We start from the raw sequence: 72089 nt of genomic DNA on the forward strand, positions 1-72089 counted from the left end.
CATAAAATGCATTGAGTTCATATGGTAGGGACGCATCGTGGGGCAGCTAAAGGCTATGTCTTCTTTTGTAATCCATAATGGATGGTAGTCCCTGCCACATATGGCGGGCGTCGGAGCCTGTGTAATATGATTCCACCTTATTCCTATTTTGTCCTTTTGCTCATTTGATGACTCTGCTGAGGTCATAGAGGGACTTCTTGCACTTGTTCCTGTCCTCAGCTGTAGCCTCACGGTTGTCTGCTATAGTTCTGTGTGCAGTAGCCATGTCCTTAAATTTAGCACCAACCTCTGTGTTAATCCAGGGCTTTTGATTTGGGAAGCAGCGAACCTTCACTATGGGGACAAAGTTGCTGATGCATTTCCTAATGAAGCCGATGAAGGAGGTGGTTAGCTCGTCGATGTTATCGGTAGAGTCTTAAAACATATTCCTATCAGCGATAGCAAAGCAGTCCTGTAGCATAATCTCTGATTCTGGTGACCATTTCTCGATGGAGCGAGTCATAAGTACTTCCTGTTTGAGCTTCTGCTTGTAAACAGGAAGCAGGAGTACAGAGTCATGATCTGTTTTGCCAAATGGCAGACGACAGAGGGCCTTGCATGCTTGTTTGTTGTTAGAGTAACAGTTGTCTAGGACTTTATCGTCCATAGTGGCGAGGGAGATGTGTTGAATTAAAATCGCTGGCAACCAGAAAAGCAGCCTCTGTATGTAAGGGTTTCCTGCTTGTTTATAGCCTCCTACAGTTCGTTAAGTGCTAGTTTGTTATTTTTATTGTCCTGAGGTGGAATGTATACAACTGTCAATAACAGCTGAAAACTCCCTCTGGAGGTAGAAGGGTCGGCATTTGACCATCAGGTATTCCAAGGTGGGTGAACAATGGGTTGAAACTTGCACCACTTTCGAGTCAGCTCACCAGTTGTTATTGATGAAGAGGCAAACCCCTCCCCATCTAGGTATCCCTGACTCCACTGTCCTGTCCGTGTGTGTATAGAGTCGACTGTCCCTGTCAGCACGTCTTAATTAGCAGTAGAGGTCTAACAACTGGATCTGTGTGTTTGTTTACAGGATGATCTTCTGACACTGTGTCTGTGATTACACCCTCTACACGCACACACACACATTGTATTCGTTTGAGGAAGAACCCCTCATCCTCCAGAATCTCGCCATCTCACTCCCCTCTTCTCTTACTCCCTCATTTCTCATCTGCCTTCCTTTCTCCTCAGGCCTGGTGGGTCACTCCAGGTCTGAAGAGAGAGAAGAGAAAAAAGGGAGTGAAGAAGAGAAAAAGAGGGAGCAAGGAAGAGAGTGAAAGAAACAGAAAGGGATGAAGGGTAAGGGTCAGCTTGAGGTCCAGATAATTTATAGCAGATGAAACATGACCTTTGTGTGCACACACACACACACACACACACACACACACACACACACACACACACACACACACACACACACACACACACACACACACACACACACACACACACACACTGCCCTGGTGCCTGCAAATCTGGAGGAAATCAAATGGACCCCTCTGCCCTAGCACCCTGCACCCCTTCTCCGCAAATGATGCCCAGTTCCAAACCAAACTTTTAAGAATCAAATAAACTTTTATTTGTCACATGCTTCGTAAACAACAGGTGTAGAGTAACAGTGAAATTCTTACATGCAGGTCCAACAACGCATAGTAAAGATGACGATACAAAGTAAATGACATAGAATGTGCCTGCACCTTTATTAACTCCTAAATGTGGCAGGATGAATTGGATGGTTACAGAGTGTATGTGGAGGAGCTGTTAAGTGGACATTCTTAGCCATATCTTACAGAAACAAAACAAACCAAGGTGCTGAACACTACATCGTGCAGTCTTAAATGGTTCCAGTGGTATGTAACAGAGCGCTACCAGAGCTCTAATCTCAGTCTAATATCTGAAAGCACACACACACACATGCTTCTATCAGATCGTTAGATTGAACTAATGGAGTTTTACTCAACCCAAAGCATGTGAGTGATCTGTACACATCTGCTTCTAGTTACGAGGGTATGAGGGTGTGTGTGTGTGTGTGTGTGTGTGTGTGTGTGTGTGTGTGTGTGTGTGTGTGTGTGTGTGTGTGTGTGTGTGTGTGTGTGTGTGTGTGTGTGTGTGTGTGTGCACGTATGTGTGTGGTTATGAGAGTGAAAGTCCCTGATTCATTGGCAGGGATTGTTCATTATCATGGAGAGTGACTTTGCGGTTTCTTTCTGAGTAACAAAAAACCTCCTATTAGTCATCTACAAAAAGAGAGAGATAAAAATGAAGATGCATAGTGTGTGTGTGTGTGTGTGTGTGTGTGTGTGTGTGTGTGTGTGTGTGTGTGTGTGTGTGTGTGTGTGTGTGTGTGTGTGTGTGTGTGTGAGATCGATTATAAAGGAGGCGAGGTGATTCCACAAGTCCCAGGAGATATGGAGGAGAGGAGGTAGTTCATCCTGGTTGAGGATGATGTGTGTCACCCATCAAGACAGAACTGTTTATAGAAGCTGAGATAAACTCTGATACTTTTGCTCATGTGTATCATGCTGTCATCACTGGGACTTTTCCACTGATATTCCCCTGATATACCTACCCAACATATTGTTCAACAGTGAGTGAGTGGGGTAGAGGAATAAAGTGGGAGGAGAACTGACAGTGTGTAATATGGCTGGCGCTGAGAGAGAGAGAGAGAGAGAGAGAGAGAGAGGTCCACACGGTGTGTTTCTACTCAGAGGCATCTCTGCTGTAGCTGAGTGAAAATCCCCAGTCTCTTCGTACCGTCGTCTGGACTTTATCAACGGACGGCAATACCTTTACTATTATTGGGATATCATATAGGTAATAGTTTGGATATCGTGAACAGCCTTTGAAACAACCATGTGGATTTACAACATTATTTTTATGCTCTTAATTGTCCACTATTCTGGTAAGTTGAGGAGACAGTAATAGGAATTCAGCCTTGCAGCTTGTTATTGAGATTCAGCATAGTTGTTTAAGTTTTCTCCAGCCTGGTCCCACCAAACTTATCTCAGCCTACATTGCATTTGTGATTTAATAAAATCTTATTTTACGAAGGTAGGCTCTGAGCCTAATGTCGAATGGTGTTAGTTTATTTATTTTTATTTATTTTGCAGCACAGCACAATAACCTGTGTAAAATCTCTTACCTTGCAGTCAGCTGAGCAAGTTTTCCATTCTAACTGACTACCATCTCTTCGATCTTGCTAATGTAACAAGATCTTGCTAATGTAACATGCTTTGATTAGATAAAAAAAAACTGTCATCCTACAAAATTAAACTGTAAAAATAAACAACAAAACATTTTGCGACACTCTCTGTGGGGAATGGAGAAACTGTGAACCCCATCTCTATAGACTTTCAGTGATGATTCTACAGCAAACTTGCATAACATTATTTTATTTTTGAAAAGCCCAGCAAACCCTGTGTGCTTGGCGGCCCGCCTATTTTTATATATATTAAACTGCGTCTAACGATCTGTAGCACGAGATGCAGCCTCTCAGGTAGAAGCACGTGCACCATCTCCAGCTCTCATATCTCCATTCAGCTATAGATGTGCTGGTGGAACTATAAACAATGTAAATTTGCGGTTTTCTCTCATGATAATCACTCATTCTAAAGCTTCTAGAAGAGTCTGACATGGACTCTGATCCTCGTGCTTTCACTATTTAGAAGGAAAGTATATCATGTTTGTTACAGGATATTGATAATACTTGTGTAGACAAGGTATTTGTCCATAATATGGTTCATTGTAACTTAGACTTTTTTCTCGATTACTTTCATTGAGGAAGAAAATACCGGAGTTTTAAGAAACATACACATAGCCTGACTGTCTGCTACTGGGCTGTTTATGTATTCACGTATGAGTCAACACAGCATGGTGTGGAGATGAGAAACAACATAATTAGTCTATCAATCCCTGCTGGAGAGAGGAAGGGGGATTGAGAGAAACTGTGTGTGTGTGTGTGTGTGTGTGTGTGTGTGTGTGTGTGTGTGTGTGTGTGTGTGTGTGTGTGTGTGTGTGTGTGTGTGTGTGAGTGTGTGTGTGTGTGTGTGTGTGTGTGTGTGTGTGTGTGTATGTGAGAGAGAGAGAGAGAGAGAGAGAGAGAGAGAGAGAGAGAGAGAGAGAATGCATCCCATTAAGTAATGTGGCAGTGGAACCAGGCTAATTGACACATCATGATGCTGCTGGTTTTGTCTCAGTCCTGATGGGAACATCAACACAGCCTCACTGGCCAGGGGATGGACACTGCATTCAACACCTTTATTTCATGCTGTGTGTGTGTGTGTGTGTGTGTGTGTGTGTGTGTGTGTGTGTACACTAGAGTGCAGGAGGAATGCATTGCAGGACTACCAGAGAAGCGATAGTGTGCGATTGGTCCAGCTACCAGACTCTGCCCTCCAGACTATAAGCAGGAAGTTGAGCGTAGTGAAGTGTGCCCGGGGCTGCAGCCGCAGCAAGCGACTACTTTTCACCTGCAGGTACGTGTGGTGCATCTGTGAAAAAACTCCTGGGGTTCTGTGCCTGTAGCTTCACCTGCTGTGTTTCTATAACTTTCCCATCTCCGTATGATGTTTTGGCTACTCTGGGGATTGTTTTTCACCTGTAGGTAAATATATGTATTGTCCATGCCAGTATGACATCATCCCCTGGCTTTCCTTGGCAGCAGTCCAAACTCTCCATTGTAAATATGGCAGCTCTAACTCTTACTATAGTCTAATACCCTCCCATTCTCTAATGAGAAGTCTGGTTTCTCTTAGTGTCGTTCAGCAGCAGCAAGCTTGAGTCTGGTGTGCAGGACTAGGTTTCCCCTGGCAGACTGAGTCCTCTCTGATATCTCCTCTCAGCAGTAGCAGGCTAAGGGTCAATCCTATTTAAATTCAGGACACATACTGTATAGTCTCAGCCAGATTGCTCAAGATCCACTTCGAAGTCCGACGTCCGTCCAGGTAAGCAGGACGTTGAGAGATGACTTCAAAACTGGCCACTAGGGCCAATGCTGAGCACTATTATCATCAAGTAGCTTGGGGTTTGCTAGGGTGTTCTGGACGGGGATGGTGGATAGACGCAAGCCATGAGTTCCAGCTCTGAGGTTCGCATGTTCAATCTCATTGCTAGGCACTCATTTTTTTATTTGTTTGTTTAAAACCTATCCCAAAACTTAACCCTTACCATTCCAAATGAATGCCTAAACTTAACCATTATGTCTTTTTTTTTTCCTTATCCCAAACCTTAACCCTTAATTTAACCATTCAGAATGAATGCTTAAACCTAGCCTTCGAAATGTGACGTTTCTTCAGTGAGACTGAGACCATGTTAATAGTCTACTATCTGCATGTTAATTGTAAGTTGATTTGGATAAACATGCCTGTTAAATTATTATATTACGTAAATCGATCAATATCTCTCTCTTTCTCTCTCTGTTTCTCTCTCTGTTTCTCTCTCTAGAGCATTTCTGTACGATCAGAAAAACAGGAAATGCCAGTGGCTTTCATTCGACAGGAACTCACCAGGAGTCCATAGCCAACACGACTTCAACTACCAACTCTACCAGAAGAAATGTATTGTAATATAATCTCTCTCTCTCTCTCTCTCTCTCTCTCTCTCTCTCTCTCTCTCTCTCTCTCTCTCTCTCTCTCTCTCTCTCTCTCTCTCTCTCTCTCTCTCTCTCTCTCTCTCTCTCTCTCTCTCTCTCTCTCTCTCTCTCTCTCTCTCTCTCTCTCTCTCTCTCTCTCTCTCTCTCTCTCTCTCTCTCTCTCTCTCTCTCTCTCTCTCTGCGTCAGTAGAAAGGCACTGCAGTGCTTACACTATGTGTCTAAAGCAGGGCTGCATCTCTTTCTCCTTGTATCATCAGAGTTTGGTTGCCGGGTTAGTATTCTCACATATTGGAACAGTGAAATGGAGCATTATGGTAGATGTGAGACCTGTCTTAACATGCTCTGTCAGATGAGTAAAACAGAAAAACATATTTTTCAGATTCTGTTCTTTCAAACACTCACAGTTTGTTTTTCCATTCCTTTGTTGACTCTTTCTCTATCTCTGTAGCCTATGTGCAGGAGTGCATAGTAGGGACAGGAGTGAACTACAGAGGGAGGAGGTCAGTAACAGCCAGTGGAATAAAGTGCCAAGCATGGGCCTCTCCTATCCCTCACGAACACAAGTAAGCTAGAGCCTGTGTTTGTGTGTGCATGTGTGTGTGTGTGTGTGTGTATGTATATATAAGTTGGTGATTAGTCCTAAGGGACCGGTTATTCATCAGTACTAGTCCTCTCTGACCTCACTCTAACACTACACAGTCAGGGATCATTTCCTGTTGTAGTCACACTGTTTATATATGTGTGTGAGAGAGAGAGAGTTTACACTGTAGTAAAACCTAATTAATTTAGTGATAAAGTATACAACCTGTGACAAACAGCAGCCCTGATACAGAGATAGTAGCAGAGGATGATGACATGCAGCCTTGTTACGGGAACAGAGAGAGAAAGTGAGTGAGATAGAGAGGGACAGGGAGGAGAGGACAGCGAGAGAGAGATAACAGAGACATCTCGTGCCAGAAGTTCATTAGAGCAGCACAACCAGAGGACAACCAACCATAACAACCCCCGCCTTCCTCATCCTTACTCTTCCTCCCATGTCTTCTCGTGTTCCCCTCTTACCTCCCCATTCTCATCTTTTCTCCTCTTCTCCTTCCTCCTCTCTCCTCTCTCCTCTCCAGTGAGCTCACACTGGGACAAGCACACACACCTCCATCACTCCGTTACCATATGTTGCATTATGTTGCCTAACTCTGTGCCTTCCAAACTGTTTCAGCTGTGACCCATATAAACCAAATGATCATGTGACTCAGCAAACAAAACCACAATCTAGTGAGGACCTCAGTCAGTACGTAGATGTGTATGACTCAGTGTTGTTTAACTACCACATGTTTCACAACACATGGAGCAGGCCTGGTCTACACTACGCAATGGAGATTTCCCTTCTGCTTCTCAACTTTCTGCACCAGATAGAAAGGGAATATTGTCCTGATGTTGGGAGGTTTTGATTAACACTAACTGAAGTCCTTCTCTCGCTCCAGTTTCCTACCAAGGAGGAACAGGAAGAAGGACCTGAGAGAGAACTACTGTCGTAACCCTGACAATGCTACCTCAGGACCATGGTGTTTCACTACAGACCCCAATGTCAGACACCAGGACTGTGGAGTACCTCAATGCTCACAAGGTAGGACACATACACACATGTCCATTTCCTTTTTCAGAATACCATTTAAGTGTACTGTCAGTTATGAGCTCTCCCTTCTCCCTGTGGCACTGGACCATAGCCTGCTGTGGTATCTACAACTGAAGGACGCAAACTGTCACAGGATAAATTATCCTCTGTGGATATTTTTTTATGTATGTATAGTTAATAAACAGCTGACAGTGATGTGATTAGGTGTGTATGAGAATATACAAGACTATCAGGGATGTGTGTGTGTGAGTGAGGAATCTACTGGGTTGTTTTCAGTCTGAGGAAATGTAGTGGGTCTGTCCAGAGAGAGTGTGTGTTCTGGTCAAAGGAAAAACTGGTTAAGTTGATTTCAAAATAGGTTTCCAGTAATGACGAACACTGGAACCAAACCCACAAACAGACGGGCGGACGGAGAGACGGACAGACGGACACACACACACACACACACACACACACACACACACACACACACACACACACACACACACACACACACACACACACACACACACACACACACACACACACACACACACACACACACAGATTGTTGACTCATTTTACATTACATTCTAAATAGATAGACAGGACAATTATCCGGAAACATTTGTGGTACAGCACCTCATGTTGATTATGTATATTACAGTATATGCAAAAATAATGTCAATGGCATGTGAGAAGATTAAAATATCACCCTTGTGTGTGTCCAGTGGAGTGTGTGAGCTGTAACGGGGAGAGCTACAGAGGTCCCATGGATCACACAGAGACAGGATGGGAGTGTCAGCGCTGGGACCTGGAGGAACCACACAAACACCTCTTCCACCCCAAGAGGTAACACACACATATGCACGCACACACACACAGAAACACACACACTCACTTTCTCTCAGTATGAGGCTCTGGGGCCTCTTCATTACAGAAACAAAGGGATGATTAAAGACGTGTTAACAAGTCTAACACTAATCCACACCACCTGCTGCTGGGGCAGGACACACACACACACAATCACACACACACACACACCCTTCACCTCTGTGATGAAGATGCCCTCAGCACCTCTGAATCTCTGTTAGTATTACATTAAAAATATATATATATTATTATATATAGATATGTTTTTATCAGGGGAGCCCAATTGAGACCATGGTCTCATTTCCAATGGTGCCCTGAGACCATAAAGTAAAAGAACAAGCACACTACACCAGAACATCACCAACATCACAGCCATCATAAACAAGTTATTACATCAATGTTTCAAAACAAATGCACACCTCAGTGAACTCATTTATCATCAGGGTTTTAAAATGCCCTAGTGGCACCAGGAAATCCAAATGTAATTAATTGTATAAGTGATTCCAAAAATGTGGCGCATGAAAACTAAAAGCTGATTTTCCAAATTCCATGGAAACTCAAGGAATCTGAATATTTACCAAACCCGTTCACAGGGTTGGTTATCTCATTATTTTATACATTAGCAATGAAGTTAGGGAAGTTGGAAGCTTGTGTAGTAGGGCTTTGTAAACACAAATGGAGTAATGCATTTATCTAAGGGACTTTAATGAGAGCCAGCCAACCTTTTGATACGGGATGCAGTGGTGAATATTAAATCTATCACCAGGAGGAATGAGATGGAGAACACCTGCACTATAAAAAGTAATCACTTCTGCTAACAACATTTTTGGCTGGAAACCAGTTGCCTAGAACCATTCAAGTAACCCAACTCAATGTATTTCAATGTTCAATACGCACAAAAAGCTTATTTCTCACAAACGTTGTGCACAAATTTGTTTACATCCATTTTAGTGAGCATTGATCCTTTGCCATCTACCTGATATGTGTGGCATATCAAGAGCATAATCATTACACAGGTATACCTTGTGCTGGGGAGGATAAAAGGCCATGCTAAAATGTACAGTTTTGTCACACAACACAATGCCACAGATGTCTCAAGTTTTGAGGGAGCATGCAATTGGCATGATTACTGCATTTTAGAGAATTTGGTAGTACGTCCAACCGGCCTCACAACCGCAGACCACGTGTATGGAGTCGTGTGGGCTAACAGTTTGCTGATGTCCACATTGTGACCACAGTGCCCCATGGTGGCGGTGTGGTTATGGTATGGGCAGGCAGGCATAAGCTACGGACAATGAACACAATTGCATTTTCATCTATAGCAATTTAAATGCACAGAGATACCATGATTAAATCCTGAGGCCCATTATTGTGTCATTCATCCACATAAAACCATCATGCACATTTAGCTAGCTAGCTTGCTGATTCTAGCTAATTTGCCCTGGGATATAAACATTGGGTTGTTATTTGTGACCGACGGCCTTGATTCGGTCATATGTAGCAAAAATATGAATAGTTTTTTTTAAATATTTGATAAAAGCAGAGACACAGAGCTACAAACTGGTATATCATACACTGCATTTGAGGACCAATGTGAAAGTAATTCTGCTTTGAAAGTTGATAACCTCTACGGGATTTGTGTCCCTATACCAGGACTGTTGAGCTAAAGTGCGCTAATGTGATTAGCATGATTTTGTAAGTAACAGCAAACTTTCCAGGACATAGACATGTCTTATATGGGCAGAACGCTTAAATTCTTGTTAATCTAACTGCAGTGTCCAATTTACAGTAGCTATTACAGTGAAAAAAGACCATGCTATTTTTTGAGGAGAGCGCACAACAACAAAGAACTTTTATCACGGCAACTGGTTTGATACATTCACCTCTGAAGGTATATAATGTACTTACATTCAGTAATCTTGCTCTGATTTGTCATCCTAGCGATAAAATGTAGCATAGTTTTGTTTGATAAAATACATTTTTATATTCAAATGTAGGAACTGGGTTCTTATCTAGATTTGTGAAAGTTAGTGTAAGCTAAATGATCCATAATGTAAGACATTCCTGGGAGAGTGTAAACTTACATGTTGTATTACCATATAATTTTTGTATGTTCTCTGTAGTTATTAACTTGAAAATGTATAAATTGACCAATTCGGCACATTTGGGTAGACTTGATACAAAATACTGTGCAGTATTGCAATGCTCCACTGGATCAATCTGAAACTTTGCACACACACTGCTGCCATCTAGTGACCAACATCTACATTGGGCCTAAACTGCAATATTATATTATGTCCTTCAGGTCCTGAGCTACAGGCCGTTAGATTTGGGTATGTAATTTTAGGCTTTTTTTTTTAAATGGTCAAATCCTTGTAACCTCAGTTTTGAGAAAATGGTCTATGAATGTTTTGGTATGCACTGGAGACCTCATAGTTGTCTACACCCATTCAGCATTTTTACACCCTCTTAAGCTTTAGCCCCACCCATCTCTTTAAGGGTTGATCCAAGTGTTCTGTCCTAAAAACAGCAGTCAAGCACCCAAGCTAGCTAGCTAACGTTGGCTTTTCCCAGACACAAATGAGAGCTCATTGACGATTATACTCACCATAGCAGAGCTGGTTAGGCTATTTTGTTATGTTATCCATAGCGTTGGTGACTGCAGCTGCGCTCCTTGCAACAATTAACACTTTTCCCCCAACGTTTACTGACACCGGCCATATTCAAAGGGTGTTAAGCGTTCATAAATTTGTCAGTTATTCTGCACTCTGGCACAATCAGATGAGAGTGCACTGAAATCGGAGAAGATAGCCAGAGCGACGTTACCAGCTATGTCTATCAACAGTTACGAATAATAAGATCATGCACGTAATGTTAGCTGGTGAGCCAGCCAGCTAACGTTAGCTAGCTAGCTAACAGTATACTTTAACTTGAAATAAAAACTATTTTCTGCCAAAATTAGAAATGTGTAATATCTAAAAATGTAGCTTGCTAGACTATCGTATACATCATCCCTGTCACAGATGCCAATGTTGCCCTTTGTTTGAAGATGTAATCCATAGACAGGTGTTTTCTTCATCTCCTTAGCTATCATACTCTAATTACACTGATTTCAAAACTCGGTCCTCCAGAAAGTGGAGAGCAACACTTACGCAGTTCTAAAAAAAACGTTAGACAGGATTATCTACGCATACTGACCAGCTCAAATAGACAGAAGCGTGCTACAGTATATGGTAGAACAATCCAAACTCATCTCTCGTCATGTCCAGCCCACTCATTATCTCAGCCAATCATTGCTGTCTTTTTCTGTGGCTAAACCAACTAGGCTTTTAATTTAACAATTGTACTCATATTTACAGATATTAAGGCACAGGAAAGTTTGCCTGTTCCAGAAGTAATTTCTGCCAAAAAACAAATGATTTAAAAAAAAGTTTACGTTCTAATGGCTCTGCTGTGAAGTAGTGACCAGAGACATATGCTTAGTTTCCTGAAATGAGTCACATTTTACCTGACATGCACAAGGTCCTTTTTTTCTGGGTCTTTGTAGAATTTGGACCCATTTTGAGTCATACAAAATTGTGTGTTCTCTACTCAGACAATTAATCCACAAATGAAAGGGAAACCTAGTTAGTTTCTAGTAATCTTTCCTCCTTCAGTCTTTTTCTTCTTCTTCTGTGGACTTTTTATGGTGATTGGCAACCAACTTTAAGGTGCATTACCGCCACCAACTGGACTAGAGTGTGGACCTCAGTTCATCTTTCAATCACCCACGGGGCAGCAGCGGGGCGGCAGGTAGCCTAGTAGTTAGAGCATTGGGCCAGTAACTGAAAGGTTGCTGGATCGAATCCCGGAGCTGACAAGGTAAAAATCTGTCTTTCTGCCCGTGAACAAGTCAGTTAACCAGTTAACCTCATTGCTCATGTGTATCTCTATCTGTCCCAATGACTTGTTTAAATCCTACTCTTCCCTCTGTATGTTGTGTTGCAGGTATCCTGATAAAGGCCTGGTTGATAACTACTGTAGGAACCCAGATGGACGTCAACGACCGTGGTGTTTCACCACGAACCCACACACACTCTGGGAGTACTGCAACATCACAGCCTGCTGTGAGTGTCTGTGTGTGCATGCGTGTGTCTGTGTGTGGTGTGAGTAACTAATCCAAATGTACAGCTTCCTTTACCTGTCATTCTGCCCCCTCCTCTCTCTCTGATTGGCTAAGGATGAGGAATGCTGTTTGAAGGAACACACACCCTCTCATTTTACTCTGGTGTCCTGCTTCATTCACTTTTTATTGTTCTAAACAGGCCCTTGCAACTGTCCTGTAATTCTAGTACTTTTCACACACACAAACACACACACATGCACAAGCACACACACATGCATGCACACACTCACACACGCACACAAAGACACACACATACAGTACATGCGTACACAAACACAAACGTATGTGCACACACACTTTAGAAAGCTCAGGTACTCTGCTATGTAAACCTCATATCAGACACACAGAAGTCACACATATTATGCTCCAGTTACATAAAAGATGAGGGGGGGTGTGTTTATACAAGAGAGGAAGAGAGAGAAATACATCTCTATAGTCATCATATTTCTGCTTGTTGAGGGCTGAAGTGAAGAGAGTCTATCTATAGAAGGTTGACAGAGAACAGCACTTAAACGCTGCAAGTGTGTTTTGTTTTTCTCTGTCTGGCTCTTCACTGCTCTGTTTGAGTAATCAGGAGCTCTGGAACTCGGTCTTTACAAGATGGCGTCTTTTCAGTTGGACTCTTTCTTTGTCTCATTGTAGTATCTGATACAGGCCTTGGAAGTCAACCCAGTCTAGTTTTATGGTCTAACCCTTAAACTAGGTAGAAGGCCAGGCAGAAAGAAAGACATAGAAACAAAGAGCTATATTGTTTTGGCCTGTTCTACTCCCTGTACCTGTCTTTATTATCCTTACTAGTAGCAGTCTATTTTCAGACAGATCCACAGAAAACTGTCAGTTTAGATTCTAGACAGCTAAAATGCTACCGTATATTTCTGGGAAAATTTAGTCAGAATTATGTCCTTCTTATTGCAACTTAATTCATCAGCTAATTGAGTACAATGTATTGTATAGAGCAGTTAAGTCCAAGTCAGCCTTGTCCTTGTTACAGTGTCCGAGTGGCACGTTGGCCTCAAGGAGAAACTATTTCAGTATAACAGAGGGTATAGGTGATATGGCTATGTTTAATCTGTCTCCGTCTCTTTCTCTCTCTCCCTTTCTCAGCCACAGACAGTGTGGTAGAGTTGGAAGTGACTACTATGTGTTTCTGGGGTCAAGGTGAGGGCTACAGAGGGTCAGTAGCAGTAACACCCAGTGGGGTGATCTGTCAACGCTGGGACTCACAGTACCCCCACAACCACTCATACGTTCCCCAGAACTACCGCTGCAAGTGAGTGAACCGCACTTGTATCGACAGCCCTACACACAATATGTTTGTCTTTGTGTGAATCTATCTTTGTGTGTGTGTGTGTTTCAGAGACCTGAGGGAGAACAACTGCAGGAACCCAGATGGACGTGACCTCCCATGGTGCTTCACTTCAGACCCTAACGTTCGCACAGCGTTCTGCACTAACATCCCCCGCTGTGGCAAACAGAACGCTGAATCTCAAGGTGAGAGCCTATTGTAACATTGCTCCAGGAGATGATACAAGTCTTCAGGTCTCAGACAATCATAGTTCAATGAGTGCTGTAGAGTGTGCAAAGCTGTCAAGGCAAAGGGTGGCTAATTTGAATAATCTATTTTGATTTGTTTAACACTTGTTTGGTTACTACATGATTCCATATGTGTTATTTCGTAGTTTTGATGTCTTCACTATTATTCTATAATGTAGAAAATAGTACAAATAAAGAAAAACCCTGGAATGAGTAGATGTTTCCAAAATTTTGACTGGTACTGTATATTTAAGACTTACTGAAGTAGTATTTTACTGGGTAACTTTTACTTGAGTAATTTTCTATTAAGTTATCTTGATACTTTTACTCAAGTATGACAATTGGCTACTTTTTCCACCACTGTGAATTATTTTGCTGTAACAATATTGGTAAAATGAAGATCCCACATCTGTAGGACTCTGGTAATGATAGCCCACTACACATAAACAAACTAGCTCTGACACATTGGACAGTGATGTGAGGCTCTGTCCCATTGGATAGAAGCTATAAACCATTGGATAGAGAGGAGAAAGAAGCTACTGTATGTCCCATTGGATAGTATCAAAAGGGAGGAGCTGTGAGGGACTCTGTGGGATTCATATTATGTATGGTTGTGCTTTTCTCACACTCAGATGGGAACCTCGGGCCTGGGACAGTTTTGTGACAGTTGTTTTATGGTCATTATACTCGACTTGTTAAAAGTACAGTAGCCCTTATTCAGCTATCCAGTTAGCTAAACACTCATTCAAATAACTCTGTGAGAAGCAGGGTGCCGTTTTGGAAGTTTCTTGAATCACAGTGTGAAACTGCAACAAACACAAAAGTACATGTTTTCAGTTACAGTAATATAGAGCACGAAATGTCTTCCACAATAACTGTACTAAATGTATGAAATAAGGAATAAGAGTACTCACTCAAGAGCCAAGTATAAAATAAAGTTACTAGAATGTAACTCTATGCTTGATATTGTTCAGCTAGGTGTCCCTAGGGAGAAATAGCATTGAAGCTGATTCAAAGTACTTAAACTGCCACAAGGGGGTGCTAAACAACTAACAGGTCCAGAACACTCCACGCCTGGGGTCTTTAACGATCCCCATTAACCTAACTCTGACCACTGTGGTCTTCTGAAGAAAGAAGGATAACCACTTCAGAGGTAGGCCGAGAGAAGACCTTCAGAGTTCCCTCCTTGACAATTCTCACATTGACTTTCCTCACCATCCCATCCCAGCTGTTAAGGGTGTTCACAACGATGGCCATAGGCCATTTATTTATTTTAGGCTGACTGTCCTTCACCTCTTAAGTCTACCCCTTCCTTTTTCGAACATTCTGTTAAAAATCGCGCAACTTTTCAGCGTTCAGCGTATGTGTGGATAGAAAACACTCTGAAGTTTCTAAAACTGGTTAAATCACGGCTGTGACTATAACAGATCGTGTGTTTCATTGAAAAACGCAAGAAAAACTGCTCTCTGAAAGCTAAAAATAATTTCCATAAGTCACTTTCATGGGTTGTTAAAAGGGGACAAAATGTAATATCGACCTGCATGCAATTCATACAAATTCCACACGATGTCGCCATTGTCGTCATTTTCAATTGAATTTTTTGTTGGAAAATCCAACTATCTGGATTCCGTTTCTTCCGGTCTCCACCAGGATGTTTTCAATGTGGACATTGGCAGCCATTGATTTGCAGACGAGGAGCTATTGAATATACATCGCCCTGTAATCATTTTGATAGATTATAAACGTTTACTAATACCTAAAGTTGGATTACAAAAGGATTTCGAAGTGTTTTGTGAAAGTTTATCGTCGACTTTTTTAATTTAAAAAAATGACGCAGCGTTTAAAAACAATGTTTTTTTCTGAATGACACAGCTTCCATAGAAAGCTATTTTGGGTATATATGGACCGATTTAAACGAAAAAAAGACCCAATAGTGATGTTTATGGGGCATATAGGAGTGCCAAGAAAGAAGCTTGTCAAAGGTAATGAATGTTTTATATTTTATTTATGCGTTTTGTGCAGCGCCGGATAAGCAAAGTCTTTGTTTACGTCGCATTCAGGCATTTTGAGGTGTTGCATGCTATCAGATAATAGCTTCTCATGCTTTCGCCGAAAAGCATTTTAAAAATCTGACTTGTTGGCTAGGTTCACAACGAGTGTAGCTTTAATTCAATACCCTGCTTGTGAATTTTGATCAAGGTTTGAGTTTTAACGAGTACATTTAGCATTTAGCGTAGCGCATTTGCATTTCCAGGTGCCTAGTTGAGACATCTGCGTCTCAAGTAGGATCAAGAAGTTAAGACAACTTCCCCTTCTTTAAGATCTGTGCTCTTGTCCTGCCACCACCGGTTCCAAAAGGTGTCAACAAGACTTTGTACCTGCTTCCACTCTTGCTTGTAGTGTGACGACCCTCCCACTCTGTCTGCCGTATTCTCTCTTTGTTGTTTCCTTATTAGGATGCTGGTGGGTGGAGTTGGGAGGGTCGTCAGCTACATGGGAAACACCTGGGCCCGGTGTCTCCCAGGATAAATACACCACTTCCCCATTCATGGAGGAGACTCTTTCCATGCAGAAACTTTGATAGTTTTTGTTGTGTGTCTTGGTGGTTTTTGGTTGTTTGCCTTAGCACCTTTCAAAACCCTGCATTATCACATTCATGCATGCAAAACACTCACTTACACTACTGATTACTGATTACACACACCATTGTATATTTTCCTTAGTTGCTTTAGTTAATAAATATATATTTTGTTACTCCTTATCTGCACGTTGTCTCCCTTTTGTTACGGGCTTTGAGCTGGTTCGTGACAAGTGGGGGCTCATCCAGGATATTTGAACTATTGGTTTGGGAGACCGTGGAGGTAAGTGTTTGGTTTGCATATTGAGTTTGATAGGCCCAGTATTGGTTGCCTTTGTTGTTTGGTTTGTGTGCTGCGTTGGAGAGAGTATAATGGTTAGTTTCCAGGCCCTGCCTAGCCTGGAAACTCTTGTTCTACTTTATGTTGGGACGTCAGTCTGAAGTGAGTAATCGGCTGTGTACCTCGGTGGGAGATTTGGGTAGGGTAGTGGAACTTGCTACCCAGAGCTATAGCCTTTTTCCCCTGATAGGCTTAGCGACATGTTTCATTTTTTTGGAATATGTTGGGCATGGTTAATGTTAGTTATTTTTGTGTGGTGTCTGTGGACTGAGCAGTTGTCTCGGGGGCACATCCGTGGCTTGGTGGAATTTGCCAGCATGCTGGGGAGTTTTTCCTTGCCAGCGGGCTACAGTGCGTAAATTCCCACCGCAAATCCGCACGAAGACTAGGGTTGAGCCTGACTCCCATGGTAAAGCTGACTTTGGGCAGGAGTGTCACTACTGTCAAGGTTCAGGTCATTGGAAAAATGAATGTCCACTTCCCAAAAACGAATGTTCTGCTTCCCAGAACATGCCTGGTGGAGGAGAGGGGACACCAGTCTTCTGTGTCAAGAGCATAGCTGGGATGAGGATGAGGGGTGATTCCGGGTCTGAAGATGCTTGGATGAAAGCCTGGCATTCGTCACAGCAGTGACCTCAGCCATCAATGTTGTCAGGACTTTGTGTGTAAGGCGTGAAGTTCCACCTTAGAGGATCATGCAGTCAAGGATGCGACGTGCAATACCAATCATCTGCTCCCATGCACCACCCATATGGGATGAGTGAGGAGGGTTGAACACCCAGGTACATTTCTGTTCTTGGAGATACCTCTCCATGTTCTCTGAACTGGAGCTTGATCCATCATCCTCAGTACGCACCAACAAAGTTTGTACCGCAATCTGAACATATCTGCTTTGCTATACCTCTGATTGAGAATAATCTTCTCAGAAAATGTATGAAGCTGGAAGCACTTAGTGATTCAATTACTTCTTTGCGTACAGCTCTTTTGCATAAGCACAAGAACATCGCCACCCACCATTTGCTATTGGCATGACCTTCTCTGGTGCGGCGTGAGACCACCTCCCATGGTCCAAAAACGTCCACACCGACGTAGGTGAAAGGTGGTGCAACCTGTAGCCGCTCAGCTGGCAGTTCTGTCATCTGCTGGTGTTCCGTCTTCCCATGGAGCTTCTTGAACACGACACACTTGAAGAGTGCACTCCTGATATACATCTCTTAGCTCCAACCAACCAGAGTCCATCTGCTCGGATGGCATCCTCTGTGAAATGTCTCCCTTGATGTTTCATGGCGGTGACACACAAGTAAGGTTGCCAGGTGGCGACGACCTGGATTGATGATGGTGTTGACATTGTTTGTTCCTAATTTAGATTGCTTGATTTGGCCTCCAACTCTGAGCAGCCTGTCACTGTCAACAATAAGATGCAGACTTCGTAGACTGCTGTCAGTGGGAAAACTGTGTTCTGCTGTTATGCACCTAAATTCCTCTGCATAACATTCGTCTTGGACACTTTGGCTCTTTCCAGCTCTTCTTCAGTGGGATTCTTCAGACAGATGTTTCATCCATGGCAGCTGCTCTCTTGTGCAGACTGAGAGAAGATCCGAGCTATGTGGATTAAGCGTGCTACTGTCCTTATGAGACTGTTCCATTTGGAGAAACGCTCAAAACGTTTGGAGCTCAGCAGGTTCTTGGAGACTTGAGTGACATTAGAAGTCACCTGTGGCCATATCTCAGAGTCGGAAGCAGAGTTGATAGGGCCAAACAACTCTAGAGATTTGGAGGAGTGCAGGGCAGGATTCTGAAGAAAAGCTGGTCCAGACAGCCATGTTGTGTTGCTGAGGGCTACTGTTACGGATCTAAACTCATGGTCAGCTGGGTTGAGATCTGCGGGCACGTACCTCCATTGGTCTGGGAATGTGGATTGCCAAATACGCTGAACTCTGTTGCTCACGTAGCCGTAGCACCGCCTTGTTTGGTTGTGGATGTACACAAGCACCACTTTGCTGTCCGAATAGTATGTGATGCTGTCAAACTTCAGATCCATCTCCTCAACTATCAACTCTGCGATCTGGACTGCCACCATGGCTGCACATAGTTCCAGTCAAGGGATAGTGAGTTCTGACTGGGGAGCCAGCTTGGCCTTTCCAAAGACAAAGCCAACTTCACTTTTTTTCGCTTTGGCAATAACTAAACTATCCCTTGAACTGGCTGACGACCTCGAACTGACTGATGATTTGTAAGAGCGCAAACTTAGACTGTGAATTGAATGTTCCATGTTTCTCTTTAATGTTTTCATCTTTCTGCGTAGAATTGTCCTTACTACTTTCCTCCATGATGTGAGGTAAGCGTGGCATGTAGGGGAAGACTAAAGCTGGCGATGTCGTGATGGCTTCTTCTGCGCCGAGATGACAGCCCATTAAATCTTTAATCCTTACTGCTAAACATGGAGGTTCCTCTCTTACGTGTAGCCGTGCCTGTCTTTTCACTATACTGGACTGGCTAAATGTACAGTAGCCCTTTCACAGTGTGAAACTGCAAACACAAAAGTACATGTTTTCAGTTACAGTAATATAGAGCACAGAATGTCATCCACAATAACTGTACTAAATGTATGAAATAAGGAATAAGAGTACTCAATCTAGAGCCACATATAAAATAAAGTTACTAGAATACAACTGTATGCTTGATATTGCTCAGCTAGGTGTCCCTAGGGATAAATAGCAGTGAAGCTAATGCAAAGTAGCTAACAGCTAACTCAATTATTCATATTTTACAGAAACATGAACATTATATGTGATAAACATTTATCTTGTGTTAATAAACACATGTACTTACAGACATTGCGTCATATGAAGCTTATAAAGAATGATGTTGAAGGATTGTAACTACTCTGTCACACTTGCACATTGCTTCACATCTGAAACTGCTTCCTGTCACATGACACAAACAGGTACATTTTACACTGCTGCACATAAACTGCCACTAGGTGGTGCTAAACAACTAACAGGTCCAGAACAGTCATGTTGTGGACTACCAGTCAAGACAACAGAGATCAGTATAGTTTTCCTAATATATTCCCCTGGGGCTGGTTTGTAATATTCTATTACATTAACATAAATATGTTTTCATATTTCATTAGCTTGGTCTCATGTATGTGTTTCAGACTGCTACACGGGTAGTGGAGAGAACTACAGAGGCGAGGTTTCCAGGACTAGGTCAGGTCTTCCCTGTTCCCTCTGGAGTGACCACAGCAACAGGTAGCAAAACCACACACTACACATCTTTGTGTGTGTGGGTGGATGCCAGAGGGAGTGCCCTACCTATATGGAAAAACCCCATGCATTTCACATGTAAATGGATGAAGTGTCCCAAAAACACTTTTTGTTTTTGCATGACCTGACATATCAAACAAAATGGATGACGTAATACACAATTTGATGACGTAGTAAACAAAAAATGTGAGCCCTACTGTCTGAAATCATACATAGGTGTTAGGTTTAGATTTAGGGTTACTGTTAGAATTAGGGATAGGGGTTAGGGAAAACATATGCTGTGTGTGTGTGTGTGTGTGTGTGTGTGTGTTTGTGAAAGCATCTGGGGGACATGCTTCAAGCCTCACCTCTGAACCTGAGCCTCCTCATTTTTCGGGAACACTTCAAATCCAAACAGCTCCTCTGCTTGGCTCCCACCCAGGGGTTAGACGTCAGAGGTCAGGGATAGAGTTTAATATTTTCCCGGTAATTTACAAATGTTTCATCCCGAGAATTAGTCACTTTTCCCCCGGGTGACCTGGTATTTCCAGTCAAAACCGGAAGTGTCATTCTAAAACATATAAAGCATATAAATATGTCTCAATTTGATTAGAGCACGAATCGGCATGAAAATTCAAGCATGATGCTACCTGAGCTTGATGAGCCATACATTAAAGACATTTTAACAGTCCATTCCCAAAAGAGTGTAAAAGATTGTGCAGTTATCCAAGACAGCATTTACGGTGCATTCGGAAAGTATTCAGGCACGTTGACCTTTTCCACAATTTGTTACGTTACAGCGTTATTCTAAAATGGATGAAATTGTTTTTTCTCCTCATCAATCTACACACAATAGCCCATAATGACAAAGCAAAAACAGGTTTTAAGACATTTTTGCAAATGTATTAAAAATAAAAAAGTTTACTCAGTACTTTGTTGAAGCACCTATGGCAGCAATTACAGTCTCGAGATCCTCTCAAGCTCTGTTAGGTTGGACGGGGAGCGTTGCTACACAGCTATTTTCAGGTCTTTCCAGAGATGTTCGTTCAGGTTAAAGTCCAGGCTCTGGCTGGGCCACTCAAGTACATTTAGAGACTTGTCCCGAATCCACTCCTGCGTTGTCTTGGCTATGTGCTTAGGGTCGATGTCCTTGTTGGAAGGTGAACTTTCTCCCCAGTCTGCGGTCCTGAGCGCTCTGAAGCAGGTTTTCATCAAGGATCTCTCTGTACTTTGCTCCGTTCATCTTTCCCTCGATCCGGACTAGTTTCCTATTCTCTGCAGCTGAAAAACATCCCCACAGCGTGATGCTGCTACCACCAAGCTTCACCGCAGGGATGGTGACAGGTTTCCTCCAGACATTATGCTTGGCATTCAGGCCAAATAGTTAAATCTTGGTTTCATCATATCAGATAATCTTTTTTTTCATGGTCTGAAAGTCCTTAAGGTACCAACTTGGCAAACTCCAAGCGGGCTGTCATGTGCATTTTACTGAGGAGTGTATTCCGTCTGGCCATTCTACCATAAACGCCTTATTAGTGGAGTGCTGCAGAGATTGTTGTCCTTCTGGAAGGTTCTCCCATCTCCAAAGAGGAACTCTAGAGCTCTGTCAGTGACAATTTCTTCGACCTCATGGCTTGGTTTTTGCTCTGACATGCACTGTCTACCGTGGGATCTTATATAGACACGTGTGTGTGCCTTTCCAAAACAAACAACAATTAATTGAATTTACCATAGGTGAATACCAATCAGTTGTAAAAACATCTCAAGGATGATCAATGGAAACAGGATGCACCTGAGCTCAATTTTGAGTCTCATAGCAAAGGGTCTGAATACTTATGTAAATAAGGTATTCTGTTTTGTTTTTTTTTACATTTGCAAACATTTCTAAAAACCTGTTTTTGTTTTGTCATTATGGGGTATTGTCTGTAGATTGATGAGGATTGGATTTGATTTAATGCATTTTAGAATAAGGCTGTAACATAACAAAATGTGGAAAAGGTCAAGGGGTCTGAATACTTTCCGAATGCACTGTATAATATACTGTTTGTGCTACCGCACATTAAGCATGACAGAAAAACATAAAAGGCCATAAATGTAGCTATGCTCTCTTTGGTTTATAAATGTGTTAAGCTCCAGTAGGCCAGTATTTTTGAGTGTGGTATTACTGTACTGTATTGTATTATACTGTATTATAGGACTGGAATTACTAACCTATTTCAATGAAGCTCGGAGAGAACATGCGATGCTGGTGCAGGATATGTGTTCAACAAGTCGGTTTGTGATATTTCTGCCCTGCTAGAGCTGCCCTGGTCAACTGTAAGTGCTGTTATTGTGAAGAGGAAACATCTAGGAGCAACAACGGCTCTTCCGCAAAATGGTAGGCCACACAAGCTCACAGAACGGAACCTCTGAGTACGGAAGCGTGTTGCGCGTAAAAATAGTCTCACTCACTACCGAGTTTCAAACTGCTTCTGGAAGTAATGTGAGCACAATAACTGTTCGTCTGGAGCTTCATCGAATGGGGTTCTGCTGAGGAGCCACACACAAACTTATGATCACCATGCGCAATGCCAAGAGTCGGCTAGAGTGGTGTAAATCTCGTTGCCTTTGGACTCTGGAGCAGTGAAAATGCCTTCTCTGGAGTGATGAATCACGCTTCACCATCTAGCAGCCCTACGGACTAATTTTGGTTTGGCTGATGCCAGGAGAACGCTACCCGCCCCAATGCATAGTGCTAACTGTAACGTTTGGTCTGTGGCTGTTTTTCATGGTTCGGCCAAAGCCCCTTAGTTCCAGTGAAGGGAAATCTTAGCGTTATAGCATACAATGGCATTCTAGACGATTCAGTGCTTCCAACTTTGTGGAAACAGTTTGGGGAAGGCCCTTTCCTATTCCAGCATGACAATGCCCGTGCAAAAAGAGGTCCATACAGAAATGGTTTGTCGAGATCGGTGTGGAAGAACTTGACTGGCCTGCAAAAAGCCCTGACCTCAAACCCATCGAACACATTTGGGATGAATTGGAACACCAACTGCAAGCCAGCTTAATCACCAAACATCAGTGCCCGACCTCCCTAACGCTCTTCTGGCTGAATTGAAGCAAGTCCCCGCAACAATGGTCCAACATCTATTGGAAATCCTTCTCTGAAGAGTGGATGCTGTTATAGCAGCAAAGGGGGGACCAACTCAATATTAATGCCCATGCTTTTGGAATGAGATGTTTGAAAAGCAGGTGTCTACATACTTTTGGTCGTGTAGTGTGTGCGGATCTATATTCAGTTGAAGTTGGAAGATGACATACAGTGCCTTGCGAAAGTATTCGGCCCCCTTGAACTTTGCGACCTTTTGCCACATTTCAGGCTTCAAACAGAAAGATATAAAAATGTATTTTTTTGTGAAGAATCAACAACAAGTGGGACACAATCATGAAGTGGAACGACATTTATTGGATATTTCAAACTTTTTTAACAAATCAAAAACTGAAAAATTGGGCGTGCAAAATTATTCAGCCCCTCTACTTTCAGTGCAGCAAACTCTCTCCAGAAGTTCAGTGAGGATCTCTGAATGATCCAATGTTGACCTAAATGACTAATGATGATAAATACAATCCACCTGTGTGTAATCAAGTCTCCATATAAATGCACCTGCACTGTGATAGTCTCAGAGGTCCGTTAAAAGCGCAGAGCATCATGAAGAACAAGGAACACACCAGGCAGGTCCGAGATACTGTTGTGAAGAAGTTTAAAGCCGGATTTGGATACAAAAAGATTTCCCAAGCTTTAAACCCCCAAGGAGCACTGTGCAAGCGATAATATTGAAATGGAAGGAGTATCAGACCACTGCAAATCTACCAAGACCTGGCCGTCCCTCTAAACTTTCAGCTCATACAAGGAGAAGACTGATCAGAGATGCAGCCAAGAGGCCCATGATCACTCTGGATGAACTGCAGAGATCTACAGCTGAGGTGGGAGACTCTGTCCATAGGACAACAATCAGTCGTATATTGCACAAATCTGGCCTTTATGGAAGAGTGGCAAGAAGAAAGCCATTTCTTAAAGATATCCATAAAAAGTGTTGTTTAAAGTTTGCCACAAGCCACCTGGGAGACACACCGAACATGTGGAAGAAGGTGCTCTGGTCAGATGAAACCAAAATTGAACTTTTTGGCAACAATGCAAAACGTTATGTTTGGCGTAAAAGCAACACAGCTGAACACACCATCCCCACTGTCAAACATGGTGGTGGCAGCATCATGGTTTGGGCCTGCTTTTATTCAGCAGGGACAGGGAAGATGGTTAAAATTGATGGGAAGATGGATGGAGCCAAATACAGGACCATTCTGGAAGAAAACCTGATGGAGTCTGCAAAAGACCTGAGACTGGGACGGAGATTTGTCTTTCAACAAGACAATGATCCAAAACATAAAGCAAAATCTACAATGGAATGGTTCAAAAATAAACATCCAGGTGTTAGAATGGCCAAGTCAAAGTCCAGACCTGAATCCAATTGAGAATCTGTGGAAAGAACTGAAAACTGCTGTTCACAAATGCTCTCCATCCAACCTCACTGAGCTCGAGCTGTTTTGCAAGGAGGAATGGGAAAGAATTTCAGTCTCTCGATGTGCAAAACAGATAGAGACATACCCCAAGCGACTTACAGCTGTAATCGCAGCAAAAGGTGGCGCTACAAAGTATTAACATAAGGGGGCTGAATAATTTTGCACGCCCAATTTTTCAGTTTTTGATTTGTTAAAAAAGTTTGAAATATCCAATAAATGTCATTCCACTTCATGATTGTGTCCCACTTGTTGTTGATTCTTCACAAAAAAATACAGTTTTATATCTTTATGTTTGAAGCCTGAAATGTGGCAAAAGGTCGCAAAGTTCAAGGGGGCCGAATACTTTCGCAAGGCACTTTTTGCGAATAGCAAAAATAAAGAAAAACCCTGGAATGAGTAGGTGTGTCCAAACTTTTGACTGTTACATAAAAATATATATATATATATATGAATCTTGAACAGTATTATCTGTTTTGGAGGCAATTTTAAAGGAATAGATTGCGAGAAAGATTGCAATAGTGTGCAGGCTTATTCATTGATCCAAAGCAATGATTTTCAAGTGATAGGCTGTTTTAACAACAACAAAAAAAAATCTCTACAATTAAAAAGTTAAGGTGACCCCCGAAAGCCAGATGGAGATGTGTAAATTAGATAAGCATAATAAGCATAATTAGCATAATCTATGCTGCCAACTAGTGTAACAGGGTTATATTGGTGATTCCCCTTACCACTTTATTGTTAAGCCAATGGGTTTTTGGTTTTAGTTTTGTCTTGCCTTCACCTACTCAACATGGTATCTTATTGGCTGGTTTGCGTGGCTTGCTTATGAGGGAGGATGTTTCATTAGAATCGTCCCAGTGAACAAGCACCAAACCAGCAGTAAGTTGTTGGTTGCAAAGCACTATGTCAAAAGTGATTTTTATACTCCCAAGTGATGATTTAAATGTACAATTTATATCAAATTGTTTGCAAATGTTATTAGAATATGATTTAGTGTTTTTTGGTGCATGTTTGTTGTGCATTTTGTTGTAGAGAATTCCAGCTAATACTAGCTAGCAACTTCCTGTGTCTGGTGGGGGGGTTCGTATATATTTTGTACAGTGCGTGAGTGCAGAGGTGGATGGTGAGCCGTGCCTTGCATGATGTGCAATTTTGTGCTGTTTCTATCAGAATAAATCTCCATGACTGGTGCTACAAGTTGGAGTTTGTGTCGATGATTGATTGTACACAACGCAAGAAGAGTACTGTTACACTAGCTCTCAAAGTCACACTTCAGAATTAGACGTTCATCCATGTTTCTCAAATGTCAAATTTCGAGGTTGTTACAAACGTCAAATTTCAAGTGTTTAAGGTTAAGTTTAGGCTTTAATTCAACATTTTTAAGGTTTGGTTTAAATGTATTAATTAACTATGAAATCTTAAGGTTAGGCATTAACTCTGAATGGTTAATGCAAGGGTTAAGGTTTGGGATAGGCTTTCTATCGCTGGATTCGAAATTCCAACTTTTGGAATCCGAGGTAGATCCACCATCCCTGTGCCTTAGACTGCTGTGCCTCTCAGGGATTGTGCATGCAGATAGAAGGCCATAGAGAAGACAGATTTAGACATTGCATACAATTGAACAGTTCCATTTCACATCATGCTGTTCATAGAAATAATTTATTATAATATACCGGTTTTCTCGCAGGTATTTATCCCGTGAAAAGGAAGTGGGTTTGGGCAGGAAATCTCGGTAACCCGTTTCCCGGTATTCAACCCTAGTCAGGGATCAGCGGTTTATTGTTTATGTTAAAGAGACTCAGAGGGATCATCCCTCTCTCACACTCAAACTCACACTCACACACACACACTCGCTGTGCGTCAGTGATGGGTCCTCCTCTGAATTCCCCTCTTCTTATCATCCAGGAATGTCTGGGAAAGAATTCTGTTGGTCACGTTCCAAACATAATTTCTCTGTCAGTGGAGGTGTGAGGGTGTATGTGAGGGAGAGAGAGAGAGAGAAAAAGAGAGCGAGAAACCATACACACCTGTGGTAGGCTCAATATGCTAGGCTGACTGTATCTCTTACACTGTTATATAAACTCTACGCTTCTTCTTTGCGTGTGTTTAGTGGTGACAGAGATGCAGCGGTGCTGACTGTCAGACAGGAGGGGAGTTTCTGTAGGAACCCAGACAGAGATACATACGGCCCCTGGTGTTACACTAACAGCACTGCTATACCCTGGGACTACTGCAGCATCAAACTATGTGAGTCTCACACACACACACACACACACACACCTGCTGTAGTGGCATCATCACTATGTTGTCACTGAGACCTGAGACCTCCATCTTGTGTTTCATCCTCTGTCATACAGGTGAATCATCAGAGAACACCATTCCACAGAGAGGTCAGTCCTTCAACTCACGCCTTCTGGTTTTCATCTTGTGCCTCTTCGGGTAAACCAAGTTTTTTCAACATAGTTTCCTCTTTCTAAACTTGTCAGTGGAGGTGTCCAAGGTGTTGTGTTTCATCCATAAGAGGACCAGGATAGTAGGAGGAGCTCCAATTGCCATTACAGATGGAAGCTGGATGGTCAGCATACAGAAAGGGTAACCACACATAGACACACAATTGGCTTTGTATCTCTGTATTATATAGGTGTAAACTGCTCTTGTGGCAGATGTATAGACCATCTGTCCCAGTGTTGGAGTTGGCAAAGATCCATCCCCAGTGTGTGATATCATGTGTGTTGTGTTTCTTCACCAGGTCCAGTCACTGGTGTGGAGGTTCTCTTATACGGGAGGAGTGGGTTCTCACTGACAGACAGTGTTTCTCCTCATGGTAACTGGACCTCTAGCTCTCTCTCTCTCTCTCAATATTCATTTTTAGCTCTATTCCTTTCTTCCTCTGTACCTATTTCTTTCTTATACTTACATTTACCTGTCTCCAACCAGTGTTCCAGACCTGAGTGAGTACCGTGTTTGGTTGGGTGTGTCAGACCTCCGTGGCTCGGCTCCTAACAGCTCCTTCAGACAGGAAGTCTCCATATCCCATGTGGTCTGTGGTCCTGAGGGCTCCAACCTGGCCCTCATACGGCTGGCCAAGTGAGTGCATAAACAGAAATATACAAACACAGCTGGTCGATTTACATAGTTCTACTCCTGAAATAACTTTTTGTTGATGTGATTATGTCTTTGTCTCTGTAAGGCCTGCCCTCCCTGCCGACAGTGTTCACACCATTCAGCTGCCGGTGGCTGGGTGCTCTATTGCTGAGGGTACGATGTGTAGCATGTATGGATGGGGCGAAACCAAAGGTACACACACATACCATCATACCCATCAGGATTTTATCATCTAGATAAGGAACTGGTTATTCATTAGCTCTACTGATCAAAATCTCCCCACTTCTCTCACTCAGGGACGGGTCATGAGGGTGTTCTGAAGGTGGTCCATCTGCCCATGGTCAGTAATGAGAGGTGTAGAGAACAACACAGAGGGAACCTCCACATCACAGACACCAAGATCTGCGCTGGGGGGAGGAGGGATGAGGGGGTCTGTGAGGTAAGGAGGCTGGTGAACTGCTAATGAAATGTTCTGCACTGAAACACTTGAACAGAGTTTGCCCTCACCAGGAGAGTACTGTATGTCCTTACTAATGTATGTTTTATGTCTCTCTCCGTCAGAGGGACTATGGCGGCCCCTTGGTGTGCCAGGAAGGAGAGAGCAGGGTCATAGTGGGAGTCAGTGTCCATGGCAGAGGCTGTGCCCGTGCCAACCGCCCTGGCATCTTCATCAACATCCCCTTCTACACACAGTGGATCCACAAGGTGTTCAGACACTACCCTGAACCTCAGATCAACTAGAGACAAACTTTTATCCCATCATCAACTAGAGGCCCAACCTTGAGACATCCTACAACCAGTGGATCCATAAGATCTTCAGACACTATCCTGACCCTTACCCTGATCTGACCAACCAGAACCACCTTGATATAGATAAGTCCAGTAAGGAACAGCTGAGTCCTTGTGCATTTGAAAGGGGGGAAAATCCAGCCGTATTGTAAATAGCAGACGCAACTCCAGACTTGATGTTGGACTGCTAAAAGACTCATCATGGGCTGTGGAGTGGAACATAATTGTGTTGATAAGACTGCTGGATTGACCTTTAGATAATATAAATATGTAGTGTTACAAACATGCTACTAAGGACAACAGAGGTGTGGATATGTTGTCGGCCAACGACCATGTCCTGAAGCTGGTAAGGTTTGGAGTCAGAAAGACGCTGTAGATAAGATGGTAAAAGTGGGAATACACTTGATTCCGGACGTTACTTGAATGTACTGAAAACCAAAAGGCAGCAGCTCTCCACTTCTGTAGTGTGCTTCTGTAGGGCACTGTCAAGGGAACTAAAATACAGTTGGGTTGTTCCACCAATTTGGTGCCTTTTGAGAAGTGTAAAACATTTAATTTGACCAAATTGTAACATTCTGCCACAAAGAGCACATGTTCAACTTAAAAAATAAAACATTTCCCCATCTCAAGAGGTTAAATAAAAAATGATGATTTCATCTTAAGTCAGCCATAAAACCCTTGTGAAAGCGGGATGGAAGCGTCAATTGAATGCCAGCTTCACAAAATGTTTTAAATTGTTAAAACATTTCTAGCCTGTCTATCTATGGGTAACAGGGTTGACGTGTTATGCTTGACCGGCTCAGTTTTCCACCACAAAACACCAGAAAATTGCCAAAAATAGTATAACCAGCTCACCTGCTTTTACACTATGATTTGACTATTAGATGTTCAATGTTTCTTTTGATTAAAATATTTATGTAGGAATAGTTTCACCATATTAAAATTAGAGTTCAGGTTTGACCTTAAAATGAGGGACAGAGGTAAATGAATCACAAATTACATGAAATAAATAATAATCTTCAGAAATGACTTTACAAAGCAACAAAAATAACTAGGGCTTTACAATGATGGTGAAAACATGGAGAAATGTGGTTAAGGGGGTTAAAATCATCCTAGAAGTCACAGAGGGTTCATGAAAAAACATGTAAAAAGGCAGACTTTATCAAGTCTTTATTCCTATAAAAATCTGATATAGTGAATATATTGACATATTTAATTCTCCATGTGGTCTATATTAAAGGGCACTTCATTTAATGTAACAGACTTTCAAAATGCACCATTTCTACTTTAATATCAAAGGGAAGCGAAAGGCTCTCTTTTCGTGGAACAACCCAGATCTGTACATCTGAGGGCATTTTACTGTACTATGCCTATACGTGTCTCAGTGTAAATAGTTTTCTGAGTGTAAATCTGACAGGCTGAATGTGATATGGGTCTTATAGACCTGTGAGAGGATGGGGACGTTGGCCTTTTTAGGAACACGGAAAGATCAACATGAAGTCGTTGAAGGTAAATACATGTATGTGTAAATATGTTTTATTTCTGTGTATGTATTGTAAAGGTCAAAGGGTATGCAGCTACAAGGCTTTCCAGTTTCCACTGACCCTCTCCCTCTCCTTTCTATCAATTTAACTCTCAATAACTCTCCTTGTCATCTATTCTCCCCTTCTCTCTTCCTGCAGTGATGTATTCTGTTTGATACACACACAATCAGTATGACTGATTGTGTGTGTGTGTTTGTATGTTCTTGTGTGTGCGAGTGGGTTCTGTGAATTCTATCAGAGTGAGTTATATTCCCTCACCTCCCTCAGCCTCTGGCAGACATCCAGTAACTATCTACTCTGGAAATGAATTTTCACAGAATCTGTCACTGCAAACTGTTATCAAAATGGAGCTGTTGGCTACTGTATGTTCAGTGTTACTGTGAGAGTATTAGCCTCTATCTCTATCACACATTGATCTGACTATTTCACCTGTGAATGTGAGTGGTCCCTCAAACAAGTATAGCTTTAATTGTTTTTTGTGTGTATTTGTAAATGTAGTGAAGTTGCATTCTGTGTCTGTGTGTATATGTGTGATGTGAATTTTTTATGCTGCTATACAAGGTTGTAAAATATTACATTATATGTACATGTATACTATAGGCTACTGTTCATATGTTGTTTTTAATTTGAATACTCCATGTCAATATTACAGTACTATGATATACCTGTAGTACACAGTGTTCCTATCTTAATGTATCTGTAAGTTAATCATTGAATACTATTTTAATGTGTTTATATTTTAGTGTTACAGTATATTACGTCATGGTACCATACCCACATACAATGAGTTTGTTCATTTATTTTGCATTAGGTGGTTGTGAGTGCAATCATTAGGCCTAATTTCAATGTTTTAGCGAGAATTTGATGCGTTCATCACCAGGCGTTATAACAGTAGACCTAGGCTTCAATTCGATTCAGAAAGCATCCATCAAAGGATGGAAGGAAGATGTATTTGACACGTATCTCACATAGGTCTGTAATGCATATTGAAAACTCCAACACTGACATACATGGGACAAGAAAATAAAAAGGTAGGCGCTAATGTCTATAAAAAAAGTATGGAAATGTATGCACTCACTACTGTAAGTAAAATAAAATAACAATAATAATGGCGCTGGAGGGGAGGGCTGCCATTTTACGGACTCCTAACCAACTGTGTTATTTTGTTTTAATCGCATTGTTTGTAACTCATTTTGTACATACTGTTGCTTCTACCGTCTCTTATGACCGAAAAGAGCTTCTGGACATCAAAATAGCAATAACTCACCTCAAACTGGACAAAGATTTTTCTTTAATATGTCCGATGCAAAGGATATACTGCTTTGTCAAGAAAAAGCCCAAATCCTTGTCAGTGTGAAGAAAAGAGTAGAAAAAGGGTGAGGAGGGAGAGCGGTGTGCCTTGTATAAATTCACAGATGAGTAGGTAAACCACCACTACCCTCGGAATTATTGGCCAATGTGCTATCATTGGAAAACAAACTAAACAATCTGCGATTAAGACTATCCTACCAACGATATATTAAAAACTGTAATATCTTATATTTCACAGAGACTTTACTGAACACCGACAATAGATAAATGAATACATTTAAAAAATATATATATGTAATTAAGGATTTTTTGTGGATGTTTGCTTTTGCGTTCAATTTGTAGCCTACTGTAGAAGAAGCCTGGTGGGAGGCCGGGAGCAAATTGTTGGCCAGCCTCAAGGTCTGTCAGAGGGCGCTATTATTCCTTACAACATTCACCCTCTGATGTCCCAATGCAACTAAAATAAAAACGTAGAAAATATGTCTTAATATAACACAATGCTAGTGGCTATTTCTAATTCCTGAGGTTGCGTATGGAGCTCAGTCAGGTTGCAGCAGTCTGTTGTTAACCCATAGCTTTAGATGGAGAATTCTAATGCCCAAAAGCATATTTTAGCATGGGCTGCACCATTGAGGACTTTCACCATTTTGAAGTACTGGGTGGGACTTCCTATCGAAGGGTTGGTTGATAACGTCACAAAAATTATACAATCTGCCATGTGAGGAATCTATGGTGGCTCGTTTCAACTCATTGTCATTGCTACCATGTCTGGTTTGTGGTGTTTTGACTCATGTGAAGTCTATGCTAATATGGCAAAAATATTGTTAGCTAGCTAACAAAGAACTGTAGCAATGTATTTGAGAGACAACAAGTGCTCATTGTGAAAATGTGTTTCGGTTTTCAATAAATATGTGGAGACAAAATATAGTTTACATGTTGTCAACAATCTAGGCCAACCTCATCTGTTTTGCCACATAGTTGTGCACGCATTGGTTTTATTGCACGGGTCGGTTTTGTTGCTAAACAAACCACCCGTCTAGTTGTTAAGGAAGGATCATATAATTCCATCCAGGTCACCAGGAGGGATCAGCCAAGTAATTATACTGGTGAGAAAACATTCCATAACTGCAGCTGGCTGTAAACAGCCAACCTTGGCTTTATACCCATTCAAACAACACACTCCAGGTGGCACTATGCATCTGTTCAGTTTGTTTTCCAACACATAGAAGTAGTAAAATAAGAAACTTCAGGTGGCAGTATGCATCTGTAACAGTTGTTGAAGTACTATGTGAATTTCACCAGGTTCATATATCAATATGTTGTGTTGATTTGTTATGCATGCCTGCATCCTGGGAGAAGGGGAGTGTGTACTTACGTTTTGCCCGGCGTGCTCGTGCTCAAATCATTTTGATGCACTGAGAGAGGTAGGCACGCTTTTTCTGTCTTCAGAAAAGTTTGATTCTTTTAAGTACAAAGTCATACACACAATGTTTTGTTCATGAATAATGATGTATATTTAGAGGTTACTCATAAATGGATGGTATTGTTAAGATGCACTTGTAATTGTACTTTTTAGGACGATATCAATATTCTGAATTCAACATGTGGTTAATAGCTAGCTAAGGTATTAGCAGGCTATTGTATGTGTGAACGATGGCTAGCTCCTCGAATGATCCCAGTCCCTCCTATTGTGCATCTGTTGTAGAAAGAGGCGACGATTCTCAGAACAGATGTGCTCTACAAATGTTTTATTTCCTTTTGGATGCAGGTATGTGGTTTTATCAATGTAAAATATGTTATGTATAATAAGGAGAGAGTGTATTAATTTTTGTATTTAAAATCATTTTGATGCACTGAGAGAGAAAGAGGCGACGATTCTCAGAACAGATGTGCTCTACAAATGTTTTATTTCCTTTTGGATGCAGATGCAAGATGCAGAGAGTCAATTCTGCTTGATTAAAACTACCTGATCTCCAAAGTCCACGTTTATGGTCTCTATCAACCACACACAACGCAGAGTTACAGCGGTGTAGTATAGCACCGGCTACATTGGTGCCGTGACCCGGATTCATCGTTGATCGACGTCAGCTCAATCACCGCGGCGCTGCTGCTCTAGAGACTAAAAATATCATTGAGGTACTCTTGCCGCCTTGTGGCAGAAATCGGAACTACAGTTTTTTTTTCTTTTCTTTTTTCTGACAACGATGTATTGAGAGCGCTGTTTATCGTTAACCAACATAGAAGTGTGTTCATCAACAGACATTTTAACGTAACTTTAGTGGCATGGCATCTTATAATGGTGATGAACCCAAATTCACTGCTGGGAGGGGGAGGTTTTTCTCATACTCTGATCAAACCCCGGTAAAGTGTGTAGGTGCAGGAGGTTCCCCCATGTTTTGCTCCACAAAAAAATTGGATGAAAGCCCTTCATCTAGTGTTAATCCAAATGCCCCTGTAGATGGTCTAGCTGAGCTGGTCACTCAGCTAGCCCGGGAAATAGGGAGCTCCATTAGGGAAGAACTACAGAGTGGCAGGTCCAGTACTTATGAGCCACCAGTAAGTACAGAAAAGATAAGTGATCATCATTCAGACTCAGTAGGATATGTAGATCTCAGTCAAATTAAGTTCATCATGCAATCAGACATAAAGGAACCTCCTACATATAGAGGAGATGGTACAGACAAATGCTCCATTCATGAATGGGAGGAGTTGATGAGAATATACTTGAGGAGAAAGGGTTGTCTTGTTGGGGAACAATCAGATGAGTTGATTAGTCGATTATCTGGCAAAGCAAGAGACATGGTAAAGATAAATTTACGCAATGAGACAACAGTTGATCCTACAGAGAAGCCAGAGATTGTATTTGACATTCTGAAACAGAATTTCAGTGAATTGGCCTATTCGTGCATGCCCTTGGCTGATTTTTACAATACTAAACCTGTACCCGGAGAGGCTGTTATGGAGTACTGGGTTCGATTGAACAAGGCTGTAGATGTCGCTGACGAGGGCCTTAAGAGACAAGGTAAGAAGATTGACAGCTCCAACTCTGATGTCGTTAGGATGTTTGTAACATACTGCCCTGACCCCAAACTGGCAGCAGTATTCCAATACAAGTCTGCTGAGAAATGGACTGCGAGTGAAGTACAGGAGAGAATCTATGAACATGAACGCCGCAGGAAGGCCACCATGTGTCAATCTACCGCTGTATCCTCAAAGCAAGTAACAGTACATCCCCAGATAACTCCATGTGAAGGCGGGGTCAATGCTGGTACGTGCAGTGACACTTCTCTCACATCAAGCGCCAAACAAGATGGGCAGAGTGCAAGTATCGAGAGACTCATTCACCTGCTTGAACGTACCTTAGAGAAGAGCATACCACCCGTTATGGTTTCACAGACACAGGCCAAGGCACCATCTTTCCCCACCCAGCCCTTCAGGCGTAGGGAATGCAGGGTTTGTGGCTCAACAGATCACTCCACTGTGATGCACTGTAGACATGAGAACCTGTGCCTCCTGTGCTTTTCCCCAGATCATTGGAAGTCAAATTGTCCTAAACCGGGGGAACGCTATGCCAATCCCGGTGGTGAAAGACGCCCACCACAACAGCAGAGAAACTCACCACCACAGCAGCAACCGTTAAACTGACACGCCCACAGGTGAAGGGGGGAAATGTGGGTGTTCAACTGTCTACCCCCAAGAAAGAATTTGATGATCTTGAGAAAACGTATGAGATTTTGTGCTCTGATGCGAAAGAAGGAGAGAAAATTGTTATGTTAGGTTCACAAGAAGTTGAGGCTTTTTCAGATTTGTTTTACACCTCTGTGTCTGTACATGGGAAAGTGCAGCTTAAGGGCATGCTTGACACTGGGTCTATGGCCTGTACATTAAGTGAACATGCGGAGCAGAGACTTTTGGAAGCAGGTGCCCTTCCTCAGCATTATCAGCCTCCCACAGAGTTAGTATTAGTGGGGTGTGGGGGGAAGAAGACCTCAACAAAGTGTTTCTATGATTTGGAGATGCAAATCTATGGGATTGATGTTAAAGTGCCCACTCTAGTTGTTCCTGGACAGCGTGATGATCTCATCCTGGGATCGAATGTCATTAAGCATCTATTGCATGAGATGAAAGGCACGGATGAATACTGGAAGCTCGTCAACAACATGGATGGCCAGACCCACTCACCAGAGGGTGAGCAGTTTCTGCAGATGATGACAAGTGTCACAAGATGGAAGGGACAGCAAGTCGATGGCAAGATTGGGACAGTGAAGCTCACTCAAGCTGTGACTCTTTCGCCCAAGACTGAACACTTAGTTTGGGGTAAACTTCCTAAAAATGTGGCATTGTCTCCAGGCAGCACTGTAATAGTCGAACCTACCAGGTCAAAGGTCATGCCCAGAAACATACTCGTGGGTAGAGTTATTACACCCATGTGGGGAGATGGCTGGGTGCCTTTAAAGGTAGTAAACTGTTCTGACAAACATCTCACCCTAAGACGTAACATGAAGTTGGCAGATGTGTCTACATGCTTGGCTGTTGAGGATGCAACAATATTTCAGGGCCTTCATGAGGTGAGGAAAACCCCAATGGAACAGAAGCAGGATGACAATGGCTGCCACAATCTGAAACAAAGACTGTCTGATCTAGGATTAGTAGACATTGACATTGATGGATGCCAGGTAGCTGACCAGTGGAAGGAAAAGCTTGTGAATACCATCACAAAATATGAAGACATCTTCTCAAGACATAATCTGGACTGCGGAGAAGCCAGGGGTTATGTTCACCGTATCCACCTGGTTGATGACAGACCCTTCCGGCTACCATACAGAAGAGTTCCGCCTGCTCATTACCTGAAGCTGAGGAAGGTATTGACAGATATGGAAGAAGTAGGTCTTATACGCAAGTCAGTTAGTGAGTATGCCTCCCCTTTAGTCATGGTATGGAAGAAAGACGGGAGTCTGAGGTTATGCACTGACTTCAGGTGGATGAATGCACGAACGGTGAAGGACGCTCATCCCCTTCCTCATCAAGCAGATTGCCTCGCAGCCCTTGGTGGCAGTGCATTTTTCAGCACCATGGACTTGACCTCAGGATTTTATAACATTCCAGTTCACGAAGAGGACAAGAAGTACACAGCCTTTACCACACCAATGGGACTTTATGAGTACAATCGCATGCCACAAGGTCTGTGTAACAGCCCGGCCTCTTTCATGAGAATGATGTTGAGTATATTTGGGGACCTAAACTTCTCAAATCTCCTTTGTTACTTAGATGACTTGTTGGTCTTTGCACCCACCGAGGAACAGGCTCTACAGCGACTTGAAGTTGTGTTTAGCCGTCTAAGAGCCAACAATCTCAAGCTAGCACCCAAAAAATGCCACTTTCTACAAAGAACAGTGAAATTCCTCGGACATATCATTAAAGAGGACGGTGTGTCAGTGGATCCTGAGAAGGTGGAGGCCATTGCCAAGATGAGCCAAGCTCAGCTGATGGAGGCAGATGGATGCACTCCCTCTGCTCGGAGGCTGAAATCCTTCTTGGGTATGGTATTATATTACCAGCACTTCATTCCTGACTGTTCTGCTATAGCCAGACCTTTGTTTGCACTCACTGGGGGTCAAAAGAGAAGAGGAAGAGATGGGAAGAAGGGCAACAGTGGGATTTTCCGGAAGCTGACGCTATCGGATTGGACTGAGGAGTGTGTCGTTGCATTCCAGAAGCTGAAGGATGCTCTTTTGAATTGTGTCATGCTAGCTCACCCTGATTTCGAGAGGCCGTTCATTCTCTTCACTGACGCTTCCTTGGATGGTCTTGGGGCTGTGCTTTGCCAAGTACCTGAAGGTGAAGATAAGGCAAGGCCCATAGCATTTGCGAGCAAGACACTGAGTAAGTCGCAGAGAAGGTACCCGGCACACAGACTTGAATTTCTAGCACTGAAATGGAGTGTGTGTGAGAAATTCAGTCACTGGCTTAAGGGGCACGAGTTCACTGTCTGGACAGATAGTAACCCGTTAACGTACATCATGACAAAACCCAAGCTGGACGCTTGCGAGCAAAGATGGGTTGCCAAGCTGGCACCGTACAACTTTGATTTGAAGCGTATCCCAGGCAGCAAGAACACAGTAGCAGATGCACTGAGCCGCGATCCCTTTGCAGTGACTGTCGCGCAGAGACTGATGAGGGAGTCCTACCTAGCACTTCTGTCTGAGGCTGTTGGGACACTGAATGATGATGTCCAAGATGCCTTCCGTTGGGCTTCTTATCCCCAGGAGATAACCTCTTTGACCACTGCTGAAGTGAAGGCCATATGTCAGCTCCATATTGACTGGGAATGTTCAATGGAGATGCAAGCAATCCAGCTTGGTTCCAACACCCAACGGCTGCTTTCTCCTGGTATTGACACTTTGCCTGAACTCTCGCACGAGGAACTTCGAGATTTCCAGCTGCAAGACTCTGTGACTTCCAAGGTCATCCCTTTCGTCTTCAATAAGAAACGGCCCACCAGACGAGATCGATACAGTGTTTCTTCTAAAGTGTTGTTGCTGATGAAACAGTGGGATCGCTTGATCCTAAGAGAGGGAGTTCTGTATCGTGTCATTAAGGAGAGTCACACAAACAGGAGAAGGTTCCAGTATGTCTTGCCAGAGGTGTTGAGACTCAAAGCGATGACTGGCATTCACGACCTTGCAGGACATCAAGGCCAAGCTAGAACTCTAGCTCTGGCCAGGCAGAGATTTTTCTGGCCGGCAATGGAGAGAGACATCAAGGAGTATGTGCGCTGCTGCCAGAGATGCGTTCTAGCAAAGACACCAGAGCCAGCGGCTAGAGCCCCGTTAGAGAGCATCAAAACTTGCTCTCCCATGGAGTTGGTGTGTTTGGATTTTTGGACAGCGGAAGACAGTAAGAAGAACTCAGTTGATGTTCTGGTGGTGACTGACCACTTCACTAAACTTGCCCATGCATGGCCATGCAGAAACCAGACAGCCAAGCAAGTAGCTCGTAAACTGTGGGATCATGTCTTCTGTGTCTACGGCTTTGCATCAAGGATCCATACTGATCAAGGCGCAAATTTTGAGAGTGAGCTAATAGCAGAACTGCTTAAGCTCTCCGGTGTCCAAAAGTCCAGAACCACAGCATATCACCCAATGGGGAATGGAGAAACTGAACGCTTCAACAGGACTTTAGGTAGCATGCTCAGGAGTCTGCCCTTGAAAACCAAAGAACATTGGCCTGAACAAATCCAGTCATTAACATTTGCCTACAATGCCACTGTTCACGAGACTACGGGCTATGCTCCATTCTTTCTCATGTTTGGTAGAGTCCCTCGGCTACCAGTGGATGTTATGTTCCGCAATGTTTTGGATGACTCCAGTGTTGTGGATTGCAACAAGTATGTCGAGACTCTGATCACTGGGCTGAAGGAAGCTATGAGTGTTGCCCAAAGGCACACTGACAAGCAACAGAGACGACAAGGTCGGGAGTATGACAAGCGGGTTAAAGGCATCGGTTTGTCCATGGGGGATCGTGTCCTCATCGCCAACAAGGGTGAAAGGGGCCGCCGCAAGTTGGCTGACAAGTGGAACCCCGAGATTTTCACAGTGACTTCAGTCAATCCACAAACTCACACGTACATAATCCAAGATCGTTATGGCAGAGAGAAAGTGGTTCACAGGAATCTACTGCTGCAGGTGAATTTCCTGCCATTTGAAATTGATGATTCAGTACACTTCAATGACAGTGATGCTGCAGGGCCTTCAATCAATGTAGATGCAGGAGAGGCCACCCACTCCGGCGATGGACTGGACAGGGAAGACATGGAGGACTCTGGGGAGGAAAGTGCATCCTGGCTGGCGGAGGATTCAAGCGATTACTCCGAACTCTGGACATCGGATGGAAAGTCAGACCCAGAAGAACCTTGTTTTCTTGAGGAAAATGACCGGGGAAGCACCTCTGAGATTCTGGAGCTGATTCCTTCAAACTCACCTCTGATCAATGATCTAAGGCCAGAGCCACCGTTAGTTACTATGGCCCCTAGCCCAGTGGCAGGTCGCACAAGGGCGGGGAGGGTAGTTAAACCAGTAAAGAGACTAATAGAGTCAACCCACCAGAAGGTGTAAGTTTAACATAGTACAGAGATGATTTAGTACAGGATTTTTTTTTAAGGCTAAGAATGTAGATATAGTGTAAGAGGCACTATGCATCTAGGGGCAGTTGAAGGCCTGACCAACTTTCGCTTGCCCTGAACCCTATGGGTAGCTTTGAGCTGAATTCAGAATTAAGCCTTGAGCTTGGTAGGTTATTTTGTTGTTTTACAAGGTTGGTGAAATTCAGGAGGGGTGAATGTAACAGTTGTTGAAGTACTATGTGAATTTCACCAGGTTCATATATCAATATGTTGTGTTGATTTGTTATGCATGCCTGCATCCTGGGAGAAGGGGAGTGTGTACTTACGTTTTGCCCGGCGTGCTCGTGCTCAAATCATTTTGATGCACTGAGAGAGGTAGGCACGCTTTTTCTGTCTTCAGAAAAGTTTGATTCTTTTAAGTACAAAGTCATACACACAATGTTTTGTTCATGAATAATGATGTATATTTAGAGGTTACTCATAAATGGATGGTATTGTTAAGATGCACTTGTAATTGTACTTTTTAGGACGATATCAATATTCTGAATTCAACATGTGGTTAATAGCTAGCTAAGGTATTAGCAGGCTATTGTATGTGTGAACGATGGCTAGCTCCTCGAATGATCCCAGTCCCTCCTATTGTGCATCTGTTGTAGAAAGAGGCGACGATTCTCAGAACAGATGTGCTCTACAAATGTTTTATTTCCTTTTGGATGCAGGTATGTGGTTTTATCAATGTAAAATATGTTATGTATAATAAGGAGAGAGTGTATTAATTTTTGTATTTAAAATCATTTTGATGCACTGAGAGAGAAAGAGGCGACGATTCTCAGAACAGATGTGCTCTACAAATGTTTTATTTCCTTTTGGATGCAGATGCAAGATGCAGAGAGTCAATTCTGCTTGATTAAAACTACCTGATCTCCAAAGTCCACGTTTATGGTCTCTATCAACCACACACAACGCAGAGTTACAGCGGTGTAGTATAGCACCGGCTACACATCCATTCAGTTTGTTTTCCAAATCAGAGTAAAATAATAAACTTCAGGTGGCAGTATGCACCCGTTCAGTTTGTTTTCCAACTAATAGTAAAATAATAAACTCCAGGTGGCAGTATGCATCCGTTCAGTTTGTTTTCCAACTCAGAGTAAAATAATAAACTTCAGGTGGCAGTATGCATCCGTTCAGTTTGTTTTCCCACTCATAGTCAAATAATAAACTCCAGGTGGCAGTATGCACCCGTTCAGTTTGTTTTCCAACTAATAGTAAAACGAGAAACTTCAGGTGGCAGTATGCATCCGTTCAGTTTGTTTTCCAACTAATAGTAAAATAATAAACTCCAGGTGGCAGTATGCACCTGTTCAGTTTGTTTTCCAACTAATAGTAAAACGAGAAACTTCAGGTGGCAGTATGCATCCGTTCAGTTTGTTTTCCAACTAATAGTAAAATAATAAACTCCAGGTGGCAGTATGCACCTGTTCAGTTTGTTTTCCAACTCATAGTAAAATAAGAAACTTCAGGTGGCAGTATGCATCCGTTCAGTTTGTTATACAACTCATAGAAGTGGTAAAATAAGAAACTCCAGGTGGCAGTATGTACCCATTCAGTTTGTTGGCGAACTCATAGAAGTAGTAAAAGAAGAAAATGAACTACTTCAAAATGGAGATAGCCTCAATGGTGCTGCCCGAGCTCTCACATTTGTTATAATGGAACAGATACAACGATGAAGTGTATGTGTTTAGACCACCACTTGCCTCATGCAGAGTGACACATCTCCTTTGCATAGAATTGGTCAGGCTGTTGATTGTGCCCTGTGGAATGTTGTCTCACTCCTCTTCAATGGCTGTGTGAAGCTGGTGGATATTGTTGGGAACTGGAACACGCTTTCGTACACATCGATCCAGAGCATCCCACACATGCTCAATTGATGATATGTCTGGTGAGTATGCAGCCCATGGACAAACTGGGACATTTCAGCTTCCTGGAATTGTGTACAGATCCTAGCGACATGGGTCCATTGTCATTCTGAAACATGAGGTGACGGCGGCGGATGAATGGCACGACAATGGGCCTCAGTATCTATTCACGGTATCTCTGTGAATTCAAATTGCCATCGATAAATGCAATCGTGTTCATTATCCGTAGCTTATGCTTGTCCATACCATAACCCCACCACAATGATGGGGCACTCTGTTCACAACGTTGACATCAGCAAACCGCTCGCCCACACGACATCATCTGCCCGGTACAGTTGAAACCGGGATTCATCCGTGAAGAGCACACTTCTCCAGCATGCCAGTCGCCATCGAAGGTGAGCATTTACCCACTGAAGTCGGTTACGACACGGAACTGCAGTCAGGTCAAGACCCTGGTGAGGACAACGAGTGTGCAGTCGAGCTTCCCATACACGGTTTCTGACAGTTTCTGCAGATATTATTTGGTTGTGAAAACCAACAGTTTCAGCAGCTGTCTGGGTGCCTGGTCTCAGACGATCCCGCAGGTGAAAAAGACAGATGTGGAGGTCCCAGGGTTTCTTGGTTACACGTAGTCTGCGATTGTAATGCCGGTTGGACGTACTGCCAAATTCTCTGAAACAATGTTTGAGGTGACTTATGGTAGAGAAATTAACATTAATTTCCCTGGCAACAGCTCTGGTGTACATTCCTGCAGGCACCGTGCCAATTAAACACTCCCTCAAAACTTGAGACATCGAGTGTCAAAGTGGTCTAAAGTACTGCATCGCAGTGCTTGAGGTGTCACTACAGACCTGGGTTCGATCCCAGGCTGTGTCACAACCAGCTGTGACCGGGAGTCCCATGGGCCATGCACAATTGGGTTGGGTTAAGGGAGGGTTTGGCCAGGGGGCTTTACTTGGCTCATCACGCTCTAGTGACTCCTTGTGGTGGCCCGGACTCCTGCAGGCTGACTTCAGTCATCAGTTGAACGGTGTTTCCTCCAGCACAATGGTGAAACTGTCTTCCGGGTTAAGTTGGCGGATGTAAAGAAGCATGGTTTGGGGGATCATGTTTCGGAGGATGCATGACTCAACCTCCGCCTCTCCCGAGCTCGTAGGGATAGTTGCAGCAATGACACAAGATTGTAATTGGGGAGAAAAAGGAGGTTAAAAAAATTAAAACTTGTGGCATTGTGTTGTGTGACAAAACTGCACATTGGTCTTTTATTGTCCCCAGCACAAGGTGAAACTGTGTAATGATCATGCTGTTTAATCAGATTCTTGATATGACACACCTGTCTAGTGGATGGATTATCTTGGAAAAGGTGTAAAAGGGGTTTAAACTAATTTGTGCACGGAATGTTAGACAAATAAGCTTTTTGTGCATGTGGATTATTTTTGGAATACTTTATTTCAGCTCATGAAACATGGAATCGACACTTTACATATTGCGTTTATATTTTTGTTCAGTATAGTAAAGGAGAAAACCGACATCTTTGCACCGTGAATGGAGGATGTTTTATGTACGAGCTGGTCGCGGTCAGTATCTGGTGTGAGTGTATAACCCACTGGGCAGGCTGAGTTGGGACATCAGAGGTCAAACAACGTCAGGAATAATAGCGCCCTTTGGTCGTATCTTGGGGCTGGTTGTTGGCTGAGTAAGCTAGTCTACAGTTGGTCGTGAATCAGCTGCCTGAAGTGTGCCTCATCATTAGCCTACTCCCAGTATGGAAATTACATATTTCATGTTTCACCTCAATGGCGGACGAGCTGCAGAAGCTGGTCAAACCCTCCTCAGATGCATCCTAAATTATGGTATTATTTCTAAGCTAGTTAGACTGAAATGCTGTGAGAAGGATCACCCGTCTAGCCTATTTATCGGCCAACAACTACTCTATGTGTGGAGTCATTATGGAACTCTGCTGTAGAGACACTGGTTGGCCACTGGGCTGTGCTAGCGTACAGGCAATATGTGGAGGATGAAGAAGACCTAAATATCTATGAGACACACACACACACAGGAACACACATTCAGGGTTCTCTTTGGCTCAGGACTGTGTGTTTGTCACAGCAGTGATGTTGAGCTAGAGCAGGGTCCTCTCCCTAACGGTGTCTTTAATGTTGGCTGCTCTTATAGCCCTGCACCCACATCATGGCCCACATAACCCACTCTGTATCCAAAAAAACGCTTAACAGGGACATGACTGAGAGACACTGAAACCCAGGGGAGAAAGAGGGGAGGAGGGGTGGAAAGGGAAGGGAGAGATAGGGAGAGGGAGAGGGGATTAAATACTGAATCCATTGATGTAGCATTAAAGGTCCAACGCAGCCATTTTTATCTCAATATCAAATCATTTCTGGGTAACAATTAAGTACCTCACTGTGATTGATTTAAAATTAAATTGTCAAAATAGCTTCTTAGCAAAGGGCAATTTCTCAAGCAAGAATTTTGCTAGCACTGTCTGGGAGTGGTTTGAGTGGGTAGGGGAAAACAAAAAAATAGTTGTTATTGGCAGAGAAGTTTGGAACTCTCTTTATATTGGTCGATTAAACCTCCATTCCAACCAGGTCATACACTAAAAGGGCATTATTGTCATTTTCACAATTTCACAGTATTATTCCAACCTCATATTGTGACCTGGCCAGTTTACTAGGAACACTCCCCTAGTATGGATTGGACCCCCCTTTGCATCCAGAACAGACTGAATTATTCAGGGAACGGATTCTACAGGGTGTCGGAAACTTTCGTTGCTCAATTGGTATCAAGGGACATAACGTGTGCCAGGAAAACATTCTCCACGCCACGGCCCCCCCTTGGGTTGTGCTGTAGGGGAGATCTTTGTGGGCTATACTCGGCCTTGTCTCAGGATGGTAAGTTGGTGGTTGAAGATATCCCTCTAGTCGTGTGGCGGCTGTACGTTGGCAAAGTGGGTGGGGTTATATCCTGCCTGTTTTGCCCTGTCCGGGAGTATCGTCGGACGGGGCCACAGTGTCTCCTTACCCCTCCTGTCTCAGCCTCCAGTATTTATGCTGCAGTAGTTTATGTGTCGGGGGGCTAGGGTCAGTCTGTTATATCTGGAATATTTCTCCAGTGTCCTGTGTGAATTTAAGTATGCTCTCATTCTTTCTCTCTTTCTATTTCTTTCTCTCTCTCGGAGGACCTGAGCCCTAGGACCATGCCTCAGGACTACCTGGCATGATGACTCCTTGCTGTCCCCAGTCCACCTGGCTGTGCTGCTGCTCCAGTTTCGACTGTTCTGCCTGCGGCTATGGAACCCTGACCTGTTCACCGGACGTGCTACCTTGTCCCAGACCTACTGTTTTCAACTCTCTAGAAACAGCAGGAGCGGTAGATATACTCTGAATGATCGGCTATGAAAAGCCAACTGACATTTACTCCTGAGGTGCTGACCTGTTGCACCCTCGGCAACCACTGTGATTATTATTATTTGACACCACCGCCACCAGCTTGTACCAGGCAGGATGGGCCCATTTGACAAATACTGCTTACTCCAAATCCTGACACTGCCATCAGCACGGCAGAACAGAAACCGGGGTTCGTCGGACCAGGCAATGTTTTTTCACTCCTCAATTGTCCAGAATTATTGATTACGTGCCCACTGGAGCCTCTACTTGTTTTTTTCCTGATGTGTGGTCATCTGCTGCAATAGCCGTTCCATAACATGGATCGACGAGTTGTGCGTTCCAAAATGCCGTTCTGCACACCACTGTTGTACTGCTCCACCTCTTGTCTGTTTGTGGCCTGCCTGTTCGCTTGCACAATACTTGCCATTCTTCTTTGACCTCACTCATCAACATGCTGTTTTCGCCCTCACAGGACTACATCTGACTGGACATTTGTTGTTTGTCGCACCATTATTGGTAAACCCTAGACACTGAAAAGTCCAGAAGGGCAGCCATATCTAAGATACTGGATCCGGCTCGCCAGGCACCGACGATCATACCACACTCAGTGGCTTGGGTAACTTGTTTTGCCCATTACTATTATATACAGTTGAAGTTGGAAGTTTACATACACTTAGGTTGGAGTCATTCAAACTAGTTTTCAACCACTCCACAAATTTCTTGTTAACAAAGTATAGTTTTGGCAAGTCGGTTAGGACATCTACTTTGTGAATGACACAAGTAATCTTTCCAACAATTGTTTACAGACAGATGATTTCACTTATAATTCACTATTTCACATTTCCAGTGGGTCAGAGGTTTACATACCCTATTTTGACTGTGCCTTTAAACAGCTTGGAAAATTCCAGAAAATGATGTCATGGCTTTAGAAGATTCTGACAGGCTAATTGGCATAATTTGAGTCCCTTGGAGGTGTACCTGTGGATGTATTTCAAGGCCTACCTTCAAACTCAGTGCCTCTTTGCTTGACGACATGGGAAAATCAAAAGAAATCAGCCAAGATCTCAGAAAAAAAATTGTAGACCTCCACAAGTCTGAATAATTCTTAGGAACAATTTCCAAATGCCTGAAGGTACCACGTTCATCTGTACAAACAATAGTACGCAAGTATAAACACCATGGGACCACGCAACCGTCATACCGCTCAGGAAGGAGACGCGTTCCTAGAGATGAACGTACTTTGGTGCGTTCACAGAACAACAGCAAAGGACCTTGTGAAGATTCTGGAGGAAACAGGTACAAACGTATCTATATCCACACTAAAACGAGTCCTATATCGACATAACCTGAAAATCCACTCAGCAATAAAGAAGCCAGACTACGGTTTGCAACTGCACATGGGGACAAAGATCGTACTTTTTGGAGAAATGTCCTCTGGTCTGATGAAACAAAAATAGAACTCTTTGGCCATAATGACCATCGTTATGTTTGGAGGAAAAAGGGGGAGGCTTGCAAGCTGAAGAACACCATCCCAACCGTGAAGCACGGAGGTGGCAGCATCATGTTGTGGACAATGGACAATGACCGCAAGCATACTTCCAAAGTTCTGGCATAATGGCTTAAGGACAACAAAGTTAAGGTATTGGAGTGTCCATCACAAAGCCCTGCCCTAAATCCTATAGAAAATTTTGTTGGGCAGAAATGAAAAAGCATGTGAAAGCAAGGAGGACTACAAAATGACAAAATGAGTTACACCAGCTATGTAAGGAGGAATGGGCCAAAATTCACCCAATTTATTGTGGGAAGCTTGTGGAATGCTACCTGAAATGTTTGACCCAAGTTTAACAACTTAAAGGCAATGCTACCAAATACTAATTGAATAAACTTCTGACCCACTGGGAATGTGATGAAATAAATAAAAGCTGAAATAAACCATTCTCTCTACTATTATTCTGACATATTCACATTCTTAAAATAAATTGGAATTGTGAAAAACTGAGTTTAAATGTATTTGGCTAAGGTGTATGTAAACTTCTGACTTCAACTGTATATATGTTTTGTGTATTTTACCCCCTTTTTTCTCCCAATTTAATTGACGATCTTGTCTCATCGCTGCAACTCCCCAACAGGCTTGGGAGAGGTGAAGGTGAAGTCAGTCCGAAACATGACCTGCCTAATCGTGCTTCATAACACCCGCCAGCCTAACCTGGAAGCCTACCGCACCAATGTTTCAGAGGAAACACCATTCAACTGGTGACCGGGGTCAACCCAGGTCTGTAGTAATGCCTCTAGTACTGCGATGCAATGCCTTAGATGGCTGCGCCCCTCGGCAGGCCCGTTCTGCTCATTCTATTGTTCAATCGAACAGTAACTGAATGTCTCGATACCTGTCTGTCTGCTTTATATAGCAAGCCATGGCCACAATCCATTTTTGTGAACAGTGTGATGTACCTAATAAACTAGCCAGTGAGTGAATATATAAAACAGGACAATCATGTGTTTTACTGCACTGGGTCTTTAAAGAATTTAACCAGCAGAAAATAGACAGAATAGACATTTTATCTGTTATGTGTGAGTTCTTCATGCTAGTGCTGACATGCACAACAAACACACACACAGGCACACAGACACACAGACAGACAGACAGACAGACAGACAGACAGACAGACAGACCGACCTGTCTGCTGTTTTTGTTGTTCAAGGTAAGATTAGCCAGTCACTGAGGTAAGGAAGGATCTTGATGCCCTCTAGCTGGAGGAAGCTCAGGGCTGCACTCAAGCATCTTGGAGCCAGGGAGCCGAATCACAGGAAACGTCTGTGTTCAGGTAACACAGGAATGTGAAAGTAAGCAAGTCCAGGGACGTGAACCATTCCCCTGTGGCTACGGTCAACCATCCGCAACATGTGGAAGGGGAGAACTTTTAGGAAAACATTGAACCGTTTTAAATCCAGAACTGGACGGAAGCCTCTGTCTTTCTTGGAACCAGGAAATAGGTTAAGTAAAATCTGTTATGATGCTTTTAATCTTGTGACCGCACTATTCTCCAGGAGAGATGTTATATTCTGGTTGAGGGTGTAAGCTTTCAGGAGGTCTGTGGTCATTCTGACCCCTGAGAATGGTGGGGGTCAGCGTCGGAACAGCAGCCTGTACCCTTGAAAGAGTCATTACTACCCATGGGTCTGAGGAGTGAGATGCCCAGTAGGTCAGCTGCTGCTGTTTGGTAAACTGGCCGAATCCCGCCATAGCTTCTACCCCTACGAGTGTTTGTGGCTGCGTCACCACCTGGGTCTGGCAAGCACCTGCGTTAGGCTGGTGATAGGGCCAGGTGTGTGTGTAGTGAGAGCGGCAAGGTTCACGCACATCAGGCCTCCCTCTGCCACAAGTCTGTGATACCTTGTTTCTGGCCTGACTCGGCTGTTTTCTACGCTTGATGGCCCGCTCAGCGCCGTCTGGAGTGGTCGGACATGGTGGCTTAAGCGAATCAGGCCTGCCGAAGAGTCACAAATGTGTCATTCAGGTTGCAGAGGTCCAGGTCTGTGTGCACTGGTTGGAGCATCTTTTTCTTTTCTAGCATGAGCACTGGGAGAGAATTCCCAATATGGGCCATGCGGGCTGCTGTGTCGTAGACCCATGACAGTAGTTAATCAGTGGACCTGCACTGAGGTCTGGGGCAGCGGACGTCATACTTCCGGACTTCATCTGGGGAGATCATCAGCTATGCTATGCATTCATCCACCTTAGGCATATAGTAGAGCCCATGTTGTTTTGCGTCGCTCATGGCAGATGGAGTCTTACTATCCTTGCCGTGGTGGGCAAGAGCACGCCGGTCTGCTAAGCATCTTTGAAGCCCCGTAAGAAAAGCTGGTGGGCTGTGGCTTGAGGGTCATTAAGATCTAGCCGAGCTAAGGCCGCACGCAGGACAGCATGTAGTGAGGCAGAGCTTTCTTCTGACTGTGATCAGAGCTTTGAATTGACTCCTCTGACCATTCTTAGCGTTGATGTTATACTAGTTGGCAGTTCCCTAGCCATGTTGGTTGAGTCCTTATCCTGTTCAATAAAGGCCACCATCAGTTTCATGACTTATCCCTATTTTGGTGGCCCTGGAAAGGGTCCTGGTGAACAATGCCAGACGCTAGTAAATTATCTGTGGAAACCAGCCCCTCAACTCTGGCTAGCCATGCTTCACTCCTCCACAGGCAGGATGGCACAAATAATGCAGGGGTAAGAGAGGGCCTTTCACAGGTGACCATTGCCTAGGAAGGTCGGGCACAGGTCATGACCATCTTCCATCTTCCACTTGTAGTTCAGCTCTACAAGAGGAGCAGCCATGCACAGCATCATGGTGATGTTTTGTTCTCGCAGCACTTTTAATTCTATCACACTCACTGTATATTTTTTTATTCCATATTTGTTTCATTTGGAGCTGCGAGAACAACTAAATAATAATTCAGAAACATAATATGTACCAGTATGTAATATGCTGTACATATATCTAAATGTTGATTATACGATCTGTCTGTTTTATTGATGTTTGATCTGAGTTTGATTGGTTATATGTAGGAATTCCTATAGGGGCACACTTGGCTTCCCAGCTCACCAATTACAAGTGATTGAAGCCGAAGCTACATCTCCATGTGATTTATTTATGTATTTATACCCTTTCGGGTATGAATGCAATTTCTAATGTATTTGTTCATGTCAGAATGTTACAGATGTTACTGTGTGTTATTTAGTCAGCAGCAAAGTAAAGTATTCAGACACCTTGACTTTTTCCAAATTGCGGTACGTTACAGCCTTATTCTAAAATGTATTACATTTAAAAAAATCTACACACAATACCCCATAATGACAAAGCAAAAACAAGTCTTTAGAAATGTTTGCTAATTTATGTGTATACATATATTTTTTAATCACATTTCCATAAGTAAACCCTTTACTCAGTACTTTGTTGAAGCACCTTAGGGCAGTGATTACAGCATTGAGTCTACAAGCTTTGTCCTCCTGTATTCGGGAAGTTACTCCCATTCTTCTCTGCAGATCCTCTCAAGCTCTGTCAGTTGTAGGAGAGCGTTGCTACACAGCTATTTTCAGGTCTCCCCAAAGATGTTCAATCGGGTTCAATCCTGGGCTCTGGCTGGGCCACTCAAGGACATTCAGAGACTTGTCACGAAGCCACTCCTGCATTGTCTTGGCTGTGTGCTTAGGCTCGTTGTCCTGTTGGAAGGTGAACGTTCGCCCCAGTCTGAGATCCTGAGTGCTCTGGAGCCGGTTTTCATCAAGGATTCTCTGCACTTTGCTCCGTTAATCTTTTCCTCAATCCTGACTAGTCTTCAAGTCCCTGCTGCTGAAAAACATTGCCACAGCATGATGCTGCCACCACCATGCTTGGCCAGGTGATGAGCGGTGCCTGGTTTTCTCCTGATGTGATTCTTGGCATTAAGGCCAAAAAGTTCAATCTTGGTTTCCTCAGACAAGAGAATATTTTTTCTCATGTGCTGAGAGTCCTTTAGGTGCCTCTTGGCAAACTCCAAGCCGGAAGTCCATCTGGAAGGTGAACGTCCAGTCACTCGAGAATAAGATGGATGAGCTTAGTTTGAAAGTCTTCTATCAGAGAGACTTGAAAATCTACAATATTTTGTGCCCAGCAGAGACGTGGCTAGATGACTCCATATAAGTAGAACTCAGTTGTTTCTCAATGCAGTGACACGATCGGACAAAACCGTCCTCGGGCAAGTCCAAAGGAGGATGGGTGTGATTTTTCATAAAATCACAACTTCCAGTGTGAAGGAAATCTCAAGCTTTTGCTCACCTTATATAGAATAGCTTGTGGTAAGCTGCAGACCATTTTATCTAACAAAAGAGTTCTCATCTGTAATTATCATGGCTGTCTACATCACCCGCACAGTCGTTAAGATGGCCTGATAGCGCCTCTTCCCCCACAGGAGGCTGAAAATATTTGGCATGAGCCCTGTGATCCAGAGGCTTTTATCTATCAAGAGAGTTCTCATCTGTTATTATCACAGCTGTCTACAGGGGTTCCCAACCTTGGGGGTGCACTCCTCAAAGGGGGCGCCAATGTTTCATGTCGGGGGCGTGGGACCTTCCTTGAACAAACATATTTTTACATTTTTATACTGATCTAAAACTATCCATATAGTCGTGATGACTTAGGCTAGAAATAAAAACAGTAAAATGCCAGAGGAAGATGCAACTCTAAAGCACATGGGAATGTGGTATGGCTCTATGACATTCTGAAAGCAGAGCTATAACTTTCTAAAGTCAAAGAGTCAAATTAATTGAACTTTGCATGGGAAGTAATCTTATACAACGTGTGACTCTGTCGCTATCAATTGATCTATCCACTTTATGTAAAACAGAATATGTATATTTCAATTGAGAGTTCATATAAATTATGATGATAAATCACATGTAGTAGCGGAATAACTTTTGGGGAAATCAGGTCAAGACTATATTTTCCTTATAAATTATTATTATTATTATTAAATAGCCTACGTAAAATATGTCAAGAGTGTAGTTACACTATGTAGAATTACAAAAACTAGCTTCAAAACAACATTTTCCTAGGTCCCTTAAGTGACATTTTTCAACTGTTAAAAATGGGGCCCTGGGAAAAAAAGATTGGGAACCCCTTGTCTACATCCCTCCACAAGCCAACATCACTTTGGTACTCAATGAACTGTATGGGGCCATAAACAAACAAGAAACTTCTCACCCAGAGGCAGTGCTTCTGGATGATGGAGACTTTAACGCATAGAGACTTAAAACTGTTCTACCACACTTTGACCAACACTTCCTGCATCACTCTGGGCACTAACACTCTATACCACTTGTATTCTACCCACAGAAATGCATACAAGATCCTCCCTTGTCCTCCTTTTGGCAAATCTGACTACAACTGTATTCCCCTGCTTCTTCTTTACAAACAAAAGCTCAAATTGACTTTCCAGTGTCGTGCTCAATACGGAAGTGGTCTGATTAAGCAGACGCAAGGCTACAAGACTATTTTGCTAGTACAGACTGGGATATGTACCTGGATTCCATCCAACAGCATTGAAGAGTTTAACACATCTGTCACGGGCTTCATCAATAAGTACCTACTAGCTCAGCATTTAACAACATAGTCCCCTCTAAGCTCATCACCAAGCTGGGGACCCTGGAATTGAATATCTCCTTCTGCAACTGAATCCTGGACTTCCTGATGGGCAGGCGACAGGTGGTGAGGGTAGGCAACAACACCTCTCCCACGCTGACCCTCAACATGTGGGCCCCTCAGGGTTGTTTGCTTTGTCCCTCCTGTACTCCCTGTTCAACCACAACTGCACAACTCCAACACCATCATCAAGTTTGCTGATAACACGATGGTGGTAGGCCTGATCACCGACGGCAATGAAACAGCCTACAGGGAGGAGGTCAAAGACTTTTCAGTGTGGTACCAGGATAATAACTTCTCCCTCAATGTCTGTGAGACCAAGGAGGGCATGTCAGCACCTCTTTCCACTCAGGAAGCTGAAAAGATTTGGCATGGGCCCTCAGATCCTAAAAAAATTCTACAACGGATCCATCGAGAGCATCTTGACGGGCTGTATTACCGCTTGATATGGCAAATGCACCACCCTTGAAGACAAAGCGCTGCAGAAGGTGGTGTGGACAGCCCAGTACATCACTGTGGGTCAATCTCCCTGCCATCCAGGACCTCTATATCAGGCGGTGTCAGAGAAAGGCCCAAAGAATTGCCACCCAAGCCATACTGTTCACTCTGCCACCATCCGGCAAATGGTACCGGAGCATCGGTTCTCGGAACAACAGGCTCCTAGACAGTTTCTACACTCAACCCATAAGACTGATAAATATTTAATTAAATGGTTACTCTGAGTATCTGCACTAACCCTATCTTGAACTGACTCTATGCACACTCACAAAACTATATATGCACACTATGTACACACTCACACATTCTCACATAAGACCCACACACATTCACATACACTACATACACACGCACATAACACACACACACATAACGACACAACACAAACACATGCACATGTACGCACGCATGCATACACACAGAAACACACACACACATTTTTACACTCATCATATGGTGCTGCTACTCTGTCCTTTATTTTACTCTTATTGTTATCTATCCTAAAGCCCAGGTGACCTTCCACAAGCTTCCCACAATAAGTTGGGTGAATATTGGCCCACTTCTCCTGACAGAGCTGGTGTAACTGAGTCAGGTTTGCAGGCCTCCTTGCTCGCACACGCTTTTTTAGTTCTGCCCACAAATTTTCTATGGGATTTAGGTCGGGGCTTTGTGATGGCCAATCCAATACCTTGACTTTGTTGTCCATAAGCCATTTTGACAGAACTTTAGAAGTATGCTTGGAGTCATTGTCCATTTGGATGACCCATTTGAGACCAAGCTTTAACTTCCTGACTGATGTCTTGAGATGTTGCTTCAATATATCCACGTAATTTTCCTCCCTCATGAAGCCATCTATTTTGTGAAGTGCACCAGTCCCTCCTGCAGCAAAGCACCCCAACAACATGATGCTGCCACCCCCATGCTTCACGGTTGGAATGATGTTCTTCGGCTTGCAAGCCTCCCCCTTTTTCCCCCAAACATAACGATGGTCATTATGGCCAAACAGTTCTATTTTTATTTCATCAGACCAGAGGACATTTCTCCAAGACATACAATCTTTGTCCCCATGTGCAGTTACAAACCGTAGTCTGACTTTTTTTATGGCGGTTTTGGAGCAGTGGCTTCTTCCTTGCTGTGCGGCCTTTCAGGTTATGTCGTTATAGGACTCGTTTTACTGTGGATATAGATACTTTGTACCTGTTTCCTCCAGCATCTTCACAAAGTCCTTTTCTGTTGTTCTGGGATTGATTTGCACATTTCGCACCAAAATACGTTAATCTCTTGGACACAGAACGCGTCTCCTTCCTGAGCGGTATGACGGCTGCGTGGTCCCATGGTGTTTATACTTGCGTACTATTGTTTGTACAGATGAACGTGGTACCTTCAGGCATTTGGAAATTGCTCCCAAGGATGAACCAGACTTGTGGAGGTCTACACATTTTTGTGTAGACTTGTGGAGGTCTTGGCCAATTTCTTTTGATTTTCCCATTATGTCAAGCAAAGAGACACGGAGTTTGAAGGTCGGCCTTGAAATAAATCCACAGGTCCACCTCCAATTGACTCAAATGATGTCAATTAGCCTATCAGAATTTTCCAAAGCAAAGACATCATTTTCTGGAATTTCCCAAGCTGTTTAAAGGCACAGTCAACTATGTGTATGTATACTTCTGACCCACTTGACCCAAGTGAAATAATCTGTCTGTAAACAATTGATGGAAAAATTACTTGTGCCATGCACAAAGTAGATGTCCTATCCGACTTGCCAAAACTATAGTTTGTTAACAAAAAATGTGTGGAGTGGTTAAAAAACGAGTTTTAATGACTCCAACCTAAGTCTATGTAAACTTCCGACTTCAACTGTATCTATCTCAAACACCTCCTACTCCTGCATATTAATCTGGTACTGGTACTGGTACTCCCTATATATAGCCTCATTCATGTGTATTTTTTCCTCGTTTTACTATTTGAGTTTCTTACTCTGCATCGTTAGGAAGGGCTCGTGAGCAATTTTTTTTCTCTGCATCATTGGGAAAGCCTCGCAAGCAAGCATTTCACATTAAAGTCTACACCCGTTCTGACAAATAAAATGTTATTTGATTTGAAGCATGAAGCTAAAGTTATGGCAGGCAGCAGGCTGTTAATCTGTTTTCAAAGATGTACAATAAATTAGTAGTGATCATTTTAAAAGAACATAAACTACTTACCCATACATTTGAACACCACCGCAGAATCTTTGCTAATCACCATCTTCCAAGTGGTTTTGTTGTTTACTTATTATAGTGAATGGAAAAATGTAAATCTTTGTGTAAAAAATCTAAAGATTAGTAGTCAATCATGGTACCAGTAATTGCTTCTAATACACCAGATGTCTGTTATTATTTTTATTTCGCACCCAGAAGAAGTTAAATGGATACTTTTGTTGCTACTGGCAGCCTACAGTACCCTGGTCGGCCTTCGTCTTGAGTTACTACTCAATGAAAGGGGGAAGCACTGAGCTAGCCTCCGTCTCTTCCTGGAATAGCTCAAACTGCCCATGTTATATCTTCATGAGATGCAATAATAACCCACTTCATTTGGCTTCAAAGCGTTATTGAGTCTTCACATTCATTCATATATATATTGTTATAGAGACACGCACTCACTCACACACACATACACACACGGCCACCAGTCTCCCAGCAGACGTGTTGTGTCTTCTCTAAAGGCTCAGACAGCGTGACAACCCTGGCTCCCATCTGGTTAATGACCCGTAGCACACAGCTACTGTCACGGACCATCACGCCTGGTTGACTGCTGACTGCTCATACATGTAGGAGGGAGGGAAGGAGGGAGGGAGAGGGAAGTGAGAGAGGGATAAAGAGGGCCATAAGGCTGATGAAAATGTCATTACGATATTCACTATTGGTTTTAATCTTACTGCTGTGTTTCTTAAATAACAACTAAATGTGCTTTTAAAGGTTGGCTGTATAACATTTGAAATAGAATAGGAGTAAAAGTCCTTATAAGTGATGTGTATGAGTTCTCAGGCAGATCAGTCAGTGCCGTTCTCATGTAGATCAGTCAGCTTTATATTCACTCTACAGAGGCCATGACTGCATGTAGAGCTTGAAGTACATTTAGAGATATTTACAGCCACGTACCACAGTCCCCCCCTATATGTCTGTGTGTTAAAACATGTTATTGTCATGTGCATCGGTACAGTGAAATGCCTTTCTTTCTTGCTCTTTCCCAACAATGCAGTAGTACAATAAAACCTTTTTTTTTTAAAGAAAAGTAGAACAAAAACACACAACAGAAATATTGCATAATAAAAATATCCCCATAAAACTCGCTCAGTTTAAGCTCAATCGACCATATGCGCCTATGTCGCACTTCCACATCTGCGGTGAAAGGTGACAGAGCTAGAGCCGTGTTTATCAAACAATGAGACAACCGGAAAATCAGTCTACTCACAAAATGTCTGTAGCGTCTGAACGGTTTGGCCTACAAACTATTAGGACCCCTCTATGGAAAAATGAGATGAACAAAAACACGTAGGTCTGAAGGTCCCCCAGTACCAGTTGAAAACATGAATGGTAGTATATATAAAAACTGCTTAGATCCAAAAATAAGGGATTAAATACATGTAGAGAAAACAAACAAATGTTTCCTTTCTTATATCTCCCAGATATAGGACAGACACTTCAGATGTTCAATGTAGTGAATCTGTTAATCATTGCATTTGTATGGGCTTATAGCAGTAAGGCCAAAAATAAATGTAATGGTTTTTTTATTCTTCAAGGGATCTTGAAATTCTAAATCAAGCCTCTCTTCCTCACTCATCTCTGCGGCCACTCTCTCCATCTCTGCGGTCGCTCTCAGTTGTAGCCATCTAGGAAGGATGGGTGGAGGGACCCACATGAAACAAATACTACAGTACTTGCTATATAATTCTGTTATAAACTGTACAATACTGTAGAATACTACAGTATACTACACACTGTGGTATCCCTTCATCATGTTTAGTGCCTACTGTAGAATACTATAGTAAATATTACAGTATCATCCACACAAAAAAACATACCTACAATTTATGGGAAATTTGCTATTTTAGTAGTTCTCCTCAAGGAGAAAGCCTTGTCACCTCTGTGTCAAAGATAATACAACAAAACACTAAAGTAAATACTACAGTGATGTCCTCAAAATCACTACAATAAAATACTACAATATACTACAGTCTGCAAAAACACTACATTATATAATACGGTATACTACAGTCCAAAAACACTACAGTAATTACTATAGTAGATAATACAGTTGTTTTTACTACAGTATTATCTACTATAGTAATTACTGTAGTGTTTTTGGACTGTAGTATACCGTATTATATAATAATAATATACTGCAGTAAACTGTAAATACCACAATACTACAGTAAAGTCCACAAAAACACTCCAGTAAATACTGTAGTATTCACACAATTGTATATACTATAGTATTTTTTCATGTGGGGATGGAGGGGTTGGAGGTGTGTTTCTGTGTGTGACACCTCTTAGTCTCCTGTTATAGTTGCGTGTGTGTGTGTGCGTGCGTGCGTGCGTGCGTGTGTGTGTGTGTGTGTATGTGTAGGTAAGTCAGTGCGTGAGTGTGTCTGTGAGTTTCCTCACCTGTATGTGTATACTGTATGTATGTGTGTTTGCCAGCTCTCCTGCAGTCTGTGAGTATGTGTAGTGCGTCACCCTGCTCTCTCTGTCCCAGGTCCCCGGTAGGAATGGGCATATGGTAACCCTGGGATGCAGGCTGGACTTAATGATGTTACTGTCACCACAAACACACTTCTGACATCACTGGCCTCCTCCTGAAACTAAAGCAGAGAAACCGGAGCCCTGTAGGCATCCTAACGCTGCCAAAGAGGAGAGAGAATCCACACTCATATACATGACTAAAGGTATGTGCCCGTCGAACATCTCATCCTAAAATCATGGGCATTATTATGGAATTGGCACCCCCTTTGCTGTTATAACAGCCAATACTCTTCTGGGAAGGCTTTCCACTAGATGTTGTAACATTATTGTGGGGACTTGCTTCCATTCAGCCACAAGATAATTAGTGATGTCGGAAACTGATGTTGGGGAATTAGGCTAGGCTCGCAGACGACGTTCCAATTCATCGCAAAGGTATTTGATGGGGTTGAGGTCAGGCCTCTGTGCAGGCCAGTCAAGTTCTTCTACACCAATCTCAACAAACTATTTCTGTATGGACCTTGCTTTTTTGCAGGGGGGCATTGTCATGCTGAAACAGGAATGAGCCCCAAACTGCTGCCACAAAGTTGGAAGCACAGAATCATCTAGAATGTCATTGTATGCTGTAGTGTTATGATTTCCCATCACTGGAACTAGGGGGCCTAGCCTGAACCATAAAAAACAGACCCAGACCTTTATTCCTCCTCCACCAAACTTTACAGTTGGCACTATGCGTTAGGGCAGGTAGCTTTCTCCTTGCATCCGCCAAACCCTGATTTGTCTTTCGGAATGCCAGATGGTTAAGCGTGATTCATCACTCCAGAGAACGCGTTTCCACCGCTCCAGAGTCCAATTGCTGCAGGCTTTAGACCACTCCAGCCGATGCTTGGCATTGGCAATGCTGATCTTAGGCTTCTGTGCAGCTGCTTTGCCATGGAAACCCATTTCATGAAACTCCTGACGAAAAGTTATTGTGTTCACGTTCCTTCCAGAGGCAGTTTTGAACTGGGTAGTGAGTGTTGCAACCGAGGATAGATTATTTTTATGCGCTTCAGCACTCGGTCCCGTTCTGTGAGCTCGTGTGGCCTACCACTTCGCGGGTAAGCCATTGTTGCTGCTAGACTTTTCCACTTCACAATAACAGCATTTACAGTTCACCGGGGCAGCTCTAGCAGGGCAGAAATTTAACAAACTGACCTTTTGGACGGTGGCATCCTATGATGGTCCAACGTTGAAAGTCTCTGAGCTCTTCAGTAAGGCCATTCTACTGCCAATGTTTGTCCATGGAGATTGCATGGCTGTGTGCTCGATTTTATACACCTGTCAGCAACGGTGTGGCTGAAATAGCCGAATGCCCTAATTTGAATTAGTGTCCACATACTTTTGTATATATTGTGTATCACAACACTGAGATTTTAACACTTGCAAATTTGCTGTGTGACTGTGTCTGTCTGTGTATCTGTGTGTCTGATTATATGTACAGTATCACTCAAAAGTTATAGACACACCTACTCATTCAAGAGTTAAAAAAAAGATTTGTATTTATTTTCAACACTGTTGAATAGTAGTGAAGACTTCAAAACTATGACATAACACTTATGGAATTCTGTAGTAACCAAATAATTGTTCATTGTTAAACAAATCAAAATATATTTTATAATTGAGATTCTTCAAATTAGCCAACCTTTGCTTTGATGACAGCATTGCACACTCTTGGCATTCTCTTAACCAGCTTCATGAGGAAGGCTTTTTCAACAGCCTTGAAGGAGTTCCCACATACGCTGAGCACTTGTTGGCTGCTTTTCCTTCACTCTGCGGTCCAACTCATCCCAAACCATCTCAACTGGGTTGAGGTCAGGTGATTGTAGAGGCCAGGTTATCTGATGCAACACTCCATCACTCTCCTTCTTTGTCAAATCCTGACACAGCCTGGAGGTGTGTATTGGGTCATTGTCTTGCTGAAAAACAAATGATAGTCTCACTAAGCACAATCCAGACGGGATGGTGTATCACTGCAGAATGCTGTGGTAGTCACGCTGTTTACGTGTGCCTTGAATTCTAAATAAATCACTGAGAGTGTCACCAGCAAAGCACCCCCGCATCATCACACCTCCTCCTCCATGCTTTACAGGCGGGAACCATACATGCAGAGATCATCCATTCACCTACTCTGCGTCACACAAAGACACGGCTGTTGGAACCATAAATCTCAAATTTGGACTCATCAGACAAAAGGACAGATTTCCACCGGTCTAATGTCCATTACTCGTGTTTCTTGGCCCAAGCAATTCCAACATGAAGGCCTGATTCACGCAGTCTCCTCTGAATAGTTCATGTTGAGATGTGTCTGTTACTTGAACTCTGTGAAGCATTTATTTGGGCTGCAATCTGAGGTACAGTTAACTCTAATGTACTTACCTTCTGCAGCATTGTTAACTATGGGTCTTCCTTTCCTGTGGCAGTCCTCATGACAGCTAGTTTCATCATAGCGCATGATGGTTTTTGCGACTGCAAATTTTTCAGATTGACTGACCATATCTTAAAGTAATGATGGACTGTCGTTTCTCTTTGCTTATTTGAGCTGTTCTTGCGACAGTATGGACTTGGTGTTTTACCAAATAGGGCTATCTTCTGTGTACCACCCCGACCTTGTCACAAGTTATTGCCTCAATCGCATCAAGAAGGAAAGAAATTCCACAAATAAAATGTGAACAACACACCTGTTAATTGAAATGATTTCCAGATGACTACCTCATGAAGCTGGTTGGGAGAATGCCAAGAGTGTATAATGCTGTCATCAAAGCAAAGGTTGGCTATTTTGAAGAATCTCAAATATGAAATATATTTTGATTTGTTTAACACTTTTTTTCGTTACAAAACCCAGCAAAAAAAGAAAAATCCTCTCTCTGTTACTTTCAGCAAACGTAACATGTGTAAATATTTGTATGAACATAGCAAGATTCAACAACTGAGCCATAAACTGAACAGGTTCCACAGACATGTGACTAACATAAATGGAATAATGTGTCCCTGAACAAAGGGTGGGTCAAAATCAAAAGTAACAGTCAGTATCTGGTGTGGCCACCAGCTGCATTAAGTACTGCAGTGCATCTCCTCCTCATGGACTGCACCAGATTGACCAGTTCTTGCTGTGAGATGTTACCCCACTCTTACACCAAGGCACCTGCAAGTTCCCGGACATTTCTGAGGGGAATGGCCCTAGCTCTCACCCTCCGATCCAACAGGTCCCAGATGTGCTCAATGGGATTGAGATCCGGGCTCTTCGCTGGCCATGGCAGAACACGGACATTCCTGTCTTGCAGGAAACCATGCACAGAACGAGCAGTATGGCTGGTGGCGTTGTCATGCTGGAGGGTCATGTCAGGATGAGCCTGCAGGAAGGGTACCACATGAGGTACCACATGAGGGAGGAGGATGTCTTTTCTGTAAAGCACAGCGTTGAGATTGCCTGCAATGACATCAAGCTCAGTCCGATGATGCTGTGACACACCGCCCCAGACCATGATGGACCCTCCACCTCCAAATTGATCCCTCCCCAGAGTACAGGTCTCGGTGTAATGCTCATTCCTTTGACAATAAACGCGAATCCGACCATCACCCATGGTGAGACAAAACGTGACTCGTCAGTGAAGAGCACTATTTGCCAGTTCTGTCTGGTCCAGTGACGGTGGGTTTGTGCCCATAGGCGACGTTGTTGCCGGCGATTTATTTTGAGGACCTGCCTTACAACAGGCCTACAAGCCCTCAGTCCAGCCTCTCTCAGCCTATTGCGGACAGTCTGTGTACTGATGGAGGGATTGTACGTTCCTGGTGTAACTCAGACGGTTGTTGTAGCTATCCTGTACCTGTCCCGCAGGTGTGATGTTCGGATGTATAGATCCTGTGCAGATATTGTTACACGTGGTCTGCCACTGTGAGGATGATCAGCTGTCCCTGTAGCGCTGTCTTAGGCGTCTCACAATACGGACATTGCAATTTATTGCCCTGGCCACATCTGCAGTCCTCATGCCTCCTTGCAGTATGCCTAAGGCACGTTCACACAGATGAGCAGGGACCCTGGTCATCTTTCTTTTGGTGTTTTTCAAAGTCAGCAGAAAGGCCTCTTTAGTGTCCTAAGTTTTCATAACTGTGACCTTAATTGCCTACCGTCTGTAAGCTGTTAGTGTCTCAACGACCATTCCATAATTGTTTATGGTTCATTGAACAAGCATGGGAAACAGTGATTAAACCCTATGCAATGAAGATCTGTGAAGTTATTTGGATTTTTACGAATTATCTTTGAAAGACATGGTCCTGAAAAGGGGACGTTTCCTTTATTTCATAGTTTTGATGTCATCTTTATAAATAAATAAAAACCCTGGAATGAGTAGGTTTGTCTAAACTTTTGACTGGTTCTGTATCTCTTCACGCGTGTGTGTATGTGTGTGTGTGTGTGTGTGTGTGTGTGTGTGTCCCCTAGGGTATATGCTCTGTAATCTCTCTCCCACTGATCTGATTCAGGCTGACTGCTTGTGACCTTGTAGACTCAGTCAGAGGACTAGTGTTCACTGCCAACTGTGCTACAGGGTTTACCAAATCTCTCTCTCCTCTCTCTCTCTCTGTGTGTGTTTACACAGCATTTACAGTGTTTCCCATTAAAGGGGGGTGAACTGACTGGTTTAGCCTCGGTTTCACTCCTCCTCATTAGGAAATGTGACTGAAATCAATTGTGTGTCTTGGAGGTGTGCTTTGATGCGGGTGTCTCTTGTGTGAGTTCGACACTTGGGAAGTGTTTATACATTCACTCTGCCAAACCCTTCTACATCGCAAACCAGGTAATGTGTCTGGAAGTAGCTTGGGCTAGCTAGCAAGCTAGCCAACTTCTTTCACCAATTTGCTTCAGCCAGCCGGTACGACCTTGGCAAAATTGATTTAACTTTGGATTGCACAATGTAAATGGGACAAGATTTTCATGTTGCATACCGTTTTTTTTGTTTTCTCATTTGATGCTTTTTTGGGGGGGGGGGGGGGGGGGGGGGGCTTATGTTTTTGGTCATTAAAATTTGGAGCTAAAATATTTTCTCATGCACCTTGTATAATTTACTGATGATCCCCAACTAGCAAATATGGGTATCCAAAATGAAACCAAATTTACCAAGGTCATATTGCGTTCCACACCCAGGTGTTTAAGTTGGGCATTGCAAACGATCACGTGCACCTGTGCTCAAAATTATTTATTACTTGAGTGCTGCAAGATGTGAGCAGGATTAAAATAAACCCAACCCAAGGAAAACTGTTACATACTAGATTCCGTACATGTCGCAAATCTCTGTTTGGGACAATACTGACTTTATGACCAAATCTTACACTTTGTAGTCAATTTTGACACTATAATAAAAGTTTCTGATTAATATTGATGCCACAGAAGCCAGTTTTAACCAGAGAAGCTGTTTTTTTTGGTTCAGTTGCACATTAACTGTATCACATCTGGCCGTGATTGGGAGTCCCATAGGGCCGTGCACAATTGGCCCACCGTCGGTTTGGCCGGGGTAGGCCGTCATTGTAAATAAAAATATGTTCTTAACTGACTTGCCTAGTTAAATAAAGTAAACAAATAAATAAATAATAACAATAACTCCACACTAATCAATTAACTAGTCTAACTCCACAAAAGTACCAACTGTGAAGACCACTCAGGTCTAATAACTGTGATTGATTCCTGAAAGACACCCCCCATACTGCGGTCAGCTAGACTAGGGGAACACTTTGTCTCAGACACACGCACACATGCACACGCACACACACATGCACACACACTCACACACACAGGCACACACACATCCACACGCACTCACACACACGCACACACAGCTACATGTCCCCTGTCCTCTGGCTGCTGCCTTGTGGGTTTAGCTGAAGATCGAAGCTCACTCTGAGGCAATGTCTGTTGTCTCTCTGTGTGTGTTTTTGTGCATACTTGCGCTTGAGTTAGTGTTTGTGTGTGAGTGCGTGCGTGCATGTTCTTGCGTAAGTGTTTATGTCTGTATGTTTGTGTCTGTGTGCAAGCGTTTGCATAAGTGTATGTGTGTGTGTGTGTGTGTGTGTGTGTGTGTGTGTGTGTGTGTGTGTGTGTGTGTGTGTGTGTGTGTGTGTGTGTGTGTGTGTGTGTGTGTGTGTGTGTACGTACTTGTGTGGGTGTCAGGCTGCCATTGTCAGCCTACTGAATGATTGACCTTCCAGAACTCGACTGCTGTTGGTTCTGGTTCAATAGTTTGTTCATGAGGGAGTGGTAATTTCCCTTGGACTGATAGGTCTAATCATCATATCTCACAGAGAGTCTTCTCCTAAAGGAAATATTAAGATGCAAAGTCACAAACAATAATCTTACATTATGATTTGTTAATGCAGTGAAAATACAAACTAGATGACAGCAATATTGATCATGTCCCCTTCTTGTCGCAAGGGGATGAGAAGAAGCACAAGCACCTGAATGCTCATGACTCCTTTCTACTCATATCAAAATTACGATGTTTCTCTGAATTGCCTTTTGAAAGCCTAGCACTGTAAAATCATATTTTATAATTGAACTAGTCATGTTGGCAATGGAACAAGCTTTCAAATCATGCCCACCTGACCCGGATTGCCAGTTACAGATGTCGGATCTTAACTTGATCACTCTTTTGACGCAAATAATTTTCCTGCTACATTAGGAAATTCAAATGAACCTTGTGATTCCTTGAAAATGAGCAGTTCTCTTTCTCTCCATGTGTTGGCAGCCAAGTAATTGGGATCAGGCCTGCTATCAAAATAATATTCTCTCTCACTCGCTCAAACGCTATGCCTAGGTCCTATTACTGCAACATGAAATGTATTTATTTCCATCTGAAATGCAGCCATACTCATCAACAACCTGTTTTATATATCTTAATAACAGAAGATAGATATTTGTTTCCACTAGGCTATGACGTTACGAAGGAACAGTCAAAATTGAGTTCAACTGTGGCCTGGTGTGGTCTAGTGGTTAGGGCTGCTTCCTTCTGTGCGCCCATACAGTATAGGCCTACCATATGGTTTCGATTCTGTGCCCTTCTAGCATAAATAACTCAATCCCCCGATTGACTTGATTTAGTTACACATCTCAAATATGGACGATCCAGGGATGTTTCTTGATAATAAATGATTATACCAGACACTTTTCTTTTAAAGACAGTTGTATTTAGGGGATAACATAAATAGGAAACACATACAATAATAACAGTAGGCTACACCAACATTACTTTCCATTCATACAGAGTGTCAGGTAAATTGCCTCACTAGATTTTCTGTGTTAAACAAGGAAATACTTGATTTCTATTGTGTGGAATGCTTGTCAAATAGATAAATCTGCCTTAGTCTGTTCCAAAAGGACTAAGTTGTTCTGATAATAATACCAACTAGAGAGCAAACTTATCTTGAAAGACTTTGGTTGCAAGAAAGACTAAGGTAACACCGAAGTCATCTTTTAGGGAGCGGTATTGAGATCAGCTGTGTTGGTGAGTTTAGCACATATTGATGTTTTAACGAAACATCAGCTGGTGATAATCTAGTGCCATCGATGGATGCAATTGGCCTCTTGATATTTGATTAATGTTCCAATACATTCTGTAGGCTACCCATTAGCCTATTCATTGTCACATAATGAAAGGTGTGAAAACCGATAATAGGCTACTGTTTGTGTTTCCCTGGCTGAGTTGATGAGCTGATTTGGGCCATCAGTTGATTGACAGATGTAGGCCTACTGTAGAATGGTAAACTTTCCTCCAGTGTGGATGCTGGGGTATATAGCGGCCGTTTTACGGGCTCCTGACCAATTAGGCTGTTTTCTGTGTTCTTTTGTGCTGATCTGAACTTTTTTTGTACTTAAAATTTCGGCCATCGTTTCCTGTAACCGAAAAACATCAGAACAGCGATAACATACCTTGATTTGGATGAAGAACTCTACTTCAATGACTCGGCCTCGCAGAACATACTTTTTTTTGTAACGTTTTTTTTTTTAACAATAAAAAACATAAATTCAGCAAAAAAAGAAACATCCATTTTTCAGGACCCTGTCTTGCAAAGATTATTCGTAAATATCCAAATAACTTCACAGATCTTCATTGCATAGGGTTTAAACACTGTTTCCCATGCTTGTTCAATGAACCTTAAACAATGAATGAACATGCACTTGTGGAACGGTCGTTAAGACACTAACAGCTTACAGACGGTAGGCAATTAAGGTCACAGTTATGAAAACTTTAAGATACTAAAGAGGCCTTTCTACTGACTCGGAAAAACACCAAAAGAAAGATGCCCAGGGTCCCTGCTCATCTGCCTGAACGTGCCTTAGGCATTCTGCAAGGACGCATGAGGACTGCAGATGAGTCCAGGGCAAAAAATTGCAATGTCCGTACTGTGAGACACCAGAATGGCAACAACAACTGCCCGAGTTACACCAGGAACGCACACTCCCTCCATGAGTGCTCAGACTGTCGGCAATAGGCTGAGAGAGGCTGGACTGAGGGCTTGTAGGCCTGTCCTCACCAGACATCACCGGCAACAACGTCGCCCATGAGCACAAACTCACTGTCGCTGGACCAGACAGAACTGGCAAGAACTGCTTTTCACTGACGAGTCGCGGTTTTCTCTCACCAGGGGTGATGGTCGGATTCGCGTTTATCATCGAAGGAATGAGCGTTACACCGAGGCCTGTACTCTGGAGAGGGATGGATTTGGAGGTGAAGGGTCCATCATGGTCTGGGGCGGTGTGACACAGCATCATCGGACTGAGCTTGTTGTCATTGCAGGCAATCTTAACGCTGTGCGTTACAGGGACGACATTCTCATCCCTCATGTGGTACCCTTCCTGCAGGCTCATCCTGACATGACCCTCCAGCATGACAATGCCACCAGCCATACTGCTCGTTCTGTGTGTGATTTCTTGCAAGACAGGAATGTCAGTGTTCTGCCATGGCCAGCGAAGAGCCCAGATCTCAATCCCATTGAGCACGTCTGGGATCTGTTGCATTGGAGAGTGAGGGCTAGGGCCATTCCCCCCAGAAATGTCCGGGAACTTTCAGGTGCCTTGGTGTAAGAGTGGGGTAACATCTCACAGCAAGAATTCGCACATCTGGTGCAATCTATGAGGAGGAGATGCACTGCAGTACTTAATGCAGCTGGTGGCCACACCAGATACTGGCTGTTACTTTTGATTTTGACCTCCCCTTTGTTCAGGGACACATTATTAAATTTCTGTTAGTCACATGTCTGTGGAACTTGTTCGGTTTATGTCTCAGTTGTTGAGTCTTGTTATATTCATACAAATATGTACACATGTTAAGTTTGCTCAAAATAAATGCAGTTGACAGTGATAGGTTTATTTTTTTGAGTTTACATACAAGCAACAACATCACACAAACATCAACTGCATCATACCTGCCCAGACCCACATGCTCACACCCCCATATTCAGCGCCGGCATAACTCTCCGCCACTTGGCCTCAAACAGCACCAATTTGTCTCTCTCCGTTGCCCACACACTTTCAGCATTTAAATAAAAAACTATTTGACCTTTTCATTGTGATAACGACAGTGGATTGATGATAACCAGTTTTGAAGTATATGTTTTTTTCAAGATGATTGATGAAAAAAGCATCATAACTTTTGGACTTAATAACATTCCCACAAAACATGGATTATTGAGTCATTCTTAGCTTTACACTTAAAACTTGTTGGGGATAGGGGGCAGTATTTTCACTTTGGCCATAGTGAACTGCATCCTACTCTGTCCTAGATTTCTAGTATATTCATATTATTATTACTATTGGATAGAAAACACTCTGAAGTTTCTAAACTGTTTGAATTATGTCTGTGAGTATAACAGAACTCATAGGGCAGGCAATCTTCCAAACAAGAAGTGAAATTCTGAATGTGGGTCAAATTTGACGTCATCGCCCCTTCCTTTCCCAACAAGATATGGATCTGGTAGCACTTCCTACACCTTCCACTAGATGTCCTCATTCAGTAGAATGTGGAATGGAGCTTCTGGTGTGAACTTTGACCAAATGGGAGGGGAAATAGTCATGGTCTTGGCAAAATGCAATTTCCCTGTGGCGCATTTCTCTGTGGGTGCCACCATCATTCCATTTGGCTGCAGATGAAAACGTATGATCCGGGTGGAACGTTATTGGATATATATGAAAATAACATCCTGAAGATTGATTCTCTACTTAGTTTGACCAGTTTATTCGACCTGTGTAGTGGCAAATCGGTTCAAATATGACACAACCAAGAACTTTGTGAAAATCAATATAGACTTTTAATACAACAGTATCATAAGCCGGAGCGGTCCGCGGAACACACACACTTTTTCAGAGCCCTCGCTCTGAGTTATACACCTACCATATAAGTCCCTCCCATATGTAAATTAAGTTACATCCCAATCCGTGCTTCCTGCTTGTTCAGCCCAATAACGCCCCCATCTGCTTTCCATTAGATCCTAATGGTGACAAGACCCTTGCTTTGACCCTTCACTCAGCTTAATGCGTTCTCCTGTTTGTGTGTTATCTAGGGTCAGCAGACTATGTGTCTCTTCTGTTTTTAGCATGCTCAGCTATACTAAAAATACTATACATTCCCCTTTCCTGTGGCCTGTGTTCATACCCTGTAATTAACTCCATGTGTCCCTTTTGGTGTCTTTCATCTCCTTTAGCTTTAGGGTGCCTAGCTGTTCTGGTCGCCTTCTCTTCATATGGTTGTCTAAGATCAAACAGACTTGTCTCCTGTGATGTGATTGATGTCTGTAATCCATCAATTGGTCCTTTGGCTGACACCCTCCTTAGACAACCTCTGACCTTTGTATGTCCAGCTGCCCTAGGCGTCTATGTGTTGCCCTCTCCCATGGCCCCACTCTGGCTTCCTGTCCTATACAATAGACAATGTACCTTACCAGAATGGCAAATGCATCCCTCTTGTATATAGGACAGTATATTTATCCATATATGTACCTAATTTCTCCCACACCTGGAATATAGCTTTTTGAAGTTTTCGTGCGAGTTGTCCTGGACCAGCGTCCAGCTTTTGGGCACGTGAGCTGAAAGTGCTAGCAAATGCAGCTAATTGGACACTAGTATTGGACATTATGGAACAAAACAACGATTTATTGTGGAACTAGGACTCCTTGCACTGCATTCTGATGAAAGATCATCAAAGGTAAGGGAATATTTATGATGTAATTTCGTATTTCTGTTGACTCCAACATGGCGGAGAAATACTTTTACGTCTGAGCGCTGTCTCAGATTATTGCATGGTAGGCTTTTTTCGTAACGTTGAAAAAAAATCTGACACAGCGGTTGCATTAAGAACCAGTGTATGTTTAATTATATGTAGAACATGTATCTTTAGTCAAAGTTTATGATGAGTATTTCTGTTATCTGGCGTAGCTTTCTATAATTCCTCCGGATATTTTGGAGGCATTTCTGAACATGGCGTCAATGTAAACCGAGATTTGTGGATATAAATATGCATATTATCGAACAAAACATAAATGTATTGTGTAACATGTCATATGAGTGTCATCTGATGAAGATTTTCAAAAGGTTAGTGATTCATTTTATCTCTAATCCTGCTTTTGTGACTCTATCTTTGGCTGGAAAAAATGGCTGTGTTTTTCCTTTGATTTGGTGGTGGTCTAACATAAATATATGTTGTGTTTTCGCTGTAAAACATTTTAAAAATCGGACATGATGGGTAGATGAACAAGATGTTTATCTTTCATTTGCTGTATTGGACTTGTTAATTTGTGACTTGTTAACGCCTTGCCATAACAGGTCGACAGGACCCTACTCTTGTGCTGTAGAATTAGTGAAATCTGACTCTTGTATAATAAATTCTATACATTAGTTTAGGACGTATTGTTCACCCGGGACCAGGCCCTAATCCCTGACACTTTCTAAAAAAATTAAAAATTAATTTTATTTTTTATTTTACCCCGTTTTCTCCCCAATTTAGTGGTATCCAATTGTTTTTAGTAGCTACTATCTTGACTCATCTCTACAACTCCCGTACGCGTCCTCCGATACACAACCCAACCAACCCGCACTGCTTTTTAACACAGTGCGCATCCAACCCGGAAGCCAGCCGCACCAATGTATTGGAGGAAACACCGTGCACCTGGCCCGGCCCGCCACAGGAGTCGCTGGTGCTCGATGAGAAAAGGATATCCCTACCGGCCAAACCCTCCCTAACCCGGATGACGCTAAGGCCAATTGTGCGTCGCCCCACGAACCTCCCAGTCGCGGCCGGTTACGACAGGGCCTGGGCGCGAACCCAGAGTCTCTGGTGGCACAGCTGACACTGCAGTTCAGCGCCCTTAACCACTGCGCGACCCAGGAAGCCCTATCCCTGACACTTTGAAGAGGAAAATTTGACGATATAGAGGCAGACGTGTGGGCACTGATGAAACTTCGGCAGTTTGAATAAACCGCTTCTATTCTCTGTTCTACTGGTGAATGTACAAAAACAGGAGAACAAACTAGACAAGGTCTGTTCCAGACTATCCTATCAACTGGACTTGAAAAACTGTAATATCCTATGTTTCATGGAGTCGTGGTTGAACGAGGACATAGTTAATATAGACTGAGTGTACAAAACATTAGGAACACTTGCACTCAAGGAGCGGGACTCTAACACAGAAGCTTCTAAGAAATCCTGCTATACCATTAAACAGGCAAGCGCCAATACAGGACTAAGATCAAATCATACTACTACTCCGATGCATGCGCTGACCAACTGGCAGTTTTCAACCTGTCCCAGACTGAGTCTGTAATACAAACATGTTTCAAGCAGATAGTGTTCTTGGGCACAGGGACTAAGTTAATCTGCTTAAATTACTATCAACCCCTAGCATTCATGTCTGTAGCCATGAAATGCTTTGAAAGGCTGGTCATGGCTTGCATCAACAGTCCCCTCCTGTACTCCCCGTTTACTCATGACTGAATGGCCAGGCACGACTACAACACCCTCATTATGTTTGCTGACTACACGATGGTGGTAGGCCTGTTCACAGATGATGATGGAACAGCATGTAAGGAGGAGGTCAGAGACCTGGCAATGGGGTCATCAACCTCTCCCTCTATGTCAGTAAGACAAAGGAGCTGATTGTGGACTACAGGAAACGGAGGACCGTTCACGCCCCCATTCACATCGAAGGGTCTGTAGTAGAGAGGGTCGCCAGCTTCAAGATCCTCCGTGTCCACATTACTAAGGATTTATCAAGGTCCAAACACACCAACAAACTCATGAAGAGGAACGACAACGCCTCTTCCCCCTCAGGAGGCTGAAAAGACTCAGCTCCTCAGAGGTCCCTGACATCCAGGAACCTCCAAAAAGATTAAAGCCACAAACTGTTCTCTCTGCTACCGCACAGCAAGAAGTACCAATGCACAAGTCTGGAACCAACAGGATCCTACAGGACAGCTTCTACCCCCACGGCAAAAGACATCTAGCTAATCTAATTTAATGGCTACCTGCACTGGCTCTCTGGCACCTTGCAATGTATTTGAGGCTTAAAAGTCCTCTGAAATGTTTTATTTCGCCCTGAAAATCTCTGTCCTGAGTCTCAGCATATAGAGTTTATTTTGTATTTATTTCTTTGTTTTCTCTTTCAATAGTGGAATCAGTTAGCATAGCATCTATTGTTGCTTGCTAGGTCAGTGGATGTTCTATGAATCAATTTAGCCTACCTTGTATTATTGATAATCATGTTTTATGTTGAACGTCCACTCACAGTTGAATTGTTATTTTTCCAATTACTTCTTAAAAATGTTTTTTTAAGGAGTGGGGCAGTCCATAGATAGAGCAGTGTTGGAAAGACGGGACAATAGGTTGAGTCAAAGGGCAGTGGGTCAGATTCAAACCCATGCTGACTGTAACCTGGCTGTAACCGCTGGACCACACAGGCACTGAGGTCATCAGTAATATATTCTGCCTATTGCTTGCCTATTGCTTGCCTTGAACACATAATAAATAACACAATTGAACAGATGTTCCCTCATGAAAAATACATCTACCCTCTACAAATATGTAAATGTATTATAAACAACAAAATAATTTACACAAGAAGCTTTGTAGCCTGCATGTAGACTACATAGGCTAATTGAACCAGCCAGTGGATGTGCAGTCTAACGTCCAAGGTAGGTACAGTACTGCATTGTATTCAAACACCGCTTCCAGCTGCTCCCTTGTGCTGATTCTAAATATTTCTAAATATATTAAAATCCTGCTGCAGGATTATTTTCCTCCTGTGAAGGAACAGATCAAATTGAGATCCCATATCTGTAGGTGTATTGCTTATAACAATGTCATAATATGTCATAACCTGTCATAACCAATATCCTGTTGTAACATATGTTGTGTTATTTTATGGCTCTATATGACAGCTACATAAGAGTGTCAAAACTCACATTTATTCAACTGAGTTTTTCCATGCCAAGAGGTTTCCTTTCGTTTGTTTCTTAAATCATTTGCTGTTGTAATGAATTCTTTACAGTCATGTTTTTTTTTAAATAATATGTTAAATAACGAAGAAAATACACCTTACGACACTTTCATGAAGCATTATAACCATCCTGTGTCACTTTACTTTGACTAAGAAAATGCACTTTCTGACACTGTCAAGAAGTATAATGACCATCATAATCATATAAGCCAGATTGGCCTATCACGTACAGTACATGCCCATATATCAGTCATCAGTCAAAAAGAGGGTGTCTTGTCCTGCTCCTGAAATCTGCTCCTGCATTCATTCCAGTTATCAGCAACAGAGCATTGAGGTAGGTGCATGTCTGACATCAATGTGTGCACAATTACAATGATAATTTGACATGGTCAATAAAAAAATATATAATATAAACATACTGTTGACACGTAGGGTATGGTGTAATGGGATGTTTTGCCTTGTGTGGTAG

General features: G+C 42.9%; 1 protein-coding gene across 1 annotated transcript; it reads left to right on the top strand.

Annotated features, from left to right (window-relative positions):
- The first annotated feature begins 2689 nt into the window (after window positions 1-2689).
- LOC139405954 (hepatocyte growth factor-like) lies at window positions 2690-31111 on the top strand. Its single transcript, XM_071148412.1, has 18 exons — window positions 2690-2932; window positions 4349-4505; window positions 5473-5585; window positions 6070-6184; window positions 7100-7242; window positions 7962-8082; window positions 12091-12209; window positions 13373-13538; window positions 13626-13759; window positions 19880-19973; window positions 26635-26771; window positions 26882-26914; window positions 27011-27116; window positions 27274-27348; window positions 27462-27611; window positions 27715-27821; window positions 27926-28068; window positions 28191-31111. The coding sequence occupies exons 1-18, from the start codon at window positions 2884-2886 to the stop codon at window positions 28368-28370; spliced, it is 2142 nt and encodes a 713-aa protein (XP_071004513.1). The 5' UTR covers window positions 2690-2883; the 3' UTR covers window positions 28371-31111.
- The last annotated feature ends 40978 nt before the right edge of the window (window positions 31112-72089 follow it).

This window comes from Oncorhynchus clarkii, chromosome 1 (assembly GCF_045791955.1).
Source record: "Oncorhynchus clarkii lewisi isolate Uvic-CL-2024 chromosome 1, UVic_Ocla_1.0, whole genome shotgun sequence".
Lineage (NCBI taxonomy): Eukaryota > Metazoa > Chordata > Actinopteri > Salmoniformes > Salmonidae > Oncorhynchus > Oncorhynchus clarkii.

Bases quoted from the DNA above. Each gene is read 5' to 3' on its own strand.
- LOC139405954 (XM_071148412.1), top strand. From the start codon at position 2,884: ATGTGGATTTACAACATTATTTTTATGCTCTTAATTGTCCACTATTCT. The intron at 27,612-27,714 runs GTGAGTGCATAA...TGTCTCTGTAAG, and splicing joins GCCCTCATACGGCTGGCCAA to GCCTGCCCTCCCTGCCGACA. The intron at 28,069-28,190 runs GTAAGGAGGCTG...TCTCTCCGTCAG, and splicing joins GGGATGAGGGGGTCTGTGAG to AGGGACTATGGCGGCCCCTT.